General features: G+C 42.6%; 2 protein-coding genes across 2 annotated transcripts; one reads left to right on the top strand and one right to left on the bottom strand.

The window, feature by feature from the left end:
* Nucleotides 1-22,612: 22,612 nt before the first annotated feature.
* Nucleotides 22,613-32,788, bottom strand: ARL6IP6 (ADP ribosylation factor like GTPase 6 interacting protein 6). Its single transcript, XM_066634988.1, has 4 exons — nt 32,461-32,788; nt 27,801-27,854; nt 27,225-27,357; nt 22,613-23,114 (listed from the first exon to the last, which is right to left on the bottom strand). Exons 1-4 carry the CDS (start codon nt 32,732-32,734, stop codon nt 23,021-23,023), a joined length of 555 nt encoding a protein of 184 aa, XP_066491085.1. The 5' UTR covers nt 32,735-32,788; the 3' UTR covers nt 22,613-23,020.
* A 542-nt stretch (nt 32,789-33,330) lies between these two features.
* PRPF40A (pre-mRNA processing factor 40 homolog A) lies at nt 33,331-71,288 on the top strand. Its single transcript, XM_066611974.1, has 26 exons — nt 33,331-33,792; nt 36,189-36,326; nt 39,501-39,581; nt 42,949-42,979; nt 44,002-44,024; nt 47,717-47,794; nt 47,894-48,004; nt 49,294-49,414; nt 50,090-50,114; nt 51,494-51,793; nt 54,121-54,229; nt 55,038-55,102; nt 55,356-55,520; nt 56,890-56,998; nt 57,817-57,967; nt 58,478-58,611; nt 59,012-59,126; nt 59,288-59,379; nt 59,546-59,662; nt 60,247-60,384; nt 61,607-61,702; nt 63,524-63,610; nt 63,717-63,813; nt 63,902-63,963; nt 68,409-68,537; nt 69,972-71,288. The coding sequence occupies exons 1-26, from the start codon at nt 33,412-33,414 to the stop codon at nt 70,062-70,064; spliced, it is 3,048 nt and encodes a 1,015-aa protein (XP_066468071.1). The 5' UTR covers nt 33,331-33,411; the 3' UTR covers nt 70,065-71,288.
* Nucleotides 71,289-71,667: the final 379 nt, after the last annotated feature.

The raw sequence follows: 71,667 nt of genomic DNA, 5'->3' as shown, positions 1-71,667 counted from the left end.
CTTACTGAAAAGTTACTCTAACCCCAGCTCTCAAGAATGACCAGACCCTGTGAGTAGCTCAAATCCCCTGAAATATAGCTAGTCAATTACCCCTTCCTGCCTCTAACCAGATCACACTCACACACTTGGAAGGCTTCTCTGGAAAGCAGGCTAGCACCACCTTCAGGCAGTTTTCAGACCCAGGAAGCAACTTCCTGAAATCTTCCTTCTGGTCTTCAGATCGAAGACCTCAGGGCGCTTATTTGGTTCCTGCCAAATCACCACCCAAAGACACGATTTAGGGCCCGATCCTATCCAACTTTCCAGTGCCAATGCAGCCGCAGTGCAGCCCCAAAGTAAGGGAAGAAACATTCTCTTACCTTGAGGTGGCCTCCATGACTGTCCCCCCACCACAAGATGAAGCATATGTCCCATTGGTACAGCTGCATCAGTGTTGGAAAGTAGGACAGGACTGGGCCCTTAGTAGGCAATTCCTGGTTCTCTGTTCAGAAGCAGCTTCCAGAAAGGCTTCCTTAAGCTCTGTCCCCCAACTCTTTGACTGGAATCTACCGGCCATATTCCTTTCTGGCCTTTATCTCTTCTTCCTCTCATCAATAACATTCTCTCTCACTGCCACTGCGATCCCATTTATTGTGTTCTCCTCAGCCTCTGACCAACCGTAAGACACACACTCTCTCTCTTAAAAGCAACCGACCATTAGTCCAGAGCAAGAAGTCTCCCTCTATGACCTCTTCGAGGGAATTTTTTAATGACTAAATAGAATGGTCACCAGCTGACAAACAAGAACTGCAGGTGCTGCTTTCTGGACTAGATAGATAACCCCAGCACACTTGAACCTTCACAGTTCTACCATTGCTGAGTACATTCGCGTGACAGACTAGACTGTCTTCCCTCTCCCTCAGCAGAATTTAACATGAGGTTCTGCTTACAATTTGAATTTTTTTTTTATTTTCTTGCTATATTTGAATCTTGTTTTTTTTTTCTGACAGAAGGATGGGGGGAAAAGGGTGATTTAACACTTGCCCTGCCACTGGCCCAATCCAATTCAGGACCTCCTTTGTGGCTCCCATTTCTCCTGGGCAGGAAGGTCCCATGGGCGCCAATGGCAGCTTTTGTCCCAGGGGGGACAGCAGTTGCAGATCTGGACTGAGATGGGGCAAAAAGTTAAAACCCCTCCCTTGTGCTGCAGTTCCAATTTCGAGCCCCCCCCCCATGGTATTTTAAGTTGTAAAAATCAAGCACGTCAGCCCCAATCCCGGGCTTAATAGTAGTTTAGCCCTAGTTCATACTTATGACCCCATTTCTACTAAGCGGTACTTGTAAATGGAAATCATTGTCATGGAGTCTACTGAGCAGGTGCTGCTTCCTAGATTCTATTTATTTTCATCTATCTGAAGGGTTCTCTGCCCATTATAGCTGCAGATTACAATGCACATTGAAATGACTATTGTATATGATGGAAGTGATTTCATGAATCTACATAAGAGCAGGACTTCATGGTTTTTTTCTCCCCAAAAAACACTGCGATAAAGCAACGGTCAGTCAGTGAATGTGGCATTTGAGGTACAAGGGAGAAGATTTTGACCTTTTCCTGTAATAATGCTGTGCGAAATGCTTTGTGCACAGAAAACACATTCTAATAATGTCTGGGGAAGGATATACGAGTGGAATTCTACTACACTGGGCTATTCAGTATTATTCAGACATTGGTACACATGAAAAGATGTGCCTATTAATGCAATCCTAGGCATGTCTACTCAGAGGTAAGGCCCATTGACCTCAGTAGATATTACTCCCAGGTAAGCATCAATATTGTTGCCACTTAAGTCAAAGATACACATTTGGGTACCAAAAGCTTTTGGGGGGGGGGTCAATGGATGGGAAGGGGAGAGTTCTGCCTGACCTGGCTATTTAACCCATCCCTGTCTTCTACACGTTACACTAACCCACAACATGGTCCTGTTCTCAGGACCCATGAGAGGAAGGTACAGGGGGTAATTTGTATCTAGGCCCAGGGTCAGAAAGGGGGTCCAGGAGCCAAAGGAGGGGGCCCAGGATTTTCCTGGGAGCTTACATTTTAAATCTCATCCGGACTCGCTGCCCACATGACATGCTGGGGGGTGCTACCACAGGTGAGCAGTGGTGGTTGCTGCTGCCGAAAGCCACATGCACAGGGCCCAGGAATGCCTATATGATATTCCTTTACACAGTATCACATCTGGGAGGAAAGTGGATTATGGATCCACTTACCATAAAGGAGTATATAGGAGCTTGGGGACGCAGCTGCTGGACTACAGATGCTGCAGAAGTAAGTTTTGGTACACGCAGGACCCTTTTCATTCTAGTACTAATTTTCTGTAATGATTGTTCTAGATGTAACTGATTTTAGAGAGATTAAGGAGTGTGCTTGGTTTTCAGTATTACTGTATGAAGCTGCTGACACTGCGTGGGTGGGTAGACCTGAGCTCCACATTGGGAAGTCCAGTAGAACAGGACTCCAAAGATTTTTCTGATGGTTGCCATCCCCCCCTCTGTTTTACCCCTTCCCCTTTGGGAAGGGGTTCAAAAGAAACTTCGTATCCCCTGATAAAATTCCTCTCCGAGGCCCTGCATGTTCTTAGGGAACACATGCACTGCTTGAGACCAAGCTGGCTGACCTGAAGAAAGAGAGGGAGACAGCAAGGTACTTCGGTGACACCTTCAGAAACGCCAAAAGAAGTCTGATTTTCAAGCTGTCACTTCCTATTTCCTTGTGAATAATGAGGATGCAGGAGAATATCATCCAGGACCATTCCTGACAGTGACTGATGATTTCACATGATGCTGAACCATAGTAGGTTGTACCTGAATCTTGATTTGTGCAAATGGAAGATATTTCCATCAGCAGGGGAGGAGAGGTGATTTTCACTAATTCTCAGCTCCCTAAGCAGCTCCTCATGAAATATCCGATATTGCTAAGGAGCAATTTTAAACTAGTGGCAGATTGGTGTGCTACAAATTGCCTGCAGGTGTGCTGCGAGAGTTTGGGGGAGGGTCGTTTATTAGTAGGGCCATTGGGGGATGTAGATTGGTAGCCCACTACCAGCGTACGGTGTGCCTTGCCAGTTGTCAAAAAACCAATGGTGTACCTTGACAATTTTAGCACCTTCTAAGTGTTCCATGAGATGAAGGTTGAAAATTGCTGCACTAGAAAGTCCCCTGACCTGATGCTCAGGTGCCACAGGATCCTGCTGCGGGAAAGTGTGTGGCACGGAGATTCCATTTTATAATGCCCTTCGGAGTGCATCAGGGTTAGGATACGAAACAAAATGATGACCTTATGCAATACCCTCATCACAGCCGTAAGTCAACCTGCAGAGGTCACTTCCAGCTTCCTCACATTAATGCCTGCTCTAAAATACATTGCATGTCCACCTGTTCTAATACCATCTGTGCCCATGATAATAAGTAATGTAACCTAATTTCCATAGCAGCACACTAAACTGAACCCTCCAATAAATGCAGTTGCACCTGAGAACTGGGAATGAAACAAATTGCCACCAACAGAGACAGGCTGATTAGAAGACTTGCCTCCGCCGGCTCGCTTTATACTTCAAGCCAGGATGAAAAGAGACATTAGTGAGCCTTGCATGGAATTCATTTGCAGGCCCCGCTGTGCCTTGTCAATCCATTTATATCTATCCATCTATGACTTTAGCTATGGGAAAATCATTGATTCTTTTCAGGCCGAGAAGGATTGTTTTAAAAAAAAAATCATTCCTATATTTTTAAGTTGTTCCCCTAAAATATCCCTGCATATGAAAAGCTAGCACATTAGAATTTTTTTTTGCCTTATTTTGTAAAAGAAGCATTCAGACATCCAGTCCTCCACCAGCATTTTGAACTGATTTAGAGCCCAATCCTGAACTCAGTGCGCTGGCTTCCCACTGGTGCACACTGTCGCGAACGTGCCATAAGGCAGAGGCTTACCACCAGGCCAGCACCCATGCTAGCCCAGCTGCGCTAGCGCAGGGCGGGCACCTGTTCTCCACTGTTTGGGGGTTGCACGAACTGCCGAGCCACGGCACAGTAAGCAGGGGCAGGGAGGAAGGGCGGGGAAGAGGCATTCTGGGGAGGGGGGAGGCAGGCGGAGGGTGGAGAGAGAGCAGGGAGGCGGCATGATGGGGAGGTGGGGAGAGGGCAGGTGGGAGGCGTGCCGGGGAAGGGAGGGAGGCAGGTCCGGTGGAGCTCAGCTCCACCGGATCCTGCGCATTCATGTGAAGCTCGGCGCCCTACACCAACGCCTTTACCTTACCACCAATCATTTGGTCGGCAGTAACTTGAGTAGCTCCATTGCGGGGTTATTCCCTTACCTGGGAGAAGGGGATGAAAGTGTCACCCGCTGTAGCCCAAGGTGCGCAGGATCCAGCAGCAGCCATTTTTGGTGCTGCCGAAGCTGCGCGCCCTGGGCAGCTCAGGACTGGGCTGTCAGGCTGCAATACTACACATACGTACCTGGGAGAAAGTCTCATAGAACTAAATGAAACTTACTTCTGAGTAGACATGGCTAGGATTGTGCTATTAAGGCCCAATCCTATTCCCCCCTGCCGTGGGAACTAGCTTTCCAGCAGTGAGGTGCGATTTCCGGCTGTTGCAAATGGCCTTCCAAAAATATGCGAATCTGTGACATGGAGTGGCTGCCATCCCTGGTAAGGTGGTGGGTGGAGGGCGTAACAGTGTGAGAAAGGGGGTGGGAAGGAGGATGGATCAGGTCCGGGAAGGGGCAGGTTCAGTGCCAGTGGTGATTTTGCTGGTGCAGGCTGAAATAGACCCCTCTGTGTCTCAGAGATTTACCAATGTTCCCTTATCCAGAGGAGACTTTCAGGAGTGCCCTACTTCACAGGATGTAGCACAAGCCGTTTTGGAAGAGTTGCATCAGGGGGTGAAGCATAGGATTGGGCTGCTAGTCTTAGCAGAGCAGTGTCATGTGATTTTTTTTAAACATGCAATCCATTCTAACTGTGCAGCATACAATTTTTTTTTAAAAAAGGCCAGAATTCTAATCATAACAGAAAACACTCTCCTATCATCCCTCTGAGCACAACTGGGTCTCAAGTTCTATGCCCAAATATACATCTGGACAAATACAGATCCTTTTTTATCTTCAAAGCTACAATCCTATACACATTTATTTGGGAATAAGTTCTACTAAACTCAGTGGGGCTTTCTTCTAAGTAAACATGCCTAGGATTGTGCTGTAAATATGCTGCCTAGCACCCTGCTTGTCTGCCCTGATGTTTTAAGGTAAGCAGACTGAACAACTTTCACCTTCTAATATGCCTCTTGGGGAAGATTTTTTTTTTCCACTGGGATTGTAACTGGGGGAAATGGGAAATGAGTTCAATGCAATCCTGGGGTTTCTCATTCATTTGCTCCCTTCTCCCTGAGCAGCAGGAGGAGATGGGCAAGGGGATTTGGGAAAGTACCACTTGTGCAACATGGTCAGAGCCCAAGAACAATTCTTGATCCCTTTTCAGAGAGAAATCTTTTCACAGATTTAACCATGTCCCTTGTAGTAAAGTGCCTCATATTATTCCATCTGACAATTTCAGAATCTTTTTTTTCACCTTACGTAAGTATGCCATCTAAACTGTTTGTAAATAGCTGGCTAATAGTGTTTTAGGCAGGAGAAAGCAGAAGCCATTTCAAATACATATGCAGCCCCCCCCTTTTTTTTTTTTTGACTGATACATACATGGCATAACATTGAACTGACCTGCTAGAGTAAAATGTTTCTCTTTGTTGTTTGGAATTGGAGAGGAACTGGCTGGGATAGGCAGACTCTTTCAGATTACAATCCTTGGGTGCCTTTCACACAGGGACTGACTGTGTCATGAAGTGCTCCTACAATCAGAATTTAGGTTCGGTCTTTCCTGACTTGTTGCTTCTCTCCAGTCACCCTCCACTCCTGAGCTAGGAAATAAAAGTGTGGGGGGGGGGGAAGAAGGGGAAGAGACAGCTGGCATCCCCATAGAGCGGGAGAAGATATTTACTTCGGTATACCTTGCTTTTAAGTAAGGATCATCCTTGGAATTTGTAAGTGAGCCTCCCTTTGGGTTTAAGTCATGCAACCACCTCCACAACACCTATGCTCTTTTGATCCAATATGGAATTGACTGTGAACAACTCAGGGGTCTTCAGGTGCCTGCTTGGATCAAGGATGGCTCAATCATAAATAACAACATCCACTACTGGAAGCAACATGCATAGCTTTGCAGTTTAATTACAGTACTTTAGAAGGTAAGGATTTTGTTTCACTTCCTATGGTACCTTTTTGCCAAATATAGCTGCAAATCTGTGCATCCTGCTGCAAGGGGAAGAGAGGACTAGCCAGCAGAGGCGAGCAGAGAGAAAGCTGTTTTCTGTGTAGCTGAAAAGGGACCTGAAAGGAGAATGAGAGAAGTCACCTTGCTACATTTTCTCAACTGACCTTGGTATGAGGGTGCCGCTGTGATTACTTGCCCTCACCCTCCCTTTAGCTAGGCAAGGGTGGCCCTGGTGGAGCTTGCCACATCTCCACCTCCGCTCCCCCATCTTACTATTCCCACACAAACACAATGAAGAGGCAGGAAATTGGGCTTGGTAGTCCAAATCTCTTCTTACCCATGCTGCTGCTCAGACACAACAACACTAAAAGCCCGGCTTCTATCACTCTTTTCTCTGGCCAGCTCTCAATTCTGCCAGGGAAAAGACTTGAGGTCTATAGTGAACCTAACAGCTGCTCACTGTACGAAACTCTAATTCAGTCATTTTCAACCACTGTGCCATGGCACATTGGTGTGCCATGAGTGGTCCACAGGTGTTCCTGTAGGGGAATTTGGGGGAAAGTCATTTATTTGGGGGAAAGTCATTTATTAGTAGGGCCAATGGGGGATGTGAGCCTCCACTGGCAGCATGGCGTGCCTTGTCAATTGTCAGAAGACTGATGGTGCGCCTTGACAATTTTAATGCCTTCTCAGTGTGCCCTGAGATGAAAAAGGTTGAAAATCACTGCTGTAATTACTGAGCAACTTGGATTTATGGGGGGAAGCACGTTTCAAGACAGATTGGAGCAAACCACAGTATTGGAGCCACAGAGAGGTGACGGGCAGAGAGGAGAGAGGAGGTGGCAGGCAGATGAATGATGTGGGTACTCTTTATCAGTTTACTGCCTCCTCCAGACTGCTGCTTGAAATGATCCCTTAAGTCCCCCTCATGATTGGGACAGCCTGATTGTGATGAGTCCAATTGTTAGGGTACTTCTCATTGGAATATAGCCCTGGTACACACTGTGCTTACCAGAAATCCTGTACACACAGGGTCCAATTATTAGAATTGTTTAAAGAACATTTATTCAGTTATGCTCCAAAACAGGGTTCTCAGGTTGTTCCCTCTGCTGAAGAAAACTTTTTCCAGGCCTGCCAGAAATCTGAAATTTGGCACATACATAAATTTGAGAGATCCTGACTGCTATTTAGAAGTCTGAATATTAGATGTTTTTGCACCTCACAGTCAGAATATAGACCATGTCTTTTACCACACAATAGAGGCCAGCACTCCATCAGAGAGGATTCCAACCCACGCGTGGGACAGAATGATGGGGAGTGGGTGCTCCAGTGCCTTTCCATGTTGGATACTGGGAAACCTGCATCTATGCAGAAGCTTCATTTACTGGGTCGTGAGTGTATATATCATTTCAAATTCTCTGCTGTCACTTTGCATTAGTATAGAGGAGTGTTTAAACCTGATACTTCTTTTGTCTTCCAAGAATAGTGAATGATTGCCTCAGAATAGGCACAAGTAATGGTGACAGTTTGAATGAAAAATGGCAACGAACACAGAATGTACTCTCATTTAATTTGTAAGGAATGCCACACAAAGAAATTGAATCAGTCATAATAGTATCATTTGTTTTACCTGCCGCTTTTCAAGACAATTAGCTTGTGTTCGCGTTAGTGCAATTACTGAACTGCAAATCAAAAGAAGCAACGCTGTCTGAATCAAAAAGATTTTCAGGTGACATTACGATACTCTTTTATCAAAACAAAAATAGCATCTTGGATTAGGCAATCATTTTAATATTTTATCAGTGCGCTAACATTGCCTCCTGTGTTGTTTTTAATGTTCTACGTCTTTATCGACATAAATCATGCTAAAAATCAAACCAAAAGCGTACACGTACTATAAGCTGATTTTCTTTGTCAACAGTACGTAATTAAGGTCACCATTATAACAGTTTATACACATTACTAAATCAAGTTTAGGCATCTAGCCGATTTCAAACTCCACAGTCAGGGAATTAGAGGACAGGTCCTCTCATGGATTGAGAACTGGTTGAAGACCAGGAAACAGAGAGTGGGTGTCAATGGGCAATTTTCACAATGGAGAGAAGTGAAAAGCAGTGTGCCCTAAGGATCTGTCCTGGGACAGGTGCTTTTCAACCTCTTCATAAATGACCTGGAGACAGGGTTGAGCAGTGAGGTGGCTAAGTTTGCAGACGACACCAAACTTTTCCGAGTGGTGAAGACCAGAAGTGATTGTGAGGAGCTCCAGAAGGATCTCTCCAGACTGGCAGAATGGGCAGCAAAATGGCGGATGTGCTTCAATGTCAGTAAGTGTAAGGTCATGCACATTGGGGCAAAAAATCAAAACTTTATATATAGGCTAATGGGTTCTGAGCTGTCTGTGACAGATCAGGAGAGAGATCTTGGGGTGGTGGTGGACAGGTCGATGAAAGTGTCGACCCAGTGTGCAGCGGCAGTGAAGAAGGCCAATTCTATGCTTGGGATCATTCAAAAAAGTATTGAGAACAAAACGGCTAATATTATAATGCCGTTGTACAAATCGATGGTAAGGCCACAACTGGAGTATTGTGTCTGGTTCTGGTCACCGCATCTCAAAAAAGACATAGTGGAAATGGAAAAGGTGCAAAAGAGAGCGACTAAGATGATTACTGGGCTGGGGCACCTTCCTTATGAGGAAATACTACAGCGTTTGGGCCTCTTCAGCATAGAAAAGAGATGCCTCAGGGGGGACATGATTGAGACATACAACATTATGCAGGGGATGGACAGAGTGGATAGAGAGATGCTCTTCCACTTCTTCAAATATGTTAGATGTCCCCTGGTTGTCTTCTTCAAATATGTTAGAAGCTTCTTCAAATATGTTAGAAGCAGGAAACCCGCCAGAGAAGCGGTTGGCCCTCTGGATGGTGAGGGAGGGAAAGGGGAGATAAAAGGAGACTTAGAGATGGCAGAGAAATTAAATGAGTTCTTTGCATCTGTCTTCACGGCAGAAGACCTCGGGCAGATACCGCTGCCCGAACGGCCCCTCCTAACCGAGGAGTTAAGTCAGATAGAGGTTAAAAGAGAAGATGTTTCAGACCTCATTGATAAATTAAAGATCAATAAGTCACCGGGCCCTGATGGCATACACCCAAGGGTTATTAAGGAATTGAAGAATGAAGTTGCAGATCTCTTGACTAAGGTATGCAACTTGTCCCTCAAAACAGCCATGGTACCAGAAGATTGGAGGATAGCAAATGTCACGCCTATTTTTAAAAAGGGAAAGAGGGGGGACCCGGGAAACTATAGGCCGGTCAGCCTAACATCCATACCGGGTAAGATGGTGGAATGCCTCATCAAAGATAGGATCTCAAAACACATAGACGAACAGGCCTTGCTGAGGGAGAGTCAGCATGGCTTCTGTAAGGGTAAGTCTTGCCTCACAAACCTTATAGAATTCTTTGAAAAGGTCAACAGGCATGTGGATGCGGGAGAACCCGTGGACATTATATATCTGGACTTTCAGAAGGCATTTGACACGGTCCCTCACCAAAGGCTACTGAAAAAACTCCACAGTCAGGGAATTAGAGGACAGGTCCTCTCGTGGATTGAGAACTGGTTGGAGGCCAGGAAGCAGCGAGTGGGTGTCAATGGGCAATTTTCACAATGGAGAGAGGTGAAAAGCGGTGTGCCCCAAGGATCTGTCCTGGGACCGGTGCTTTTCAACCTCTTCATAAATGACCTAGAGACAGGGTTGAGCAGTGAAGTGGCTAAGTTTGCAGACGACACCAAACTTTTCCGAGTGGTAAAGACCAGAAGTGATTGTGAGGAGCTCCAGAAGGATCTCTCCAGACTGGCAGAATGGGCAGCAAAATGGCAGATGCGCTTCAATGTCAGTAAGTGTAAAGTCATGCACATTGGGGCAAAAAATCAAAACTTTAGATATAGGCTGATGGGTTCTGAGCTGTCTGTGACAGATCAGGAGAGAGATCTTGGGGTGGTGGTGGACAGGTCGATGAAAGTGTCGACCCAATGTGCGGCGGCAGTGAAGAAGGCCAATTCTATGCTTGGGAGCATTAGGAAGGGTATTGAGAACAAAACGGCTAATATTATAATGCCGTTGTACAAATCGATGGTAAGGCCACACCTGGAGTATTGTGTCCAGTTCTGGTCGCCGCATCTCAAAAAAGACATAGTGGAAATGGAAAAGGTGCAAAAGAGAGCGACTAAGCTGATTACGGGGCTGGGGCACCTTCCTTATGAGGAAAGGCTACGGCGTTTGGGCCTCTTCAGCCTAGAAAAGAGACGCCTGAGGGGGGACATGATTGAGACATACAAAATTATGCAGGGGATGGACAGAGTGGATAGGGAGATGCTCTTTACACTCTCACATAATACCAGAACCAGGGGACATCCACTAAAATTGAGTGTTGGGCGGGTTAGGACAGACAAAAGAAAATATTTCTTTACTCAGCGCGTGGTCAGTCTGTGGAACTCCTTGCCACAGGATGTGGTGCTGGCGTCTAGCCTAGACGCCTTTAAAAGGGGATTGGACGAGTTTCTGGAGGAAAAATCCATTATGGGGTACAAGCCATGATGTGTATGCGCAACCTCCTGATTTTAGGAATGGGTTAAGTCAGAATGCCAGATGTAGGGGAGAGCACCAGGACGAGGTCTCTTGTTATCTGGTGTGCTCCCTGGGGCATTTGGTGGGCCGCTGTGAGATACAGGAAGCTGGACTAGATGGGCCTATGGCCTGATCCAGTGGGGCTGTTCTTATGTTCTTATGTTCTTATGCTCTTTACACTCTCACATAACACCAGAACCAGGGGACATCCACTAAAATTGAGTGTTGGAAGAGTTAGGACAGACAAAAGAAAATATTTCTTTACTCAGCGTGTGGTTGGTCTGTGGAACTCCTTGCCACAGGATGTGGTGATGGCGTCTGGCCTGGACGCCTTTAAAAGGGGATTGGACAAGTTTCTGGAGGAAAAAATCCATTACGGGTTACAAGCCATGATGTGTATGCGCAACCTCCTGATTTTAGAAATGGGCTATGTCAGAATGCCAGATGCAAGGGACAGCACCAGGATGAGATCTCTTGTTATCTGGTGTGCTCCCTGGGGCTTTTGGTGGGCCGCTGTGAGATACAGGAAGCTGGACTAGATGGGCCTATGGCCTGATCCAGTGGGGCTGTTCTTATGTTCTGGGAAAATCACAGCCACAGGACACGGTAAACCGTACATGTCCTACAGAGATGTAACACTTAGGGCCCAATCCTATCCAACTTCAGAAAAGAAAATCTATTTCATCTATTGTTATTCAAGAACACCAGTAGATTGCAGTCTTGTCTATCAAGAAGCCTCTCCACTTAGAAGGAAAAATAAGTTTGTTTGCTTGTTTGGCACGTTTAGTTACACTTTGGAAATCACTGAAGGTGAACAAGTGCTGACTTAAGCCAGTTGGGAGCCTTTATTAAGCATGCTAAAGGATTTAAAGTAGATCTTGAAGTAAAAAGATTAGTATTCCTGTTGCTTATTTTTCAGTGAGTACATTCAGAAATGATGAAAACGTGTCACATTTTAAAAACAGCAGGGATATTTATCAAACTACATCATTAAAAACAGCAGGGATATTTATCAAAATACATCACAGCATTGCTAAGACAAGTATATAAAATTTAGAAATAAGAAAACTTTTTTTCAGGCTGATTTAAAACAAAGTCGGATACAGAACCTGACTTTGTCAATTCTATTTTTTTTTTTTTTTTTTTTTTGCATACAGAGTAACCAAGCCAGTTACAAGGAGCTCCAAAAGGAACAGTTCAGGTCAGCAAAAAATGGGAACAAAATGGTAAGAGCCAAACTACATGTTACACAGAACGCCTGAGTTTGAGCCTGGTTTTTGTTTTTTAAACTTTTAACTAGTGCAAGGCACAGCGGTAACCCTGGTGTTAGGGCCAGGGGGCCATGTAGTACCAAGCAGCAAGGCATCGAGCGGCGTTGCTGAGCCTCCAGAAGGCCCTTTAAACAGTATGTCTGGTTTTCTGGTAGTACTGTTTAAGGCCCCTTCAGAGGCTTAGAAGGATTTCCAGGCACTCTGGGATGCTACATGAGGCTCCAGGTAAGCAAGGTAAGGGCACCCAGGTAAGCAAGGGGATGCCAGTTTGGAGGGGACGCACTGTGCAGTCATGGCCCTGGGTATGACATTGCCCAGGGTCGCCACTGGCAAGGGAGACCATAAAACACCTCAAAATCATTGTGGGAGAGGGATTTGCTCTTATTCCCTGCCACAGTTCCAAACCCCAATGAGCACCTCCAGGAGCTGTTTACAATTCTTTATAAAGTTTTGATTTAAATCATGGTCAGACCGTAGCAAGGTCTAAAAACTAAAGCCCACTATCCCCACCAGTTTGGCAGTGTTTTGTGGGCCAGCAGTGCAGAAACAAAAGCAACAACCGCCAACCGCTAATTCAAGTGTTCTTCATAACCAGTACTTTGACAACCCATGTAATAGGTTCTATGTAATAGGTAAGGGATACAATTGGAGCAAAAACTCCCCACAAACAGAGGTGTAGCTAACCAAGTTGCTGCCCGGTGCAAAAAAAATTCTGTAGCCCCCCCTCCTGGCAATGACATCAAATTTAATTACATTGGGTCTTTTTATTTGTTAAAATGAGTGAGAAATGTTAGCTAATCTTTTAAAATAGCAAACACTTGTTGAAAGTACTTATTGCACTTTTACAGCACAAGCTATTCATGTCTACTCAAAAGTAAGTGAAGTAAGGTAGGATTGCAGCCTTACACAGTTTGAGATGTGCAGGAGGGGACTGGAGACAATCATAAGAACCAGAAGCTTACCTTTAGGAAGTGGAATTATGTGAATAAATGATGAGGCCAGTGCACCTGCTGCAACTTGCCTCCCACGTTGCTGTGCCTTGCTTGCTACCCTCTTCAGTTTCCTGCACATGCGCAGGTAACCTCTCACAGTCAGCCAACTCAGAGCCCAATCCTCTGCATGTCTAGTTCCAAAACTGCATGTTTTGGAAGCAAACCCATCTAGTCAATGGGGCTTACTCCCAGGAGAGTGGGGAGAGGATTGCAGCCTTGGAGCCCAATCCTCTGCCTGACTACTTGGAAGCAAGCCCAGTCTAGTCAATGCGACTTACTCCCAGGATACTGTGGATAGGGTTGCAGCCTCAGAGCCCAATCTCCTGCATGTCTACTCAGGAGCAAGCCCTACTGGCTTAGATTGCTGAGACAATTGGGCTGCTGCAACCTTGCCAGGAGGAGAGAGGAGGATAAGGGGGCAGGCAAGTAGAGAGAGGACTGTGATGAGCAGAGGAGAGTAGGGGGAGTGGTGAACAACTGGTCCTGCTGTACAAGGGGAACGCCCTCCTCAGTCCAGGCTGGGCTCCACAAGGGTCTCTGGGGGCTATGGCTGCCTCTCTTGCCATTTAAGCCAAATAGGCTTCAGGGGGCAGCATGTTGAGCAGGACAGGTGGAGGAAATCACGGAGGGAATGAGGGCTGGCAGGTGCATGAAAGGAAGAATCGGAGGAGGTCTGTGCCTGCCGCCAGCATCTCAGCTGCGGGAGGGGGGAGGGCCAGCTCCTCGTGCCTGCCGTGACCTGTAGTTCTTGAGCTCTGCCGGAAGCCACGAGCTAGACTACCTTCCATCTCAGCTGCAGGGAGGGGCAACATGCAGTTTCGCCCCTCCCCGTGACTGTTGCCCCTCCTCCCTCTAGAGTGCCTGGCACTGGCAGGGCTGCTGGCAGCAGCCCAATTGTTGCACACAGGTGCTGTTACCTGCAAGTTGCTGCCCCCTCAGCCACACTGTTGCCCCCACTCACCCTGTAGCCTGGTGCACCTGCTACCCCCTGCATCCCCTAGCTACGCTACTGCCCACAAATTACTCATGATGATCGACAAGGAAAGAGATTCACTCTCTTATCTGCAGGGGACCTATTTTGCTTCCAATCTGATAGGTACTCTTGATGGGTGCCCTTCCCCTGCCCCTTCACTGCTTGGCATGGAGCTTACCTGCTTTGGCACACTCTCGATCCTGTCCTGGCACTAGCAGGATGGTGCAGGCAATCCCACCAGAGCTACTCACTCCAGTGCTGTTGCAACATGCTTTACAGCATGTGACAGAGTGCTCCCTCCACCAGTGTAGAAGGACCATAGGATCGTATCGTAAGTCATTACCTGGGTCATAGCTACAATGCTCAATTTTCTTGTTTCTACTCTCCTCCCGGTCCCTGTACCATACAAACCCCAGTTCTCCTCTGAGCAGTCTTCCTCAGTTACCTTATCTCCCCTCTAGTTGTTCTCCCCCTCTTCCATTTTGCATACTGATGCATACCTCCGCCTTCCAAAGATTTTCTTTTTCTTGTATTGTCTGTGGTTCAGGGCTTAATGGTCTGCATGGGTGTTGCACTACATAGTTTCTGACTTCATCCTGTCTCCTATTGTGTCTGGCTGTGTCATCTTCCCAATAAATTGTATGGTACTGCACACAGTTTCTCTCTCGCATCTTCTTCAGTGTCAATCAATTGTGGTGCTATCATGAGCCATTGTAACTAGGTCTCTTCATGTGTTCAAATCTCACATGCTACATACGTCTCAGACTCAGAACATGCACAGTTAAACAGAGAACTTCACAACTCCAGCCACGGTCTACAGTCCAGCAGAGTCTCCTCCTACCTGATCAGTTCACAAATTGAAGCAAGCTAGACAATGGCTTGCTTTGTGACTTGGCATTTTCTACTCAGCTGAAATGCTTTGCATTGAATTTTCATTGCTTATCTGCTCCCAGCAGATAAACTGATTGCACCCAACCATTTGATAGCTTTAATGCCTCAGTCACTTCTGATTGTGCAACTTTCAGACTCATCCCTGCTGCTGCCTCAATTTAATATCTTATACTGTAATGCTAGTGATTCAAGCGAGAATAGGGTATTTTCTTGAGTTCCTTCACAATCACAGCCTGACCAAATTTTAGAAGAACCAAGCCATGCCCACATTTATAGCTTCTTACAAATATGTTTTAAAATGGCACTCCTGTTGAAGCTTGCTGTATGAAAAATACATTATTGAGTATGGAGCATTATCGTTATCGGAGAAAGGTAAAATGTAGGAATACTAGAAAACAAGCAACATTGGCATTTTCTTAAAACATAAGTAGAGGTGGGTGAAAATGGTTTTATTTTTTCACAGATCTTGGTGTTTTCCAAAGTGGGAAGTGCAGAAAGCGGTGTTATGAGTTTTTATTCAAATTCACATTAAAATTATAAATTATAATCACTTTAAAAGTGTATTAGGTGGGTGCTATCAGTGGTATAGTGTCAGCAGATGCAACCACAGTCATTACCCATGCACCCCCCCCCCCAATTAAATAAGTAAAAACCAAATAAAACAGTGTTTTTCAGATTTTGGATGTTTATTGTCTTACAAAAATGAGAACCACAGAAAGTGATGCTATGTGTTTTTATTTCATTGTCACCGTTTTCACCCACCTCTATATAAGCAGAACCTGGCAAAATCACATTCAAGGATAGGACTGCATTAACACATGTACATCATGTAATTGCTGCAGAAAGGGCAGGTCTGGTCCAAGACCTCCTGGCGCCTGAGGCAGCATGTCAACTGCTGCCCTGCCCCTGGCCAGATTGGAAGAGTGAGGAGAGTGAAAGGGCAAGACAATCTCTTAGTATACATACCTTTTCCCACTCCATCTCTCTCTTCCTTTTCCAATCCAAGGTGGAGTAGCAGCACTGAGGTGACAGTACACCAGTTGAGATGGACAGAAGTGGGAACTTTCCTGCTAATCTGTTGTTTGAGGCAACTGCCTTGATCAACATCATGAATGGTTTGGCCCGGAAAAGCGGTTCAAAACTTTTCAAAGCAAACCTTGCCAGGTCACAGAAAAGCTCTTCCAAGTGTCTCCAACTGCAGATGAATTTTCTTCTGGTGGATGACTCACAGGGTCCCTCAATTCCAAGGTACAGGAGTTAGGAGGAATGTCATGTCCCCACTCTCAAGCAAACATGGTCTCTCAGGACCACTTTTGGACAGTGTAGATATATTACTTGCATAATGTCACCATGTTCATGAAGGTTGGCGCATGGCTTCTGGGCCCAGCAAAAGTAAATTAATTGGTCTAGAAGAGATTACATTATCTCAAAACAAGTAGAGCCTATGGACAAAATATTATTAAAAGGGCTGGAGGGCAATGATAGGTTTAATGGCAATTCAAATACCATGAGGTATTTTTTGGCACAATAGACAAAGGCTGCGTACAATTCCTCATAATTATGAAATAAAAAGCACTCTAAGCACAAATTGACATAAAATTAAAAAAGGAAGAGTGAATACATCAGTGGTTCGAAAATCAAATTTCCTTTGCATATATAAATCAGTTCAGTAAAACAATGTGCTTTCAGTCTTCCACAAGAAACCCATTTATTTTGCAATATTTGAGAGGGGGAAGTTAATTAAACATAGGTAATATCAACAATTATCTAAACTGGGATTCAGAAAGCTTCTTTAGGTTCGCCCAAGAGTATTTCTACCTGGTAGAAATATTGCGCAGCAAACACCTTTGTCATATCACACAAGCATCTTTTTGCAGCTCCTGTTGTTTCAACTCTTGGGCTATGTAGTGGTGGTGCAGGCTCTGCTCTTCTATTGTGCCAAAACAACACAGATCTCAGACACTCTTGGACACAGATGGACACCTGAACTTAGTCTAGCTGCCTTCTGCTGGTCTGGCTAGCTCAGTTGTGTCAATACTGATAGGCAGCAGTGTTCAAGGCTTTCAGACTAGGGTCTTTCCCAGTCCTCATGATGCCAAGGGATGAACATGGGACCCTCTGCATGCTAATCAGTTTTTTGAATCTTTAACATTTTGGGGTTGCTGGCAAACAAACAGAAAATAATTATGCAGTGGAGCTGTGTGTGTTAAGGACCATTACAGGAACGCTGCAGTTACTACTATAGTCAGTGTCTTAAGATGAATTATATGAAAAACAATATAACCCTTGAAAAATAAGATTAAAATATTAACATAGCCTTAAATCTAATTTGAGAGAACACTGCTCCAAATCTTCTTGGAAACAAATCAATCTAAAGCAGGGGTCACCAAACCCAGCCCGGGGGCCAGATGCGGCCCGCAGCAAGCCTCTTTCTGGCCCGTGGCCAACCTCTTGTCCCCTGAAAGCCTCTGGCCCACTCAACTGAACATGACCAGAACTATGCTCTGATTGTGTCTGGAGGGTGTTCTGAGGGCCAGAGAGGTTGAATGAATGAGCCCATTCATTCATTTATTCACTCATCTAAATTCCATCTCTAATTTATTTATTTAAATTTTGTATTTAAGTTTTTTTTTCCGGCCCTCAGCACCACGCCAGATGCTTGATGCAGCCATCTGGCCAAAAAGTTTGGAGACCCCTGATCTAAAGGCTTATTCAATGGTCAACTGAAATGCAAGTATGATCATGGCACAAACTATTTTAATCTCTGCTGATGGCAAGCAGTGGAGTCTTGACTGTTCAAAGTGAGCCTACAGCACAAGGGTGAAGTGTTTTTAACATCCAAGCACAGGATTCTCTGCTCACTTAGGAATTAGTCTTCTGAAAGGCAGCCTAAAGTTTTATTAATCATTATATTCTGTGATCTAAAACTTAACCCAAAGAGGTTTAGCAAAAATGAGCTGCCACAATTCTGAGCATACCACAAATGTCATACTAACGCTGCAATCCTATACATTTCCCTGGGAGTAAACCCCACTGAACATAAAAAGAGTTACTTGAGATATAGGGTTGCCCTGTAAGTCAAGTATCATAGCTAACTAGACACAGATTGACGTTCAGATTAATGCTAAGACTGTATTTAAGAAAATGAAACCCCTTTTGCTACCTTGTCGAAGAGAAGAACATTTTCTTTTAATGGAAAGTATTTCTCTATTACTATGGCAGTCTGATCAGCCCAAGTAGGGTTACCTTAAATCAAACATCTGAGGGCCACATCCTGTAACAGCTCTTCACATTGTTTACCCACTGAGAAGTACTAGTCACATGACTTGGGAGTTCCTAAGGGCTGTATATGGGCCCTGGGCTGGGGTTTGGGCACCCCTGCTCTATAATACAATTATATATTTTTTTATATCCATCACTGGGAAAAAGGTGGGATATAATTCTTTAAACCAATCATGTTGGCAACCTTCAGTCTCGAAAGACTATGGTATCGCGCTCTGAAAGGTGGTTCTGGAACAGCGTCTAGTGTGGCTGAAAAGGCCAATTCGGGAGTGACAATCCCTTCCACACTGGGAGAAAGTGCAATCTGTCCCTGGTCTGTCTCCCTGGCTATGGGCCTTCCTTCTTTGCCTCATAGCCTCAGACTGTTGGCCAAGTGTCTCTTCAAACTGGGAAAGGCCATGCTGCACAGCCTGCCTCCAAGCAGGCTGCTCAGAGGCCAGGGTTTCCCACTTGTTGAGGTCCACTCCTAAAGGCCTTCAGATCCCTCTTGCAGATGTCCTTGTATCGCAGCTGTGGTCTACCTGTAGGGCGCTTTCCCTGCATGAGTTCTCCATAGAGGAGATCCTTTGGGATCCGGGCATCATTCATTCTCACATGACCAAGCCAACGCAGACGTCTCTGTTTCAGCAGTGCATACATGCTAGGGATTCCAGCACGTTCCAGGACTGTGTTGTTTGGAACTTTTGGAAACTTTTAAACCAATATTGTGCATGTTTATTGTATCATGCAGTTCTGGCACTGATGTTTTCTACCCCGATTTTCCCCTAAAATCTATCCTAGCCATACTGACTCAAAATAAAGACTAACTCATATCTGGGCAACTATTAAACTATTTCCAGGACACAAAGTATGTATGTAAACTAGTGAAACACTCAGCTGTACTTCCCAGCAACATAATGAAACACCTGCAACTTCCAATTATGTCTTAAAGTTGGCAACAATACACTTCAAGAGGAATTCAAATAAAAATGCAATTTGAGTACAGTTTATGATTTGATTGACAAATACTTTTACAACAGCAGCTTTTCTCTAGACAACTGCCTGGTTGTTTCTTATAACTGAGAGATGAAGCACTTCTAAGAGTTCTGCTAATGGGAGTGAAACTACACAATCCTTCTGACAATTGCTTTGTTTGAATTGGAATAATTGGCTGCTGAAAACATTTATACAAACACAAACCACTTAGCCATAAATACGGCTTTACAAGCTCATACAATATAAATGCCAGAGTTCCCCCCCCCCAAACATTACATAGAAAATGGATAGGACAAACCTCTCTAAAGCTGTTTTATTTTTAAAGATTTTACGCCATGTTTTCTCCCATAAAACAATAGCACTGAAAGCAGTGGTATAGGACCCTAAAAGTAACATAGCTTGAAAATAGTAAAACAGCCCAATTTTAAAACCATGTAACAGGATGAAATTACAATCGGGCAAAATTACATATGAATGACAGAGAAGCCAGCTCTATGAGCCATTTAACAAGTCAAATTGTTTTCTAAAAAGTCTTATTTTTAGCTACTGTCAAAAGGCCAGTAGTAAAAGGACCAGAAGAGCTCTGACTGGCAGTGAAATAAAATTCCATATGGATACCACTACCAAGAAGGCAACAGGTAGCCTTTGAGGGGTGGAGGAGGGTTGATTAGAAAAGCCTTCAGTGGGACGGCTAATTCAATTAACTGGCAAGAATCAACCTGGAAACCACTTATGGGTGGAGAGTGGAACACATCTGTTAAAAACAAAACTCACAGAACTATCTAATTCAGTTCAAAAGCCAGGGAGGCTCAGAGTAGGTGCTCATATGATTTAAGATCATGCTGAATTCTCTGCATATAGTAGCATTTCAGGGAGCAGACAGAGAAATTAAGGAACCCTTTTAAAATGTTCAGGGAACACTATAGGCATGATATGGGGTGTGAGAAGAGGCGGATGCCCAATGTCTAGCAGCAATCTACTTGGAATGCTTCTCTGTAAGCTTTCACTACCAAGATTAAGGTTTTCAGCTCCTTTAAAAATTAGTAATAAGATGACCAGCCCTTAAAACATTCTGTCAAAATAACCCATTCTCACCAAAGAGCTCAGAGACTCCAGTTTCCTTCATTTCATTTTGCACAATAAGAATAAAGAACCTTTCTTGAGTGGACCAACTATGCACAAAGTTTGAATAATAATGCACAAAGTTTGAATAATAATGGCACATAGGTATGTTCTCAGATACCACACAAATTGTTCAACTCTGCTTCCCTAAAAGGGCCAAGTCTTTGAGTTTTCTAGAAAGGCTACTATATATAACATTTGTATTGCACTTTGAGTGTGCCATGTAGCCCACGTGCACTATCTTGTTAAACCCTTATAAAAACTTTGCAAGATTATCGTAATTCCTGTATGACCTTAGAATTTGAGACTAAATAGCAGTGGTTTGCCTAAGGCCATCTCATAAGCTCTTGTTTATGGAACACTAAATACCATCATGTTAACTGGTGAACATGAGTTGCAGGCTACTAGTCCACCTCAACATGACAGCACCAGTGAGAAACGCTTGGTGGGGGGAAAAGAGGTGGAGGGGATGGAGTTGCAGCACTAAGTGAAAAGTAGCTGCCTCCTCTGAAAATGAAGAGTGTTCTCCACTAGGACGCTTTCTCTTCCATGTACATACAAAACAAGAACTTTATCAATAGGGCAATTTAGCTATATACAAAACAAATGGCCAAACACTTGTTTGACTATAAACAAAAATAAGTTTACTGACAACACTTACAAAAGCTGCATTTCACATAAGGCAAGAAAATATTGCATAGACAAAATTACTGTTAAGTGCAAATATCCACATATACTTGAACAAACTATTTTATTATTTAAACAATACACACACACACACACACACACACAGGCATGGCTTCCAGTGACCTATGGGAGAGGATGTGTAGCACAAATTCTCCCTGCTAGCTGCTGCCATCCACACCATATTAAACACTGTTCCAAACGTGAGAACGACTGGAACTAACCTTTAGGAATGGGTTTTCAGGGATGCATGGCGCCGCAAATGGAAAGGGCAGGAAAGCTCCAGTGCATAAATAGTGCTTCAGATCCAAATCACACATTTAGTAAATGTAAATAATCTAATGTATTATTGACCTATCTGCACGGTGCCACTAATCACTGATGTTCGTTTTTTGGTTCAGATCAGTACAATTCATTATTTCTCTTTAGAATTACAATGCCCTAACTAATAACCTTAGTACTGTACCAGAAATATTATACATATTATATAGCCCTAAAGTAACAATTAAAGAATATTCCTGCTCTTTTAAGAGAGTATTAAGCAAAAACACAGCATCACTGGGAATACCAGGAATGTACAGAAAAAATTACGGTTCAAGTAATTCAGCAGTCTCCCTACTGGATAAATGTGAACATTTAATACATACAGGTGGTAGGAAGAATTAAGGCAGTGCTTCCTTGGTCACAAAGTGGTATAATTTACATATCTTTCTAACCAAAATATTGCTGCATGTGCTATTATTAAAACAAGTATGAACAACAAATGTAGATCAAGTACAACACTAAAAAGACCTATTTCCAAAATGAAATAGAACTTGTTACTGGAAATCAGATTGAAAAAATGTGCTAATATAGAATAACTAAGGGCCCAATCCTATCCAACTTTCCAGCCCTGGTACAGCTGCAATGTAGCCCCTAGGCAAGGGAACAAATGTTACCTTACCTTGTGGAGGCCTCCATAATTACCCACCCAACACAGGATGCAGCGCAAACCCCACTGGCACAGCTACACCAGGGCTGGAAAGTGGATTGGATTTGGCCCCAAGTTAAGTACAAGTTAAGCCTGTAAGTTTCCATTATTCACCCAAGGTAAACTAGACTAAGCAGTTTTAAATTTGGTTTACCGCTATGGAAAGGCTGAAGCAAATGTTTAACTCTCCCACTGAAGTTTATGTGACTTAAAAGTATTTCACTTTGGCTGAATTGGGTGCAAACATTTTAAGAATAAAATACAGGGAGCTAATTCAGTAAAAGTATCTTTTTGTTGGATCCACACCTTTTGGCAAGAACACAATGTCTTAATTATCACTAATAAATGTAAACTCTCAATGTTTCCAGTATGCCTGAGGCGGTGTAAAATTCAGAAGTATGCCAACACTGACCAAGAACGGCTGGCTAGTAAGAGTGAGTATTGCATGGCATGCACCAGCACCCATTACCATTTCAAACCATTACAAACTACAAATCATTGGTTTAAAACACTGTTTAAACATGAAGAATGATCTTTTATCACCAATGGGATTTAAAAAGCAGCCCAGCACATTTGCAAGCAGACTTCAGTGCACATCTACAATATTCTGACAGTGCTGACCCAGACCTAATCTCATAGTACGGTTGCCATGTGAGGTCAGTTTGAAATTCCCTCGCTGTGCCAATCATCCCACACAGCAAGGCACTTTGTGTATATCATCCCTCGTTGCCAAACTGTCTCTACCATTTGGTTTGTTCCTGCTTTGCTGCCATCTGCTTCCCGGAACATTTGGCAGTACTGTGGAGATGCTGCATTTTAAAAAGGTGATTGTTGTGTTGAGCCAGGATACATTCAAGTGGTTTGCTACATGGAGGCAGTTTCAAGTGGCCTCTGTGTAGTTGACACACTGTGAGAAAGTTCCCACTGCAGACTAAAGAAGACACCAGACCATAATGAGGGCTGCCACAATTCCATTCAATATAGCCATGCTGTAGCCCATGTGAAAGGAGTGTCCCGTCATTCGCCTGAGAAGAAAACAAAGTCAACTGGTAACAGTAAAGAAAAAAACAATGAATAACCTACCAAGTTTTAAGATTTAAAAGGAAAACTGATCAATAGACCAGAAATGGTAAGTTTAGTTCCAATCACAGAATGATCAATTCTAATTTGTTATGTATATGTTTAAAATACACTTTATTAGTCACCAAATGTCCAAACAATTCTCTCCATTGCTTAGCAGACAGGACTCCTTCTGTAGTGCCTCTTCATTCTCCTTCCTTTCTCACAAGAGCCCTGCTTAGAAAGTAGAAAATCTCCATTCCTAGAGGGCCTTTGTGAGAAAGGAAGGAGGATGAAGAGGCACAGCAGAAGGAGTCCTGTCAAATGATGGGGAAGCAGGGGCTGGCAGGCAGCCAGGGTGGGCTTTAAGAAAAAACTGTTAACCAACATATTTCATTAATCAGCAACCCCCATTCCCCATAGATGTTGGTTAACAAAGCTTTTGCTGTATTTGCTGAAAAACAATAGTAACAATCCTTACATTTAAAATGAGCAAATCCTGTACTTCAGACAATCCAGAAATTTAGCTATAAAAATCCACAGTTTGCAAATCAAGTAGAAAAATAGCACACAGAAAATACTGGTTCATCCTGCAGGCAACTATCAGCACAACTGAAGACATTTAGTGGTTGTAGAATACAAATCATCAGAAATTATGTTATTTAAAAACAATAAAATTAAACAGGAGTCTGTCCTCAGTAATCGCCATAACTGCAAGTACTAGGCTGAAAAAAACAGAAGGAACATACTTCTCACGAATCAAGCTGAAAAAAACTTATACAGAAAACTCATGATCAGCTCATTACAAAGATCTGGTCCTACATCTTATAGCTCAGCCAAGTGATTTGTAATGATTGAAGCTCCTAGCAAAGCCACTTGATGTGTCACTTGCCACCTTATAGCAAGGAGGAACTAACTCAGGGCCAAGGGGCAAACAGCCAAGGGGCAAAATTCACTGCTATCCTCCCAGGCCCTGCCAGTGCAATGCATGCTGCCTTTCCACTACCCCTGACTACTGTGTTGTTCCTTGTAAGAAGATCAAAGCATGCATCTAGAGAGATTGCACACATTCTTCCTTTAATTTTTAATAACTTATTTCAGATCTCACAGTTGCTCCACAATCTCCAAATAATCTAGTACAGGGGTGCTCAATAGGTAGATCGCGATCTACCGGTAGATCGCGAGGCAAAATGAGTAGATCGCGGAGCCCTGTCTCTCCAAACTGTTAATATGTCAGTTTCGTCTAGTGACTAGATGAAACTGACATATTTAGCTGACACTAAACTGACACTGAAACTGACACTTTAGCTGCTCTTCAGGCATGCAGCAACAAAACTGATGAAACTGACTAGACTCTAGTCAGTTTCATCAGTTTCCTGGTGCTGCATGCTGAGCAGGAGCTAAAGTGGGTGGGGTGGGAGGGGGAGCTGGGCTGCACTGGACAGAGGCGCTTCCTGGGGCACCGTAGCAGAAGGGGGGAGGGGCGGGAGTTCGAGATGGAGTCGCTCTGATGGCGGTTGCCGCGGGAGGCCCCGAGTGACCCTCCCCTTCCCTTCCAGTCAGGCCCAACCCAGCCCAGCCATGCCCGGCCCAGCCGCCCCTGTAGGAGCCCAGAGGTAAGTGCTGCGGCCGCTGCCGCTCTCGGTCGGGGCTGACAGGTGAGACAACCCCCCCTGGCCCCCCCGCCGCTGGAGGAGGAGGGCCGGTGGGAGCAGTGTCTCCCCCGCCTGCCGCCTGCACGCGCAGCCCCTCTCCATGGAAACGGGGAAGCCCCCCGCCCCTTCCGAGGAGGACCTGCGGCTCCTCCCTCTCCCTGCTGGTCTCGGGGCGCAGCCACAAAGAGTTTGGGGGGGGAGTGGGGACCTCCTCCCCCCCATAGTGCAGCAAGGCTGGGCATGTGCCTCTTGGGGGGACCTGTGGCTGCCCCCAGTATGTGGGGTGGGGAGAGAGGAGAGGCCTCCCGTGTGCTTCCTGAAGCATCTGGTGGGCCACTGTGGGGCACAGGAAGCTGGACTTGGGCCTCCTCTGACCTGGTCCAGCAGGGGCTACATACATCAAAGGGGGTGTCTGTCAGATGCTTCCTTCCCCCCTGGTAGATCTCCGGGCCTTGCTGGGTTTCAAAGTAGCTCTCGAGCCAAAAAAGTGTGAGCACCCCTGATCTAGTAGCTGTTCCTTACACCTTTCAAACACTCTCCTCAACTTCTGCTCTGAATCATTTGGAGAGAATAAAATTCCACATACAGCAGCTGTTACAGTTGCCTTGTGTTTTGACATCCAGAAAAGTTAGGGCGACAGTAATAAAGGGAAAGTAAATGTAGTGGTGGCTTGAAGGTAAAGCAGGAGCAAAAAATTTTAATTCTGCTCAAAATCTTGTTGCAAATATGTCTTTTACTTAAACAGGGCCATGAATTAACCTAAATGCACAGCAAGTTACTCCGTGGCATAGCCAAGTCAGGGTAGGGGGGTACACTGCCCCCCATGGCAGAGTGGTGGTTTTCTGCCACTTCCACTTAGGGGGGTTATAGCACATACTGGAGGTCTGCAGCAGACGCAGTGAAATCAGCCCTTCTGCCCACCCATCTCCCCGTATGGCTCCAAACCGAGCTGTTTCCAGGGGTAGGACTGAGCATGCACGCAGGAGAGGGGGTGACAGCTCAAGTATGGGAGAGTGACACAATGAAGCAGGAGGCATCATCACATCATCCTGCCCTAGGTACCCATCCCCTCCGGATTCACTACTGGGGTTACTACCAGTTCCTAACTATAATTGCATATTATGTACGTAATAGCCATTTGTTTCATTTATACTTCACATGCAAATACCTCTCTCCTCCCTAAGCTAGCTAGTCTGGAACCAGTACTACATAATAAAACTATAGTTTAAAAGCACTTATGAGTGTTAATTCTATAGTAATTTGATATATGTCCTCATGAAGAGGAGATATAATGTAAAAAACATACTCAGAGCTACGAGATAGGCGTACGATATTCAGCATATAAAAACCTGTAAAGATTGGAATACTGAATATATGTAGTTAATTTTTTTCTAACACTGCATTTCAATTGATTTTTAAACAGCTAGATACACTACATATATTTTAATTTTTTCCGACACCACACTTAAACTGTTTCAAGAATACAAGGTAAAAGGAGCATCACCATAGCCTATTAAAACTTATGCTAGCACGCACCCTACTGGCTGGTTTGTAAATATGCTTAATTTGCTGCCTTAGGAAAGACTTTTAATGATAACTTCAACAACACTGTTTTTCGTATGAATCTTAATAATAATTTAGACAAACATTAAATCTTTAACTAAAATAATATGGCACACATTATTTTAACTGATCTCTTTGGCTGCAGCCCTGCTACTTCGTCCAATATCAATGGGCGTGAAGTGACTTTTCTGAATAGAATGTTGTGCCAGTACCAGTGGACTAACAGCTATCCTATGCACGCTTGCTCTGAAATAAAGTCCCAGTGTAAAAAAAGGACCTTATTTTCACATAAAGGACTGCAACCAAGTGTACACTGCTCTCATCTCTTTTTGTAGCCTGCTGTGCCACATACCCAGTCACATGCTTCTGTCACTGGGTGGTATCCTGCCTAATACTCCTACTTCTGTTCACAAAGGAAGCTTCCATTTGTGGAGGGATATTCGGGGGGGGGGGCAGAAGTGTTAGATGGAATACCAGCCCCTTTCTTTAAGCGGTGTACTGTATCCTATCAGGAGGGCATCCTGACTAGCCCTAACACCCATCAGGGGCTCCCTTTGCAAAGGGAAGCTTCTTCTTAGAATGGAAGTTGCAGAAGATGTTCTTGCACAAGTGGAATGCAAGTAGAACATTCTCACTTTTCACAGAAGGGAATTCCTTTCACAAAGTGAGTTCCTGACACTGGAAGCACTAGTTAGGACACCACCCTTAGGTTTTTACCTTTCTGCTGGCATCTTGTTATGGTTGTGTTTTTTGATACTTGGTTATATAGTGATTTTAAACACTGAAAATCACCTTGTGAAGACTTTGGTCTTCAAAAACAGATTATTGCTTCACAAAATAAATTAAAAGGGTACTCACTTGAATCTTGCTGGTGATAGCGGAGTAGGAGGAAACATTCCTGGTTCAAAGGAGTCAAAATATGTCACCGTCCAAGAAAAACTGCAACACGACAGCCCTGTTGTCAAGGCTAGAATAAGGAGACTCCAAAATCCTTAGAAAAGAAATATACTATTAGAAATGGTGAAAGGTCAAAATACAATTTTAGACAGACAGAAACAGTTCTTTCCCAGTTCTAAAATAAGCAAAATGCAACAGGTATACCACCACTAGACTAACAGATGACACAATCTGAAAAAATGCACACTCTCCTAAAGAAGTGTGCACAGAATTGCAGCATTAACTACAGTTAGCCCTGTAGCAGTTTTTTTTCCTCTTCCAGTTTAGCCATTTTAATGTAGCAATACTACTACAAATCGTGGGCTTGCATGGCAGGAGAGAAAGCTTGCAACGTCTGGTTCTGGTTTAAGGCAAACTGGAGTTTGTTACTGCATCTGAACTCAGCAAACCCCAGCTTGTTACAGTAATTGTGAATGCACCAAGATATCAAATTGGGAATTCTATCACAATTTTAAAATAAGTTACATAAAGCCTTACCTAATATGCTGGTTTCTACACTATCCTCAGTCTTCCCTCTTTCAGATCGCAAATCTGCAGACAGAAGAAACAATAATGAAACAATAATTCTAGGAATTATAGGGGGAAAAAATTGTCCTTAGCAAAGCTGCTGCTCCTATAGGTGATACATCCAATTATTTGTCTCATAAGTCACTGGACAGTAAGAGTTAGAATGCAAATCAAAACAACTGTGTTGTTAAACATGTGCACAGTTCTGTTTCATTTGCCTAGAGAGCAGGTATGCAGTGTGCCTGCTTTTTATAACATCCCTTTGTTATGTGGAAGAGAACGCCAAGCAAAATCAAGTCATCCTTTGTCTTATCTTGCCATGCTCAATTGCTTTACATTTTTTCCAGGCTTGGGTCAGTTCCAGCATTGGAGCCAAGTTGAAGAAAAAACTGTTTAAAACCAACATAGAATTGCTAATTTTACTCCGTTTCCCTACACCTTTTGTAGGTGTTGACCTCACCCACCCCATTTTGTAGAAAATTGGGACAAGCACGGTTACTACACAAGACCTGTTCAGATAAACACTGTGTGGATACTGTCGACATGATGCCAGGGATGGTGGAGTCTGGGAGTGTGCTCACTAATCCTGCCGCCACATTGACAAATGCTGTATCCAAGTAACCTCTCTTTCCATAAAAGTATGTCAGTGCAAATAAACACTATACGCATGGGTGTCTAGTAGGGGATTTAGCAGGCACACTGTTAGCCCTCCTAGCACTGCATGGAGAGTATCCTTGTAATATTTGATTAAGATTACAGCTAACCCTACATCTACTCTGGCCCACATTTAAACAAATTTGATTTCTACATACCTTTGTGCCACAAAAGCATAAATAACCTATAGGAATTGCTCCAGTAACTGCTCAGTGGTGTGACAAATTACACTAACATTAAAAGTATCTCAGTTACACAACCAGTGCAATGGTAAGATATATAGTAACAGGTGTCTGCATTACAAGGTGACCTTCTTCCACTGCCAGCTGGATACATGTTAAAGTATAACTACTAATTGGAACAGGGAACAAAATTCAGAATTACATGACAGGAGGTCTAGATTAAAAGTGATATCACTTAGTTTTTATACCCTTTTCAATCTAAAGAAAATTGCTCTACACATGGGCTTCAGGAAAGCAAATAAGTCACCATACTAAAGACTAAACCATGTGATAGACTAGGCAAAAATCTGACCCAACACACTGCTACTTCTGTCCCAAACAGACTTTCTCATAGTTACCCACACCCTAGTTAACTCAGGTAGGTTCCTGCTATGTGCACAGCATGGAACTGCCATTAAGACCTCCACCCCAGCAAAACTTCAGCTGAAACAAAAGTACAGCGACTAGAATATTAATGGGCTTCTCCTTATGCAACCATGTAATGCTGTTGTTGGTGCAACTACATATGATACCAGCAGGTTTCTGGATACAATTCAGTATGACCCTGAAAACCCTACACAGCTTAGGACTGCCTCTCTCCACATAAGTCTATCTGTCCTATAACCTCATAGGGAAATACCTGCCTGTGTGCTTTGATTCTTTCTGCAGGGTCATTGGTAGTGACCCAATAGGAAGTTCTCCATGGTGGTCCCCACCCACAAAATTCCCTGACCAATGAGATACAGCAGGTCATCTCAGTGCCTATCAGGAGGCCTTTGCCAACTTGCTTTAATGTTACCTGGTTTTGATCTGTTTGATATTCTAGTGCAGCGTTTTTCAACTAGTGTGCCACGAGATCAGAGCAGACAGGCAGCAGCCACACACGCAGAGGAAGCAACTGCTTTGAGCCTTATGCTAAGCAGAAGGAAAAGGAGCAGGCAGCCAGCCAGCAAAGGGGCTGGTCACAGCTGCTTTGCACCTCCTGTTGTCGCTTGCTTGCTCCTGTGCTAGACGAAGGCTGCAACCCGATCCTGATTTACCTGGGTGTAAGCCCCATTGACTATTATGGGGCTTACTTCTGAGTACACACGCCTAGGATTAGGTATTAAGTCCTTGCCTCCTCTGTGTGCTGACTGGGCGACCAGAGAAGCTTGGAAGAGGTCCCAGCGGGTGGAGTGAGAACAAGTGAGTCTGCTGAGGCCACCAGCCTACGAAGTGGATGGCTCAAAGGGTCCTGGATAGTCCCTTTTCCTTACCACAGTTTGCCTGCAACTCCCCAAAGCGACCCTCCCTGCATTGCCTTTTAGGGGAAGGGCATTGGGCCCCAATCCTCTCCATACTTACCTGGGAGTAAGCCCCATTGACTTTAATGGGGCTTACTTCTGAGTAGACATGCCTAGGATTGGGCTTTTGGCCACACTTTTTCTTAAATACAGGAGCAGGCAATTGGTACTTCTCCCCACCCCACTCCCTCCCACAGGCACACTGCCCCCCAAATCTCGTAATTGCAGTCAGCACCTCTCTTACTGTCCCTCCCTTCACTCTTCCCCACCTTCCAAAGGTTCAGAATCACTTGCTTCAAGTTCTCTCTTCCCCCCACTCCAGCTGAATCCTGTAGTTGTTTCACTCATGTCTCTTCATTGCCGCTCACCCCACAGCTCTCCACTATGTGCTCAATCTGACCTCTTTGCCAGCACTTTCTCGCATAACACTTTAATAACATTTTCATCCTTTTCACAATCACATATCCTTTCCTCTCCAAGCTTCTTGTGAGTTTCTTTGTCATGTAATAATATAATTGTATTAACTATATTAACAATTAATTGTAATGTAGTGATTTAATGTAAGTAAAAAACTGGTAGTGTGTCTTGACCATTTTAGTGCTGTGAGCTGAAAAAGGTTGAAAATCGCTGTACTAGTGTATCTGTGATGACTAGGTTATAAGTTTTAAAACAAAAAGATACACAAATAACTACCATAATGCAGGACCCAATCCCATTCAAATTTCTAGGACTGATGTAGCTGTGCCAACAGGGTGCGTGCTGCAGCCTGCGGTGGTGGGGTGGTCATGGAGGCCTCCTTAAGGTAAGGGAATGTTTGTTACACCACCTTGGGGCTGCATTGTGGCTATATTGCCACCAGTAAGTTGGACAGGATTGGGATGTCCTGGAACAAGCTCCCAATAACTGTCACAATCTCATGAACACCCCTTTGTTCTTTTTAAAAAGTGATAGCATTTTCAATAAAAAAGGTAAACCCAGGGCACCACTTTATTATTCAATTTTACACAGCCCTTACAAATTTGATATACTGAATTTTCCAAGTAGCCACTGTAACACATTAAAATTAAGGCCAGTGAGGAACGCCACAGCAGACCTTACAGATGAAATCCAACAGGCCAAACAGAATACAGCATTGGTCAAGCAGCACCATTCTTTTTAGTTAAAACTATTAAGAGACTTATAGCATGAATCACTATGAGAATAACTATTGCGGTGTTAGTTTTGTGGACTACAATCCACTTCATCAGATGCATGAAAAATGTTATCCTCAGTAGAAGTGCGCACGACACACCAACATGTGCGTCATGTAACTGTGTACAGAAGCACACATGAAGTACAGGCCTCTGCCTGGTTTGGTTACAACCTCAACACTATTGAGACTATTTCTCTACCAGCTCTTTCTAGCACACCCTTTCTTCTCTGCTCCCATTTTTTGTGAGAACCAAGGCCAGCCAGCAGCCAATCTCTCTCTCTCTTCCCCCCCCCCCCAATATTACAGAGCCACAGGCATGGCAAGCTCAACTGGTTTCCTTCAGATGTGGCTTTCCTACAGTGCAGGCAGGATAAGGAAATGAGAATAGCCCCCCTGGATCAGGTTCAGGGCTGATGTAGTCCAGCTTCCTGTATCTCACAGTGGCCGACCAGATACCTCAGGGAGCACACAGGACAACAAGACACCTGCATCCTGTTGCTTCTCCCTTGCACCTGGCATTCTGACATAGCCTACCTCTTGAACTGGGAGGCTGCACATACCCATCACGACTTGTAACCTGTGGTGAACTTTTCCTCCATAAAAGTATTGAATCCTCTTTTAAAGGCATCTAGGCTAAGTGCCATCACCACATCTTGTGGCAAGGAGGTCCACAGTTTAATTATATGCTGGATAAAGAAATATTTTTTGTTCTACCTCTTACAATGCTCTGTTTTTGTGGATGTCCTCAGGTTCTGGTGTTGTGTGAGAAAAAAAATGGACATCCCTCTATTCACTCTACCCATTTATTTAAGGGATTTTTATATCAGCCTCTCTCAAGATTTCTCAGGTGGTTTACAGATAGGCAGGCTGCTTACAAACCCCATTTTTCTCAAATGGAGTTTTTACAATTATTGTTCTACACACAATTCAATTCCTCCAGATGATTTACTTTCAAGCCGCAGATCACACCTTGGCCAGCTCTCAGGATTTTACCTGTTTCTTGCCAGCAGACTCCAACACTTTCTTGCAGACTTACACATGCCTACTCAGAAGTAAATGCCATTATATTCACTATAGTTGCCTTCCACTGAGGGCACCCCATCCTCTGGCTTACTCCCAGGTAAAGGGGGATGGGACTGCGACCTCTTGCAAGTACTGACGGTCTCCCATCCAAGACTGACCCAAGGCCGATTCTGCTTAGCATCTTCAGGCAGGACAGCAGCTCAACCTCCAGGCCACACCTCTATCTGTACATCTCAAGCATGTGCCACCCCCCTCACCTCTCAAGACCAGGCAGGCAATAGCCAGAAGGAAAGCCAGCAGGCAGAGGGCCAGGAGGCAGCAGACGACGGCGCAGGCTCTGCTCGGCCACCCGCGCGCTCCGTGCTGTGCCGGAGGGACCAAGTCGGCGGCACGGGAGGTGCCCTCATCCCCCTCCTCGAGCTCCTCCTGGAGACTCCGCGTCACCACCGTGCCGTCAGGCGACCACGGCGCGTCGGCGCGCACGCTCCGGTAACGGTCGAGCCTCGCGCCGCCCCTGAAGGAAACCGCCATCGCCGCGCGAATTCAGCTGCACATGCGCAGTGAGCGAGGCCAACGGCCGCCTTTGGAACGTTCCTCCCCCTCGACCGGAACTTCTCAGCCGACGGAGCGGAAGAAGGCCACAGAGCCTGCCTCTTCCTCCCCGAGCGGATATGCTTCAGGGGTCGAGCCTTCCCTCCTGCTGCGTTCCTTTAAAGGAAGCAGCCCGGAAGTGCGGCGGCGCGTGAACTAACGGTTCTTCTATCCATGGTCCTGTTCTTCACCTTCCTTTCGAAGCGCCTCTCGGCCCCCGTAGCTCCGCCCATCTCAGCCACAGCTCGCGCGAGCCGCTTTCCCAGCGTCCTTTGCGCGCGGCGCTCTCTCCCTCTCTCTCCCCTCCCCCCGTTTTCCCTGTGTAGTTTCCATTCCGCCTCAGGCCCCTTGGCTGAACGAGGTTCGATCTGCTCGCGAGAGCGCGCCCCCCCCGCCCCGCGCTGAGGGGAGCCCCCTCCCTCTCCCGCCTCGAGGCGCTCGGCCTACACGCCAGCGCGGGCGGCCGCGTCCCCCGACCAGCCCGGCCGCGAGCGAGCGACGGAGCGGCTCGGCCCCTTCGCGGTTGGGTGACCCCCCCCCCCGCCAACGGTTCGGCGCAGAGCCCGCCCGAATCGGCAGGGCGTCCTCGTCACGGCCGGCCGCGGCCAGGGGAGGCGATGTCCGGCGGGGACTCAGGGGCCGCCGCGGCCTCCCCGCAGCCGCTGCCCTTCTCCCTGCCCAAGCCCCCTCCCCTCATGCAGCTGAACCCGGGCGAGGGCGTGCGCCCCGTGGTGGCCGCCGGCGCCGAGCAGTCCCCCAAGAGCGCCCGTCTCGGAGGCCGCCCCGACTGGCCGGCCGGGAAGCCCGTCAGCCTCCTGGCGCCTCTGCTCCCGCCCCGGGGGGAGCCCGAGCCCCTCTTGCCCTTCGGGCCCGCCTCGCGCCAGCCCCTCAGGGGGCGGCTGCTGGGCAGGGGCGGCGGCGGCCTCCTCAGTCCTTCCATGAGGCCCGGAGCCGGCGGCGGAGGCGGTGGCGGCGGCCTGGGCCGAGAGTCCCTCATGGTGAGTGGCAGGGCTCGTGCACCGGTTTCTCCAGCGAAGCTTGGTTGGCGACGGGCCGTGTGGTCTTTGGCTGCACTCCTATCACACCTACCTGGGAGTAAGTCTCATTGACTCTCATGGGACTTACTGCTCAGTGGACGCCCCGCGGACTGGGCTCTGAAACTGCAATCCTATCCACACTTTCTTGGGCTTTATGGTTATGTGGAGTTGTCAGAACTGAAGTTCTTTTCTGTTGAAAAGAAAATTGGGAGGGAAATGAATGTTAAAAAATTCTGGTTATCGCTAAGTTTTGATGACGTGCATGTGTTGTTTAGTATTGTAAGCTGCCTTATTGTTAAAGCGCCACCTCTGATCCTAGGAACAGTTCTGATCCTAGTAGAACAGCATTTCTAAACCAGTGGTACTGGTACTGCCAGTGGTATTTGAGGTAGTATCTGGTGGTACTCACAAGACCCCTAGACAACAGCCACCCAGCAGCGCGAACAGGGACAGTGGTTGGAGGCTTAGCAGGCAGAGCACTGAAGCATGCTTTTCCGTGCTTGAACAAGATCTCTGGTCCACCCTGAGCCTTTTTCTGATGTTGATTGTGTCGAATCTGCCTCCCAACCTCGAAGTAACTGGTGATGATATCCGGTGGTACTTCGAATAGGTGGACAATGTGAAGAAGTACAGCAGAGGACAAACCTTGAGAAGCACTGTAATAGAAGTTGTATTTTCAGGCTTACATATTGTATCCTGAGTACCAAATGAAGTTGTGTCTGCATAACATGGGAGGATGACTAACTTGTTGCTTTGCAATTTGTATGAATACAGAAATGTGGTAATGAGCTTTGATGGTGGATTGTGATTGTTGGGGGAAAGAAGGCTATGTGATTATGCAGAATTGCCAGCTGTTTTGGCTGTAATCCCATGCACACTTACTTGGGAGTAATTCCTATTGAGTTCAGTGTGATGTACTTCTGTGTACACCTACATAGTCTTGTGCTGATAGTAGCCTACTTTATATAGCAGCAACTTAGTACAGACTTAGGAGGACTTTGTAATGAATAAGTTTGTTGTAGTGGTTTCCAAGCTTTTTCCACTGGTGGCTTCCTTGACCTGCTGGGCCATTGACTGAGGCTCCCCATTAGGGCTACAATCCTATATGTCAGTGGTTCTCAAACTGGTGGGTCTTGATCCACCTGTTTGTGTAATGCTTACCCCATCCCTTTAAGGGGCGGGGAAAGGAGGAGACAGCGACATTGCTAAGGGGGTAAGCGGAGATGTTTTGCACTTACTTTGAACTAGGTAGGGCTGCAGGAGGTGCAGAGAGCCCTGCGCAGCACTCCCCCAATCTTCAGTAAAATCTTCAGTAAAAGCGGGCTTTGCGCCTGCTTTCACTGAAGATTCCAAGCCTCGGGGAGCGCTGTGCAGGGCTCCCTGCAGCCTCTAGCAGCCCTACCTAGTTGGAAGTAAGTGCAAAGCACCCCCTGGCCACCCCTAAGTGACGTGATCCTGGGGCTGCGTTACAGCCCTAGCCCCTCCTCTGCAAGTACTTACTGAGGGTGTAAAGCACCCTCAAAGTTTGAGAAATGCTGCTATATGTTGTATAGGGCAGTGGGTTTTTGCAAGGATTCTGTGGCTGCCCTGGCTGGTTTCTGTGGCTCCCTGGGGCCACAGCTCACAATTTGGGAACCACTGGCATAATGCAGTTTCAGCTGTGTAATACAGGTAGAGCTTGTTTATCCACAAAATTTGCATCCATGGATCTGGCTTAATGCGGGTCCATTGGACCCGTGTTGAGCCAGACCCGGCTCCACCTGAGCCCTCCGGTTCCCTCCTGAGGGCTTTCTTGAAGTCTGGAGAGGCAGCGCGTGTCTGCTCGTTGCCTCTTTAGGCTTCAGAATGGCCCAGAGAGGCGGAAAAAGTCATTTCTGGTCTCCCTTGAAAACAGAAAGTGGCAATTTTTTGCCATATTAGGCATTCTGAGGCCTGGGGAAGCATTTCAGAAAACCCACCTGAGCCCTCCAGAGGAGTGCTCCCTCCCTTTGGAGAAAGAGAGAGGTGGAAAATTGCAGATTTGATTATCTGCGATTTTCAGTATTAGCGAGGCGTCTGCGAACAGATCCCTCGCGGATACCAAGACCCCACCTGTACTGAAATGCAGAAAATTAGAATCTAACCCAGATGTACGTTTCGTTCATAAATAATGTTATCAGATGTATTGTAAATGCCTCAGAAGCATAATGTATGAAGTGGTCCTATGATTTTTTGTGTTTTATTCCACTTGATGTTTTAAAAGTTTTTAAAAGCTAGCAGAATTTACTGATTTTTTAAATTCGGACAAGTTTTGTAGAATGCTGTTCTTTGTGTTTGAGTTTCTGGAATACTGAGCTGCCAATAACTTTGTTTTTCAGATGGGACACCCAGGGATGCCTCACTACCCACCCATGGGAATGCATCCTATGGGCCAAAGGCCACCCAATATGCCTCCGGTATCTCATGGAATGATGCCTCAAATGATGCCTCCAATGGGAGGACCTCAAATGGGGCAGGTAAGTTGGTTTCTGAGAGTTTTGTTATAGTTTCTTAAAAGCAAGAACTTTTGAAGTGGTATTTTAAATCTATTTAAGGATTTGGCACTTGCTGTTGCAGGGTATAACCTTTTCTTTTTTGTAAATATTCTTATTTCTGTCTTGATTAAAACAGAAAATTAGTTGCAGAAAGGCAAATGATTCTGGCATTGGAATGTGCTTGAATTATAAGGAAAAAACAGTTTAAAGGTCCACGTCAGGGAGAATTATTAGGCAGTAGCACTATAACGTAGTTTACAGGTATTCCTGGATATTGGTGGTTAGATTTTGCACTGTGAAGGCGTTTTCGGCTAGTGCTGTCAGGTATTGGACATGGTCTTACATATTCAGAATGAATAGCATAGTTTTATATAACTAGACGTGTTTGAAAATGTTATTTATTTTTTTCAGAAGTAAGCCCATTGTGTTCAGTAAGACTTGGGATGTAATCCTATTTTACTCACCAAAACAAACACCTCTATGTAGAATTCTGAAAAGTATACCCAGTGAGCAATTAGGCCTTTTCAACCTGTGCTTTTGTCCATCCTCCCCCTTGCTCTCTGGTTGTAGCATTTTGTTTGCATCCTCTGTGCTCATCTGGAGGAACTGGAAAGAAAATCCTCTGCTTTCCTCTCTAACGGTTGTTTCCCTGCCAATAGAACTTCCTCATACTGGGGAAAAAATCCCAGTTCTTTCAATAGCTACAGCAACTCAGAGCTTGGATTCAGGAGTGGTGGCATTTTGTCTGGCCGCTATTACCAGATTCAGTCTTGCCACTAACATAAGCAGCTTCTGTTTCTTCCCTGAAATCTTAGTTGAAGATGACTAGTGGGGTACTGTTGCAGCCAGGCGTCTCATATCATTCCAACCTATGAACAGTATGACAGTACAAATGAGTACAGTACAGATTAAACAAGGAAATATATGTAAAATAGCTGGGGCAGTGAGAGGTATGTACCTAATAACCTGTTTTCAAAGACAATTTTAAGGGAAACTCTTAATTTAGTTTTGCTGCTCAGCCTTCCTCTGACTACTAGGTTTCATTAAAATTTCCATCATCCTCATTCCTGTGTCACCTAGCATTTTATCCAATGTTTTCATATGATGTGGAAATCATAAGACATAAATTGAAAAATGCAAATAGGTAACTTTTAGTGTATTGAGGTTTTTATTTTATATAATTAGGCAGGATGATGTGGTTGTCTAGTATTCAGAATATAGGTTTCTTGTGCCATAGACTGCAAGTATCAGACTGAAAATCCCTCAATTTGGGGGTCCTAAGTTTTTCCTATAATTAACTTTGTTTATTTAGGGAACAAGTAGTGGCTGTATTGCTCCAAATTGCTTTTAGCCACCATGCCTACTAGATATTTACACCTCATAGTCTACTGAAGGTTTACCCTTATTTAAATACCAGAAATGTTCCTGTTTCTGCTAGATTTCCCCTTTTCTCATCTGTTTATAGAGGTCATGAGCCTGAGAATTGCGTGCATATCTCAGAAAATGAAGACTACTTCAAAGCACGGTTGTCAAACACACAGTCACTGGCAGTATTGCCACGTGTTGTGGCTTTTCAAATGTTTGATAAACTCCTTGCTGGCAGGTAACACAAACTGAGTTTATCAAGCATTGGGGTTGTGATCTGTGGCTTGCATACTGCTCATGCTCTGAAGCCCATGAGTTTGACAGCTCTGAGTTAAAGAATCCTTGGGGTTCTGAAGTTACCTGGATAGAGGTTTTTAGGGAGCTTCTCATGCGTGGTACACAATTATTTGGAAGCAGCAGTGGGGCAAGACTCCTTTCTTCTCCTGCTTCTACAGGATGGTGGGGAATGGGAGGGCCACTCCCATTCTTTCTTCTCTTCCTCACGCTTCCAAGAAAACCTTGTGGATTGAGGGTGGAGCAGTAGCCCTACCAAATACCTCTCCCTCCACACAAGATGGAAGGTAAGAGGGAGCAGTAACCTGATGCTCCCTGAAGATACACGGGAATGGGGTCACATGGCCAACCTTCCAGGGACTGTCACCATATTCTGGGGGGTGATTTCCCAAGGATTTTTCATGGGATCTTTTAGCCATATTAATTGGCTGAGTATGACCAACTCAGTATAATAGTATTTGTACAGTCTGTTGCTCTTTTTGCCATCCTCTTAGTTCTTAATAAGGTTGAATGGGAAATATCAGAAATATAACTTGCTGCATTCTAACATTTCTTCAAAAATTCATTTCCAGTTAAAATAGCATGCACGTACAATTGCAAATTAGTTCTTCGTAGTAACTTCCTTGGGTCTCTGCCTTGGATGGCTTATATTAGACCCACATGCAATGATTGCCTTGCAAATTCACTAGCGTATGAAGAATTGCCCCTCTTGCCATATTTATGATGGTTTAAGGAATAAGGGCAGTGATGTGGTTTTAAGTTGCTAGGGTAGTTTGCATCCCTGTTGCATGCTTTTCTCAGCTTTTTTTAACAGTTCATGTTTTTGAACCCTGCAGTCATAATTCTTAAACTTTATAGTACTCTTCATCTTGGAACATCTTTGCAAGCATAACTCTTACTCCAGCCCTGTGAGACAAGTTCTTCAGGTATTATCCTCTGTTCATAGATGAGGTAAATGAGCCCTCAAGACTAATAGCATTTATTTAGGTCACAGAGGGATTTGGTTTGGGAACATGTGTTAGAAGCTTTGGAACTTAATTGATTTGGGCCCCATACTTATAGTATTTCATGAGTAGTGCTAATTTTGGGGTGATTTTAGTATTAAACCACTGTCCTTTGGGGGCCCTATGATTGTGAGAGCACTTTTCTGCTGTCCCATCTCCCCGATCTTCTACTTTCTTCACATTTTGCCTTGGGTTCCCTTTTGGCAGAACACCACTAGCAGCTGAAAAATCTTGCCCTTATTTGTTGCCCCTGTAACTTAGATTTCCTTCATCAGTTCTTCTGGTCACTTAGAGCCTTAGTTCTTGGTAAACACTCGACTATTGCCTGACTCCATCATTAGATTTATATCAATTTTTACCTACTTTTCTATGCTCCTTTGTTATGCCCCAAGAATTATATTGGGTTAAACACTACTTCCCTGTCAACGTAAAAAGACTTCATATATAGCAATGTGTATTGTAAACACATACTATAATCATATTTTGATTGTAGATGCCTGGAATGATGCAACCGGTGATGCCCGGAATGATGGCACCCCATATGTCTCATGGTCCCATGCAGCCTACAGGACCGGTAACTGCTCAATTTCTCTTGTGATTTTAAAGGTTAAGCATTTGCTGTATCAATTCATGTATAATAGTATGTATACAGAGAATAGTACGGTGTATTTTTCTATCTGAATAATTAAACTACTATTTTTAGTTATTGGAAGCCAAAAAACAGAATAAATGGTTAATGGTTCAAGTTTATTAATGGATATTGGGTACAAGAATAAGTTGTTATTGAATTAAATTACAGAATCCCTTGATTCTCCTTAAATAGTTTTATAATAATTATGTATAATCCTTTTAGCAAAATGATTAAAACTTAGGGCATTAGCCGTGGAGTTGAACAAATGATTCTTATAAGTAACATTTGCATTACTTGTAGGACAAGTAAAACAGTAGCATATGTTGTTGTGACATTTAAAGGTTTCTTATACAAATTTTTGAAAAATATTTCATTTAGAATGATTGTAAAAGACCAAAGTAGGTCAATATGGTAGTTAAAAATTGTCACTTTAAAATATTTTTCATTTGTTAAGAACTCTAAAATACAGAATTTTAATACTGATAGCAATGTATTTTTTTGTGAATTCTGCTGAGTAGTTTAAAATGTGAAGCTCTTTACACAATAAAATGCCTCTATATATTTTCAAATACCAAGTAAGTTTTCATTGTATCCAGAGATGTTTCAAAAACATGTAGGACTTCACTAATAAGGATAATTGTAGTCTTGATAATGTAGGTAAATGAAACTGTCACACATGCAAACTAGCTACTCTCCCCCACTCCCAGTGATCCATTTATGGGGATTCTTGGAGATATGCAACTAGCAAAGATGTCTATAGCCAGGATGGTGCTTACAGTCACAAAAATAATTTTCACGTTTACCCAATTAACTTTGAGTTTTCCTAAAAAGAGCACATGTACAGGAAAGATAGCATAAAGAGCAAAGCTGCCAAGTTATGTGTCAACAATAATAATCTTTAAAATGTGTTAAATGAATACTATTAGGAATAAGCTATACATGATGAGGTCATCCTCCTTTGTTTATGTGTCTGTACCATTCACATATGAGGGAAAGGGAGTTCAGCAGGAACTGTAGTCTTCTGAAAAAGTGGGTGAATGGAACTCGACTGTTCCTCCCTTGTTACTGCCAGCCCTTCTTTTCCAGCTGAAATGTGCATACTGGGTAATGGACCATGGAAACCTCAGTTTTGAAATTAAAATTGAATAGCCCATATAAGCAATAACTGTGATTGCTGCCAGCACAGTTTTGCTCAGGTCCATATGTCTGTAAAACAGTGCACATCAGATTTGTTGTTCCGGTACTTATTGTGCTGGGTTTGTGTCATCAGTTCCCTACTCGTTTATCAGTTGTATATCCCAGTTACTGAAGGCCGAATTCATTGAATGGGGTACATGTGTGTTAATAGTTTATTTCTGTTCTGTTGTGAAAGCATGGCAAAAGGCTTAAATGCACGCAGTTGTAACAGGTACCTTTTGCAAAACTGCTTACTCTGCTATTTTCCATCCTTCTTTCTTGATTCTCTCTGTAATTTAGGTTGTCATTCCTCTGTTTTTAGCCATTTCATCTACCTGAGCATTTGTGTGGAGGCTAAAAACAGGTGGCTTGTCAAAGTACTCATTTTTCCAGACTTAATTTAAACTGTGATCCTATACACATGTTCCTGGGAGCAAGACCCATTGAACACCATAGGTCTTATTTCTGAGTAGAACTGCATAGGATTGCACTATAAGACTCAAGTATGTTCATGTCATTTATTTGCTTGTTTAAAAAAGTTGAGAGCATTGGGAAAATCCAGTGTGAGTCAAAAGTTTTGCACCATCTTGTTGCCCGAAAGCATTTTAAACAGCTTTAGGCAACCAGTTGATGAGCTGGTTTGCCACGATTTATACTTATATTGGGCTGCCTGAATATATGTTGCACATTTATAGTAAAAAAAAATACAGTGTACAAAACACATAGACTGTAGTTATACAGTGTAATGTTTATAATACTATAGCTGTTTTAGTTTTTAAAAAAAGGTTATTTCTAATGTAGGTCAAATTATCACATAAATGGCATTTCATCATCTCATTTGGCAAATGTAGGGTTTGTGGATTGTTGCATCAAATACTTCACAACTATTATTTGAACAGTAGATGGCAGTACATAGAGGTTTGATTTCAAGATTCATAGATTTATCTGTTTTAGAAATGGCGAATGTTTTTCCCCATACGGTGAGTGACAGAACAACAACATATGGTTCATGAAACCATTTGTGCATTGGTTTCATGTAGCTTTTGACATTCTGTAGGATGCAGCGTGTTGAAGAAGAGGTTAAAAGCTCCTTAAGCTATGTTTAGTATTGGTACACTGGCTCCCCAAGTCATCAAAGTAACAGACAGCTGCTTTGGGGCTTTCACACAGGCACAGTATGTCTCTTGTGGTGCTTTTGCACATTTGCTATTGTGATTGGCCGGCAGGAGCCAACTGTTTTGACCTGCATATGTTCTAACTTCCATGCAGACCTCTAGAAAGGAACCGGTACAGACATGGGGCATAGTGTATTGTCTTTTTTCAGAAAAGATTCTGTGGGGGGAAAAGTAATTGGTATGTGAAGATGGAGTGTTCCAATTCCTATATTTCTCCCCTTCTTCTATGTATTTGATATCTGACAGGCTTTTTGAATGAGTTGTACAAAATATTTTTCTACTGAATGACAGGGCTGTATTGATAGAGTGAGGCATTACTGAGTTTTCTATTTCCAAAGTTCCTACCTCCCTGCCAATAGAACTGTAGCCAAAATGGCCTAACCCATTAAAAATATGGCAATTTCTGGATATTTGCTAAACTCCAGAGAATTAGGAACTTTCAAAAATAAAGCTCTTCATAAGGGGGAAAAACCTTTCCCCCCAAAACTTTGCTTCATGAGAAATTAAGAGTTGAGATTGTGAGAGAGACGTCACACTATTCTTGGGGAGGGAAATAACTTTCAATTTCTGTTTTCAAGCAAAAATTTGGCAGAATGTTTAAGTGTCCACGGTGGGGGGGGGGGGAAATATTGGAAACAGAAGAATTGACTTTGTAGAAATATGAAACTGAAAGATAAGGTTGCCTGTTGTTTATACTGAAGAGTCCGTACTAGCCTTGCAGCTTACCACTGTGGTCCATGGCGTACTTCCTCTGATGTAAGCCCTTTTTTGTCTAGTGGAACTTATAGGAAGATGGCATTCTGCAACATTTTCTTGTAGGACCCTTTTAGTTTTATATATAATGTGAAGAGGTGGGGAGGCTGTATTAGAACTGTGTTAACTGCTTGTTATCAAAAACATGAATATCTATGTTACTATGTAGATACTATAATCTTCAATATCCTTTTGTTTTTTTACAGCCAGGAGTTAACAATCTGGATTCTCAAGTTGGTATGTATTAATTTCTTGGGTAGGTCTTGTGAAAGAGATGGAAAAATAAGGAGATTTTCTAATCATAATATGAATTAAAGAATTGGTTCAATTCTATAAAGAAAATTTGAAAATATCTTTTAAAAAACAATCTTGTGCTTAGAATCATTTTAGGTTCTAACTTTTCTTTCACAATGCATATGTACCTAGTTCTTTGAGTATTTCTCTTGTTTCAAGGTTTAATAGAATTAAGCAAAAAAATTGTCATGTGACTAACTGCATCTAAGTATGTATTGGTCACAAGCAGATAGACGTAAAACCTTGTCTACTTAAATAGGTACTTGCAAGTGACTGGTTATTTTCAGCATATGTAATATATTTTCTCAGTGTGTCCATGATTCTGCCTAAGCTTCTTTCTGCTCATGCAAATTGTTGATTCAGCTTAATAGCCAAAAATCTTCTGATAGACCAATCGTGTTTGGGCCACCACTGTGCAATATAGTGGTGCCAAAATGGTTGCCGCTTTAACCTATCCCTGTAACAGGGGAGCAGCCAGTGGTCTCATTGGAGAACTTTGGTTCCCTTATTCTGTGTCAGGCCCCGGCAGCCCCATGGATCCACACCAGCTATTTAGCTGACTCAGAACCAAGGAGACCAGCATTGTGCTTCAAGGCCTAGGAGGGGGGATAGGATTTGGTAGTTCCCCTCCTGGGCCTAAAGAGTCACCATCTCCCACCCAGTTACGCCTACCTTCGCCCTCCCTTTCCAGGAACACCTCCCTGCCACTCAGCAGGAAACTTCTCCAAAGTCCAGTTGGGCTGCAAACCAGCCTGGAGGCCCAACACTACACCTTTCCTTTCCCCGCTGCCGCAATATGCCTTATGGCATGTTTGCAATAGTCATTGCCGGGGCAGTGCTTGGACCACCAACACTGCCCGGCATTAGGATTGGGCTGTGAGGCTTGTTAAATGAATTGGGTTTGTTCGTCAGGCACTTTTTAAGTTGCTTTCATACATTTTATATTTATATTTTATATTTCATAGGTTTAGCACCTCCTGGAACTCAGGTAAGCATATTGATTTTGTTCCTTTCTTAATTAATCCTTTGTTCCAGATTGTACAGTTTTCTGAGGGATGCAGTTTGAATGAGATTGTGCCTTCTTACCATGCTCAGTGATGTCCTTTGTCCCCTTCAAGGCCAACAAACTTCTATGCATGGATGTAAGATTTGAATATGGTGCCTACATGTGCACACAGAATCTAGTGATGTAGGTCCAAATCACACGGTCTGTTCTTGAAGTTTAAGTGCTCTTCAGGCCTTTATGCATGCATCTTATGTGCAGAAAGTCTGTCCAGACGGTTTCGCTGTGCATGACTATCCAGTGGGAAGGCACAGAAGAGTTTAGGAAGCAGGCCTTGAGTTCTATTGGGTAGTATGGTATTTCTAGCTTATCTGAATTTCCGATGTTATCTAAGATAAACATTGAATTATTATTCATCTTGAAAGCTTATATGTATGTCAGCTATGGTAGTTTAAATACTTGAGTTGGGATTCAGCCAAGTTCCACCATTGATGTCTAGGTGGCAGCAGAGGATCAGGATCATCCAGGATTAGAGATGTAAAATTTCCAGAAATTTTGAAACTTGGAAAAAAAAACCGGGTTTTGTTTTTAAAAAAAAAAAACAGAAATTTTTGGAAAAATTGAAAAAAAGCTACATTAGCACTTTTTTTCTTTTCCAGATTGAAAGTCATTCTGTTACTTTAGGAATATAAAATATGACTATGGACAATTTGACTTGGCATAAAATTATGACTAATGTATTAAAAATATAGTGTATCCAAAAAATTATTACAAAGACAATTTACTTTTTTTTATAATATTTATTTGTAATTGTAACAAATGGAGCAACAATCTCCTGAACTGAGCTGTAATTATCAGTATCAGTTTCAGTCTCTGCTTCTGCAGCTACTCTGTTATGTCCATCATTATCACAGTTATGATGGGCTTCAAAAAACTGAAGGTTTGCCTGAATTGAAACAAGTTTCTCTGCCCTTTCACATGTCAGTTTATTTCTTGATTTAGTGTGAGTGTTTCCAAACATAGACCAGATTCTTTCACATGCTGCAGAAGATGGAGAAATCTGAAGAAGACAAGAAGCAAGAGGAGTCAGAGGCTGTGTTGTGCAAAGACCTTGCCACCGTGTTGCAGGAGGAATATGTTTGGCATAATCCCAAATTGCTTTCCTACACCAAATCCCAATATACAGTATACACCAAATATGTTCTATATTCTGCAACATTTGAAAGTCCCAACCTTAAGTCCTAAATGTGATGCTTGTTTTGTAATCCAGTCAAATGCAGTCACAGTACTATCATCACTTCTATTTCCACCTTTGACTCTTGGATCCAGCAGATTTGCAGCAGCATGAATTGGATGCAACAAAATTCTTCCCTTTTTTTTATTAATCACTTTACTTTCTTCTATAGTTGAAGATATACTGAGTGATAGTATAGTTGATAGTGATAGCATAGTATAGTATCTTCAACTTAGATAGTTGAGGATATACTAAGTGAAGATATACTGAGATTTTCAAAACAGTTTTTATCTTGGTCATTAGATTTGGAATTTCTGACAAAAGTGCACTATCTGATTCATATGCAGTGATTGTTGCAGCAGTTGGCTTTAGAATCTTCAGGGAATTTTGCAGCTGAACCCAGAAGACATCCTGATCTAGAACAGTGTTTCTCACACTCCTGGGTACTTTAAGATATTCAGCTATTACAGTTTCTTGAAGAGCTTCTTTGTTTCTTTAGTGAACTTTCAAAAGAGATCACCACTCCAGCCCACCGAGTTTGACTACAGAACTTCAGTGTCACTATTTTATTCTTTGCATTTTTTTCTACTTGCTTCTTGAAAACTGCAGCTACAATATGAGTACCTTTTACTTGTTTTAGAACTTCTTTTGCTCGTCTAAAGATCATTTGAAGGGTGTCCAGTTTCATCATATCATTAAGAAGCAAGCTGAGCCCATGAGATGCACATTCTATTGCAGTGATATGTGGATACTTATCCATTATGATTTCCCATGCTGCTTTCATATTGCTGGCATTGTCAGTCTGCAAAGCAAATACTTTACCATTCCCAATTTTCTGTAGGACTTCACATATTTTACAGCTGATATACTCTGCAGTATGTCTGTTCTCTCCTGTTTCAATGCTTTTGTAAAAAAAAACAAGAACTGGTTGAGGTGTTATAACAAAGTTTATAATTCCTTCTCTCGAATTTGTCCATCCATCTGTAAGTAGTGCAAGACACAGTGCTTCATTAATTTTTCCTTGCACAGATTCCATGACATGTTCATTTTCTGACTCCAAAAGAGGCTTTCTCAAAGAATGTCTGCTGGGCAAATGGTATGATGGTCTTAGTAATTTCAAAGCTTTCTGCCAGTATGTATTTTCAGTTATTGAAAATGGTGTTCCAGAAGAATATATTGCTCTTGCAAGAACTTGATCAATTTTTTCCTGATCTTCAGATGTCATCTTGCCTACAAATGAAGTTATTGAATAATTTTTGGATGCAGCTGTCTTCAGTACCTGTTTACTTGAAGATGCTGCTGATGGCACAACACTTTGTGTTGCTGCTGATGTTACAGATGGAGTAGAAAGTGGACTTCTTGAAGAGAACGTTGAGAAAAACTATGTGCATTTTTATCAGTGTGGTCGTCTTCACTTAGATCCATGAAGGATTTTTTAATATCTACAGGACACTTGTTACATACAAGAATGTGTTTTGTCATCCTGGTAGCATTTGGAAATGCATATTTCGTCTGACAATATTTGCAAATCACATTTTTCTTCTCAGAAGAACTTGTAATGTTAAAATGCCTCCATATGCTAGATGTTGGTATCACCATTTTCCTGAGGGGAGTAGGAAAGAAAAATAATTTAATGGCTAATTTGCAAGAATACACTAATCTATGGTTGTTGGTAGGGGAAGTAAAGAACCAGATTAGTAGTAATTAAATCATTATTTACACAAAGGTTATAAAGATAAACTAATGTAGCTAAATGATTTCGTTTTCTGGAATCAGATAAATGTAAACTCTTAACCTTTTTAAATTAAGTATATACTTTCAGGTCCTTTTTGTTGCTCTGTATTTTCTTCCAATGCTTTGAGGCCTTGTGAAGAGGACAGAACAGAACCAAACATACCCACCCATATGCAAAAACAAAACTGGAACCTTTTTCTTTTCTTGTGACAATGGCAGCACCTCCTAAAGGAAGAAATGCATCTTGTTCTTACATTGGAGATTTCATTTTGTAACCTAGGACTTGCTTGTCCTCAGTGTACAGAAATTAGAATAATCTGATACCATACGTATTTTTTAGAAATGATTTGGAAAATATTTGAACAGCTTGTCTTAAAATATTTTATTCATCATGTTAAAATAAAACGTTCCATAATCAATTTTTTCTTTTTTTTCCAATTTTTCCAATTTTTCGGAAATTTATGCACGCAGTCATCTATTCAAATTAAAATCCACCTTGTGAATTGGAGGTGGACCCGAAACTGGCAGATGTAAATTTGATCTCCTGCCATGTATAAGTACCATGTGTGATTGCGTAGCATTAATAGTGTTGAATAAAAGTGTGTGGGGGGGGTGTTCCTGGAGGTGTCAGTGGTATTTTTCTGGCTTGAATTTTGGTGGTTTTCATTAAATGCAGTTTCTTCAGAAGTGTACTTTTCTTGTTATATAGCCCACGCCTCCGGTAGTTTGCTCAGTGCAGCAAACCACCCCCAACAACAGTACAGCTACTGAAGAACCTTCCAAACAGGTATTGTGTTCTTTTCTAAACTTCCAAACTTTTTTCTAGCTTTTGTTTTAAACTTCCTTGACATTTTGTAGAACTTGTATGCTCCTCTGCTCTTTCTAGAAATCTGTGTGGTCAGAACATAAATCACCAGATGGAAGAACATACTACTATAATACAGAGACCAAACAGTCAACATGGGAAAAACCAGATGATCTCAAAACACCTGCTGAGGTAAGCACATGGAAAAAAATATTAACTGTTGCTTTGGCCATGTTTCTGAGATTTTTCTTTTAGAATAGTATAATTTGTACATTATATTTATGTAAGCTTTTTCAAACTCTTTAGTAAACTTAATTGTTGTTGTTTAGCTACCATTGGTTTTAAGGATTTTTCTGCCTGGCGTCTGATGGCCAGATCCAACCATCCAGTACAAACAAAGTGACTGGATCATAAGGAAATTATTTCACAAAGTAGAGCAGTGGTATTCAAACTGGGGCATCACGATGCCCCAGCCTGAGGGTCCTGGTCCCTTTCCCCTTAAGGGATGGGGGCAGCCAGGAGGCAGGGAGGAGGCAGCCCAAGCCCCCTGCAGCCCCCCGGGGGTGCGGGGAGCCCTGTGCGACCTTTGGCAGGGCTCACCGGGTCAAGGAAGGTGACCGTGGAGCGGTTGCACCCCGCTCTGCTAAACCGGAAGCGGTGCGCGATCACTCCATGTTCCCTTTTGACCAGGCTGCAGGGACTGGGGTGCACTCTCCAGTCCCTGCAGCAGCAGTCCCTGACTGCAGGGAGCCAGGCGCGAGTGCCTGCAGGGCTCCTTGGGTCAGGGAAAGTGAGAGTGGGGCGATCGCGCTCCGCTTCCCATTTTGTGGAGGCAGAGCGTGATCGCACCACTCTCACTTTCCCTGACCCGGGGAGCCCTGCAGGCACTCATGCCTGGCTCCCCGCAGCCAGGTATGGCTGCTGCAGGGACTGGAGGGTGCACCCCAGTCCCTGCAGCCTGATCAAAAGGGAACGTGGAGCGATTGTGCACAGCTTCTGGTTTAGCGGAGTGGGGCGCGATCGCTCTGCTGTCACCTTCCCTGACCCAGGGAGCCCTGCCGAAGGTTGCGCAGGGCTCCCCGCACCCCCGGGGGCTGCAGGGGGCTTGGGCAAGTGCACCAAGCCCCTGCAGCACTCCTGAGTGGTGCAATCCTGGGGATTGCGCCGCTGCCTCCCCCCGCCCTGGCAAAGACTTACTGCAGGATTCAAACTCCCTGCGAGTTTGAAAACCACAGGAGTAGAGGATTGCTTTCATGAGGCAGTTGTGTTAAGAACTTCCGTGGTGTCAGTAGGGGCACGGTGCTAAGAAAAAGGCTGTTGCATGCACAGAATTTCATTTGCAATTTTTTGAATCCCATTCTTTGTTTCTTGCGGCATTAATTTTAGATGTCACTCCATTGGGTTATTAGACCTTTTTATTGGATTGAGTTCTGAATTATAGAACACTCTCAAAATATTGTGAAAACATTTTTCTTTTACAGCAACTGTTGTCAAAATGTCCCTGGAAAGAATATAAATCTGATTCAGGAAAGCCTTATTACTACAATTCCCAAACAAAGGAATCACGTTGGGCAAAACCAAAAGAACTTGAAGACCTTGAAGGTAACTTTCATAGAAACCTTATCTATATTTATTTACCTTGTTAGTGTTTAATCCATAGTTGACAGAGAACTGTGGTAACTGTAGTAATTATCAGTAGAATTGGAGTGAATTCCCCCCACCCCTACCTTTACTGCATAATATACCATAATCTAAATTATGGATTGTTTAATCTAATGGAGAATATAGGTGGTATGCTGGTATAAAAAGTATACATCACCATGCAGTAATGACTTCCTTCAGTACTGTCTGCTCAGGTTCATTATCAGAGGTCAGGCACTGGTCAAGGACCCAGACTTTGAGGGTCCACCTGGCCAATTCCTGAGATCTTTATCCACCTGGGGCACTAACAACATGAAAGAAGACAGTCCTTTATTGGCTGTTGTCCTCCCCTGTCACCTGATAACAAAGATTTTAGCGTTGAGTCATCTACATTAAAATATTACTAGTTAAGATGGATACTATTAAACAGGCCACTGGAAAGTATGTGGTATCCTAATTTCTAAGCATTAACTTTGACCAGTTTACTGCCATTCTCATGTTTTACGTTGTACTAACAGCTATTGAAATGAAGTTCATTCAAAACCTTCTAGGACTTGCCTATAAAATTGCCCTTGTTATCTTTTTAATATACAGTTTTATTCAAAATTGGCTAACAACTTTATTGTTTTTGTACAGCAATGATTAAAGCAGAGGAAAACAGGTATGTATGAAAAGACTTGATTTCATAATTTTGTAAATTTATGAGACATTAAAAAAACATTTTACCTAAATTGAACATGTTGTGATTGTTTAAGTGTCCTTTACTTTTTTCCTATAGAACTAACCTCATTACATATGATGTGGAATGATAACATATAAGGCAAACATTCAAAACATGACTCCCCTTCAACGTTCCTTTCAGCTACTTGCTGATGATTCTACAGTTTCTTAGGAAATGTTAACATACCAAGAAGCTAATATCCCTATAAATTCGTTTTTAAATTTAGGAAAAGTCATTTTCATCCTGTTTGTGTGTTGGGCCGTATAATGTGATAGGAATATACCTCACAATCTAGTAAGCAGGGCAGAGCAAAACCTGGTTACAGCCCAATCTTGAGCTGCCTGGGGTGCCCAGGTTTGGCAGCACTGAGAAGGGCTGCCGCCGGATCCTGCACCTCCCGGGCTACTGCAGGAGGCACCTTGGGAGAAGAGGACTTTCTTCCCCTTCTCCTGGGTAAGGTAAGCAGCCCTGTAATGGGTAAATGGTAAAGGCACTCATGTAGGGCACGCAGCTCTACATGAGTGCCTTGGATCCTGCGGAATGGAACTCCACGGACCCGCCTCCCATCCCTCCCCCAGGCACGCCTCCAGCCCACCCCCCTCTCGCGTCATACCTCCCCATCACGTCTCATCCCTGCCCTCTCTCCGCCCCCCACCGACCTTCCCCTCCCTGGAACGCCTCCTCCCTGCCCCGTCCCCACCGCTGCCTACCGTGCTACAACTTGGTGGTCTGGGAGACCGCCAAGCCACAGAAGCTGGGCGACCACCCCACGCTAGCCCAGCACCGGCCGGAACCAGCATTGAGGCTGGCAAATGTGCTTTACGGCACGTTTGCAACAGTGCTCGGCGGCACAAGCGCAGGCTTGGGCTCTAAGACATTCCACAAATTAATCACACCCAACCCACCTGCAAATTAGAGGTATGAATATCTGTGGAATTACCAGCCAACTGAAGGGAAGAGGAGGAGCGATTACCAGTTTCAGGGAGTTTCTTTGCTGTTCTAGTCTTAGTTAGCCTCTGCAGAGGTCTTGAGAGGAGCTGATGAAATCTGCTGCCTTCGTGGTGCATGTTATTTATTTGCAAGGTTTCTACCCTGCTTTCTCTTTCTGGCACGCGCTCAAAGCAGCTATGTGGGGAATTAAGGGTGGGTAACCACATGATTGATCTATGCTTGCTATTGCTTTGTAAAGCCCAAATAGGTTTTTCCTAAGGATATAAATGAAACACTCTGCAGGTAAAATCTTGTAAGTGTAGATTGTTTAAAATGTTGCCCTTGCAATTGGCAGGATTATTAATATGTCCCTGGTTTTGTTTATGTAGTGGTAAATCAGAAGAATCGATTCCACCATCATCTGCTGCAGTTGTTGCAGCAGGGATTACAAATGCTGCCACCACTGCTCCTGAAATTCCTATAACGGCACCATCAGTCCCTGCCGCCCCTGCTGTTGCAGCCGCTCCTGAAGCTGAGCCCTCTGTTGTTGCTACTGTAGTAGAAAACGAAAGTGCTGCCATTGCTCCAACTGATGAGCAGGCACAGCCAGCTGCTCCTGTTGTACAGGAACTGATTGCAGAAGTTGTCACTAACTCTGTAGAAGAATCGCCTAAACAGGAATCCTTAGAGTAAGTACTAGTTTGGCATGTTTTGTGTCTGATTCTTTGGTTCTAGAGAGAACCCTTTATCATTTGGAAAAATGTCATTTGGAAAAATTGGACCTGACAAAAATAAATGAAGTGTAAGTGTCCAAGGCACTTGAAAATATCTCATGTTTGAAGCTCTCTTGCCTTTTTGCTGCTTCTCTTCTGTGCACTGAGCTAGGTCTCCAGTGCTGCACTGCCTTCTCCTATGCACAGGAAAGAGGCAACTGCAACTTGGTTAACAGAAGGCTGTGAAGTAGTGCCTTCCACTTGCTACCAACAGAGATATAGAAAAATGTTTCTCTATCATCTTCTTTCCCCTGGAGATCCTCTCTCTTGCCAAAATCTAGGGTAACTTCTACTCTAGACCTGCTCTGGACCTCTGTACTGTAGTATAATGTTAGAGCATAATTCTTATCAGCGCTTCTCCTCTCAGGTTAGCATTGTCACTTGTGAAAGTGACAATTTAAGTGAGTGACATTTAAGAAACTTATGCAACAGGGGTTATTGCAGTCAGTAATTGAAGGGAGACTGACGACCAGTTAGAGCAGTGGACTTATAGGATGGGTCGGATATTCTAATTTCACTTTGTGGGGCCATATGCACTGTTGGCAAGTGAGGAATTGAGCAGGCAGGACCAAGTGATACTTGGTTCAAGAATACCTGCGAAATGGTTTGCAAATTTACAAATTTCATTCTTTTCCTTTGGGGATATGTGAATAATTCCTCTGTGGATCAAACACAGGAAAACCAGGCTAGACTTCTGGGCTGCATCTTCCAAGAGTGGGTATTTTTCATATTCTTGCCTTCGCTCATGGTAAAGCTTTATTTTTCAGAAGGATATTTTGATGTGGAATTTTCTTTTAGGCCTCTTGGTCAATCGGACATGGGCAGGGGAGCAGTGTCATCAGGTTTTGTCTCACTTATTTTGGACAAGCTCACAGGCCAGTGCCTTTGAAGTTGGTCCTTCCAAATGTTCTGTTAATTACTGAAGATTCATGGTGTCTAGGATGCGTGCTGCATTTGAAAGGAAAATAGGTGTAAGTCAGCCTCTGTCTTGCAAGGTGGCTTACCATCATGCTACCCTTGAGATTTTTATGAGAGCATTTACTTATGAAGAGTTGGAAGGGCTTTATCCATCACAGTGAGTCCTTCACCTGTTTGTATAAAAGAGTACATACTCTGTGATGGGTGGAAAGGAAGGAGGAAATTTCTAAAACTCCTTCCTTTGATGTAAGAAGTCTTGGTGTAGGCTGTGCTGACTTATTGATGGGGTGTCATGCCTCCTGCACATTATCAGAGATATGGTTTTCTGTATTATTGACATGATTTAGAACTGAACCTTGGCATTTAAAATGGTTTCCAGAGTTTAGTTCTAGCTAGCATGTTTTGGGTTGGCAAAACTAGTAGAATGCTTCTTGAATCCTGGCTCAAATTTTTGTGTAAGTACAAGATCCAGTATCTTGCTCTATTTTCTTGGTCATCATTTCCAAATTGTCAGAATAAACCAACAGTGCCGCCTCTAATAGTTTCCAGCTTCATCCAAAATCTGAGAAAACAGGCACGACTTGTTGTGTAGTTTGTCCATAAATTGGGCTTTGAAAAGAATGAATAGCATGTCAAGGTTTTGTCCTCTTAGCGCCACAAAATTTACTAAAATAAATCTCCATCATTAGGTGTATCACAAGAAAATTGGCACATAAAGACAAGCAACTTTTTGAAATTATGTATCTAGTATGATGACTACTAGCATCATACTAGATAAGCATCATACTGAAATCACTTTTAGTTGCTCAGATGTATGTGACCAATATAATACTGGTTTTAAAGTGTTCACTTTACATCTTGTTAGTTCTGTTTATGAAAACTTATTTGTTTGAAAATGTCTGCATACATATTGGCTATGAGGCACAAAGTGTGATGAACATTTTTTCCTCACACACATTATCATGAGAGTACCGTTCAGCAGCAGTCTACTGTGTCAGAGCTGATAGCAAGTGGTTGGAGCAGTTGCAGGAGCCAAAAACCCATTCTGGTTATGGAAGAACAGGGCAGTGTTAGCATATAGTGCCTAGATAGGAACTATGGTAATAGATCATCAACACCTTGGTGAGTTGTGCTCAGCTGCTGGGTGTTGTTAGCACACTGGAGCCCAGGTATGACTGGAGTTTATTGAGGTTCAACTGCCTATTCTGTCATTTCTGGAGAAGCATCATCATTGTTATTTATAATTGCACATTTCTCATGTCTGCCCACTTATAGTGCTACATTTTGTTAAAGTAATAACAAGTGTTTTCTTTTTCAATCTGTAGAGTTACCCCCAAAAAAGAGGAGGAGGATGCCCAGCCAGTGAAAAAAACCTATACGTGGAATACAAAAGAAGAAGCTAAGCAAGCATTTAAAGAGCTATTGAAAGAAAAGGTATATAAATATAGTACTTGATTTGGGAGAAATTCTATTTGGGAGGGTGTTGGAAACTTTTGAAGGATGGTATTCCTACTGAAGTAAACATGGAAAAAGAATGTATTAGACAAAATGTACTTGGTATAAACCAGCATGTCACTGTGCTATCTACAAATACTTAACGTTTTTTTTGGGGGGGGGGGCCCTGAAGAGGAGGAGGAGACATTTGCAAGGCAAATGTAATTTTTCTCAAAAAGTGGCGAGGAGAGACTTTGTGCTATCACTTCATTAAGTGATTAATGCTGCTGCTTGAAAGGTCACTGCAGGATTAAAAAATTGAAACCCTTCCTTGTTGTTTTTCTCAATTTGCCCATCTTGTCAGAAAAGATAGAAAATGAACCAAAAGAAGTGACACTAGATTAGATTCAGACACCTTTATTAGGCATTATTGAGCATACAACAACAACAAAAAACATACAAAAGTGCACAAGCATAACATAGCAAACTACAAATATCACCTATAACCAAACACAAGAAGTGACACTAGTAAACTTAGCTTGCTTTTAGTTCTAGAAATTGTATGAGTTGAAAGTGGCATGATAGTTAAAAGTGCCTTGAATCATGTGTGCTATTGTTACGAATATTCATGCTTCCAGTAGGAAGAAAAAAAAAGAAATTACAGTAACAGTTGTTCATGCAAATGCGCTTTAGTAAATTTGACAGTGATGTCCCCATTTAACAAGCTAGACCAAATCAGACAGGGCAACTACAAAATATATAAAAGAACTAATCTTGAAGTTACGTTATTTATTTAATATCTTCACAGCGTGTACCATCCAATGCCTCTTGGGAGCAAGCAATGAAAATGATAATTAATGATCCAAGATACAGGTATAAGCTCTTCCTGTTTCTTTCTGATCAGCATAATTTTAAATAGTTGTTTGCATTATTAAGTTAATGTTCTACCTTTAAACATAATTTCTGTTCAGAAGTGTTCTTTTTGGGGAAAGATAATGCATGCAAAGTACTCATTGAAACTTTTCCTCCTGCATGCTGATTGAAATGCATTTCTGTAAGTAATTGAACTGGTATTAGATATTGCATATTTAGTTAGGCTCGTGCCTTTCCCCCCCTCAATCTGCAGTGCTTTGGCAAAGCTAAGTGAGAAGAAGCAAGCATTTAATGCTTACAAAGTCCAAACAGAGAAAGAAGAAAAAGAAGAAGCAAGATTAAAATACAAAGAAGCAAAAGAATCCTTTCAGCGTTTCCTTGAAAACCATGAAAAGATGACCTCCACAACCAGATACAAGTAAGGTGAACTGCATGCATGATGCTAGTTGGACAATATTGTATTTCAGATTAAAAGGGAATTAGAATTAAGAGGTATTAGATGTAAATGAACTTCACTGTTAATTCTATTTCCCATCTCTGGTAATTGGCAAGGGGAAAGAGAATTTGCAGAGTTGCTGTTATTTATGTTCTTTTGTAAAACATAAATGTGATCTCCGTCTGCACCCTCAGACTTTGGTTTGATGTGCAAGTTGTGTGTGAATTGGGCAGACACAAAAGTTCAACTGATATTCGAAATATACACAATGATCATTTCCATGTGCTGTTCTCCTGCATTAAGTCATGCCTGAAGCCAAGTGCATGGATCTAGCTACCTACAGTGATGCTTCTGCCATTTGAATTGCATCCTGGTTGTAATATGCCTAGTGAGCTTTGGTATAAGTATTATGTCTTGCCAAACAAATTCTGCTTTGTACAAAAATTTGCAGTATATACTTGGGACATAGTCTCATATGGATGGTAGAGTAAATCAGTGTGACAGCTGTTTAGAAAGAGCAGGAACTTGGACCCATGCTTACTGTTGTGTTTGCAGTGGGTCCTTGCACAAGCAGGATGGTAAGTCAGGATCCAAGTCAGTATCTAAAACCCTTTAAAAATCTTTATTATTAGCATGTTAGTTCTTATTTTACATTTGGTGGGACAAGAGATAATTTTATAAAACTGAAACGTGTTATGTAGGATTGCATTATCAGAATCTATATGCAGGGTGGCCCTCAGTTTCTACAGTGGTTGCATTCCTGGAACCCCTGCAGATACTGAAGTTCACAAATGATGGAAACAGTGGATTTTGAGCCCCCGAACTCTCTGAACCTGACCAGAGCTGTATTGCATTCCTGTATTGCATGAACGTGTGGGCGGGTCCAACCTGTACCCTCCAGAGGTGACAGGAGCTGCAGGCGTGTTTGGAATACCTTCTGAGGGCCAGGGGTGCCTCCCTGGCCCTCAGAAGGCCTTGTAAAGCGTTCGGAAGACAGAAAATTGCAATTTCTGGAACTTGTGGTTTTTGGTCTTCCGGAAGCCTCAAAAGGCCTTCTGAGCCTCCCAGCCCTCAGACCAATCCTCCACACGATCAGAGTACAGCTCCTGTCACTGTACACTGGAGGGTACAGGTTGGACCCACCTGCGAGTTCAGAACCCAGAAATGATCAAATCCACAGGTTCCAAATCCACGGGTAATGCAGGCCGCTTGTATATATATTTACCTCTTTGATTATCACAGATTTGACAAGCATGGATATTGATGAACAGTGAGGAAGAACTGGAGAAATCTCAGTGGGGCTATTTATAATAGATAATGAGGTACCCAATATTTTTCTTCATTTATACAGAAAAGCTGAACAAATGTTTGGAGAGATGGAAGTCTGGAATGCAATATCAGAGCGTGATCGTCTTGAAATATATGAAGATGTCCTGTTCTTTCTTTCAAAAAAAGAAAAAGTAATTTTTTCCCTTTTGATGTCAAGGAGTTTCCACCCTGCTGTTCTGCTCTCCCATCCTAGGAAGATTAAATGTGTAGATTAACATAACCCCTTTCTGATGCTATAGCTATCAGATTCACTTGGGACCTTGTCAGTTTCACTGTAGAGTCTTGGGAATACTCCTAAACAGTTTCTGTTCTCGGCAGCATCAGTAGTCCGGAATTCGGGGATGAAAGTGCTGTTCATAAATTGATCATTCATGAGAGTAGGGAGTTTCTGTACTGTTAAGTCTTGGGAACCTTTCCAGGAAGCGGTCTTCTTGTCCCAACTGAATCATGTAGGACCCTTGACAAGCTTTAAAACAGGGGTGTCAAACATAAGGCCCAGGGGCCAGATGCGGCCTGCAGAAGCTCAGGCTCTCAGCTGCTGAGCAATTCTGAGGTGACACTGCTGAAAGGGTGGCCCACATGATAATTGGGCTCTCCCATATCTTGAAATATGATCAAGATTTGTGTATTTTCTCTCCTGTCATTAGCAGCTAACACGAGAATAGTTAGTTCTTACACAAGAATAGTGCTTATTTCTGGTTTTTACCTGTTTAATGACATCATTTCCTGTATAATGATATCACCTCCGGCCCTCAGCAGACATGAATGCTATTCGGCCCTTTGTATGAAATGAGTTTGACACCCCTGCTTTAGAATGTCTTATTCCTTGTATGAGACCATAGGATTACATAATGTGGGTAGTGAACTTTATGCAGTCAAAAGTGCTGAATGATTTTGAGGATTTTAGAAAAATGAATACTATTAATCTTTATCTGGTTTCCTTTTTCAGGAGCAAGCCAAACAATTAAGGAAGAGGAATTGGGAGGCATTAAAAAACATCCTGGATAACATGGCTAATGTTACTTATTGTACAACTTGGTCGGAGGCCCAACAATATCTAATGGACAATCCTACATTTGCAGAGGATGAGGAGCTTCAGAGTAAGAACAAAATAGTTGATATCACTTTGTAGGATTGTGAGAATTTGGGCTTAGACATTACTAAGTGTAGCAGCAACTACACTGAAGTCATCAAGCATCATTTTTGTAGTCTAATTGTGGCGTGATTCTTAAAATGCCATTAAAACTGTCATAGATGTAAGCACTGAATTTTCATAGTGGAAATGTTTAAAGTTGATACTGTATTCCTTGATTCTGATACTTTAAAAAAAAAAGTGTTTTGCTCCAGAATGGGTGAGAAATTTCTACTCTACCTTTTCATTACAATTTTTAGGGTTCCGCTTTCAATAGTATAAAGGTTTTGGATCCATCTCAAGACTGCCACATTTATTCAACTTGATCATTTGAAATACATTTTTCCTTTTGTATATTTTAAGTTACTACCCATAAGGAAGAGCCCTAAAACTGAAAATATGTCAGGATTTCCCAGTAAATCGTAGTTTGAACTTGTGGTTCGTGGGAGCTGAAAATCTTATGTGCATTCTTTCCTAGATATGGATAAAGAGGATGCACTGATTTGCTTTGAAGAGCACATAAGAGCTTTGGAGAAGGAAGAGGAGGAAGAAAAGCAAAAGAGCTTACTCAGGGAAAGGCGACGGCAGCGTAAAAACAGAGAATCTTTCCAGGTTGGTGGTGAGATATTAACTTCAGTGTCAATTTGAAGACCTTTTGACTATTTTAGATATTGACTAGGTTATCCAGTGTCTGTGTGTTCTGCAATGTGTCAGTAATGAGTTCAGATAACTGTTTGTGAGGGTTTGATTTAACTTAACGGTTAATATTGAATTTTGTCTAGGAACAAATCAGCAGCTAGTGCAGTCAAAGGAGCTTTTTCTTTATGATTGCTGCTTTGTTTCCTCTTGTGAAAATGGATTCTGCAGTGGTAAACTAGTGGAATAGCAACTGCTTCTCCACCTGCAGTTTTGGTGCCACCTTTATGTTTTTTTTGTGAGGTTGCAGAAAGGGGAAACCTGATACATTGCTGAATATATGATCATACCACCCGTTCCACATTGTGTTTTGCAGATATTTTTGGATGAACTGCATGAACACGGCCAGTTACATTCAATGTCATCATGGATGGAGTTATATCCAACCATAAGTTCTGATATCAGATTTACTAATATGCTTGGCCAGCCTGGTAAGTATATTTTCTGCTTTTAACTCTAGAATGTAATAGAGGTGCGACACTGACACATTTTCTGGTGAATGGTAGCACATGTAGAATCATGGTTAGTATCATGAGAAATGCAGTTTTCATTTAGCAGGAGCTTTTTCGACCAATACAGTTTATTTTCTTAGGTTCAACAGCACTCGATCTCTTCAAATTTTATGTTGAAGATCTAAAAGCACGTTACCATGATGAAAAGAAGATAATAAAAGACATTTTAAAGGTGAGCAGAAATATTTCAATCAAAGAAAATTAGTATTTCTATTTAAAAATGACTAAACTAGTGTGGCCCAGTTTGAGGCCTGAAGCTGCAGTTTTATATTGTGGTGTTAGAAGATGAATTGGTGCCACCATAGAGTTTTTATGCCTTCTGGTGTCATGTATTCCAGGATAAAGGATTTGTAGTGGAAGTGAATACTACTTTTGAAGATTTTGTCACGGTTATCAGTTCAACTAAAAGAGCTACCACGTTAGATGCTGGAAATATAAAACTGGCCTTCAATAGTGTAAGTTCTTGAAATTATTTTTTGTAAACATTGAGTATTGATAGCATACAAAATAAAAGTATTTTTTTCTTTTGGACCCCAAGATACAAGGACAATGGGTCTTTCTGCCCCCCCCCCTTTACTTCTGAGAGTCAGGAGACCCTTGGAGTGGCAATATGATGTGTCATGGGTCTGTAGAAGAGAGTGAAGGAGAAAATATGTGGAACTTCAGGAATTATTACTTTGCATGATTGATGTGCCTTTGATTTGCACAACAGAACATTTGAATTCATGCCAGTGTGTTTAAGCTCGTTTGAAATGTTTAAGTTGTCTTGTTCGATTGCTATGTAAACTGTTATGTGAACTTCCAACAAGAACGCAGTATGTTTATAAATATATATTTTTATACAATAAAGACATATAGCTACTAATCAGTCATAGAAATGTATTGTTGGTGGGAATGAGGAGTGAACTTGGTACAATAGATGGAAAGTAAATGAGGATAAGAAAAAGTGTGCTTAATTGGACAACATTAACTCAATCCCATTTTGCTTTTTGCATTGCCTCTTTTCATTGAGTGTTCATTTGCATTTCTTTTGGTGTAGCTGTTGGAAAAAGCAGAAGCCCGTGAGCGCGAGAGAGAGAAAGAAGAAGCTCGCAAAATGAAACGGAAAGAGTCTGCTTTTAAGAGCATGCTCAAACAAGCAACCCCTCCAATTGAAGTGGATGCAGTATGGGAAGATGTAAGTATGCTGTGTAGTGTTTTGAAGGTAGATTTTTTTGATTCACTCTGAGAACTGTTTTTAATTATTTAATCAGAACATTCTGGAAAATGGCCTCCCTTGGAATACTCTTAACAAACTTTCAAATATAGATGTTGTTACATGTCGTAAGAACCTTATTAACTAACAGTCCAATCCTAACCCATACTGGATTGGGGAGGCCAGCTGACCTGCCCCTGCCCCATCACAGGGTTGGGGCTGGTTGGGGCTCAGCCTGGAACAAGGGAAATTCATTCCCCATACCCTGGATAATGTCACAGCAGCTGCAATGGGACTACTCAGATCTGTGCCACCTCAGGAGGCAGCGCAGATCCGGGTAGTCTGGAGCTGCTCCAGGTGTCCCAGGACTGGGGTTAGGATCCAGCACAAGTGCCAGATCGAAAGATTAATGCCCTTGAATGAATCGTTTTAATTCACCTTGAGGGGTAGGGAGATTTCCCAGGAAATTCCACTAAGTCCTGTCAACAATCAACTATCTCCAGCTTAAGTACAAGAATGATACATATTCCTACGTGAAAAGCATATTTGAAGTGTGTGTTTCATGTTTACAATTGTAATTTATAACATCAAATGTGACTTACATTGATCAGGGGAATTTTTATAAAGAATACCTTTCTAAAAGCTGAGAGAGATTTTATCATTGTGCAAAGTATGATTGTTCAGTCATGGGAAGAGAAGTTTTGTGCTTTGGAAATATTTGGTGTTAATTTTAAAGAAAATTAATGTGGGACTGAAAATCTTAGCTCTGATTTGTATCATACAAATGCATCTAATGCTTCCGTCCAGTGGAATGTTTTCTCAGTATTTGGACCATGTTCAGGAATCCATCAGGAAAGTATTAACAATATCTGATGTTGATACAAAGCCATTAACTGTACAAATTAGATAATTCCTCTTTATTGAAGTTTCTACTAATTAAGGAAGAGAAAAAATTGTCTTTTAGGCAGTTGATGATTCTAACAATTAGGCATTTATTTAATTTTTTTGAATTCCTTTTAAATAACCATTCTGAGATGCAAGTTTTCTTTTGAAATACATTGGATTATATCCTGAAATTGCAAAGAATGCAGATTCATATAAGATGCTTCTTTTTCTAATGGAAGGCGTGTTGCACTCGCATAAGGAATCCTTTTGCTTATTAAAGGAGCTTATAATTGACTATTGAATCCTTTCTTGCATGTAGATTCGAGAGAGATTTGTGAAGGAACCAGCATTTGAAGACATCACTCTAGAGTCCGAAAGAAAAAGAATATTTAAAGATTTCATATACTTACTAGAGGTAACTTTGTTTGTCATACTTTATCATATTGGGCGCAATCCTAACTCCTTACGTCAGTGCTTTTCAGCACTGACATAAGGGCAATGCAGCTCTGAGGTAAGGGAACAAACATTCCCTTACTTTGAGGAGGCCTCCGTGAGTGACAACCAACTGCAGGATGCAACTCATGTCCTATTGGCACCGCTATGCCAGTGCTGGAAAGCACTGACATAAGGGTTTGGGATTGCACCCATTGTGAGAAAGACCTCTTAATAGGCAAACTGCTTATCTCATTGAATTAGTCACTTGATTAATTTGTTCAATGAGGGAATATTATGGTTATGATTTTCCTGAAAAACATATTGCTCTTTTATCAGTAAAGTGGGAATTGAGGGTGGAGGTGAGCTAGACATGAGATAGGACTAGGGAATGGGTCTGTGTATACTCTGGGAATGGGGTGAACTCAATTTGGTTTGCAGAGAAGCTCACATGTGTGTCCCTCTACCAGTAAATAGGCAGCAGAGGTTATGTGCAGGTGGAGCTGGCATGCTGAAGCATAGCAGATTACTGCTGCTTTGTTTTTGGTTTTTTTTTTTAGCCAAGACTTTAGGGCCCAAGTAGTTGGGAAAGGTAATTGACCTAGAAGAACATTGCATGTTTACTTGTGCTACTAGGAGCTTGGGACATGTTTCTCATCTGGATCCCTTTGTCTGCTATCAGCTTCTTCCAAGCAAGAGGGCAAACTGCAAGGTGGTGACTGGGGTGCAGGTAGAGAGAAGAAGCAACAGAGGCAGAAGATTATCTTATGTGTGGCATTTTCCTGGAGAGACCAGTCTCACGCACCGCAGGGTGGAATATGCACAGTGCGAAATGTTTTCACAGATTTCCACTTTCAAGCTCCCATAGAGGGATGGCTAATGTAGCAGCTGTCCCTGGAGCCTCCAGCTTCTCCTCATATCTTGTACTTCTCAGTTCAAGAGGAGAGGATGTAGCAACTGCCTCCAGTACTGGCAGCATGTGCAGAATGTAGAAAAGAAAGATAAAAGAAGGAAAGACTTATTTTTCACACTCTATCATCTTTTCATAGATATGATGTGCTTTTGTTTTCATTTTAACTGTAATACATTTGTCTTGAGCAGTTTGTCAAAAATTGAATCCAGGAATTAGCTGCTTCTCATCAACTGACATGGGATTTTTTGCTTGGAAATATTTTGTGAAACACTGTTTCACTTCGAAATATTGGACTAATGTTTCACTAGGGATAGGTATCGATACGTGCCATGAGAACAATGAGAGTAAATTACTCAGTGTTATCACAGATTTGAGAAAGTGAGCTACAATTCATTTTTAATAGTTGACAGTATGTTTTCTCTTTAAGTATCCAGCGCCTGATAGTATAATGTCATATACTTATATACTTCATCCAGAAGGATTGCCATACCTGTTTCAGCTATCTTGTTGTTGAAACTGACCCCAAATATTATTCCAGTTCATTCCTCTCAAGTATCTTTCTTTCTGCAAGATATTCTGTGTTCACACTTGCTATTGAAAAGTATTGGCAAGTGTGACTTTGCAAAGTCAAGAAAGGCACACAACACAGTTTCAAAATATAAGATTATATAGAAGTTAAATTCAGTGAAGTTGTTTCAATGATTAAGATTGTGGTCTATTTAGAGAAAAGCAGAGTACAAATTTTAAAAAGTAAATAAAATGGAGGATGTCCTTCAGAATAAGAGGCTTTAGAGAAGGGCTCTAAGTATTTACCTAACAGCGACTTTAGTTCTTGAGAGTTTTGTCAATGTATTTCAGATAAATAATTTTTCGTTGTTTTTAATGCTACAGCACGAGTGTCAGCACCATCATTCAAAGAACAAGAAGCATTCTAAAAAATCTAAAAAGCATCACAGAAAGAGGTCTCGCTCTCGTTCGGTAAGGCCTTTACTAGTGCACTGTGTTAAATTGATTCTTCACATCAAACTGCTTTATAAAGGAATTGTAAAAAAAACAAACTTTTTTTTAAAACTTTGTTTTAAAGGGTTCTGAATCTGAGGATGAAGATACTCATTCAAAGAAAAAGAGGCAGCGTTCAGAGTCACGATCAGCTTCTGAACGCTCTTCCAGTGCAGAATCTGGTAAAATTTTGAATCTTGCTAAAATAAATTTAGAGGTGATAAATGTCAGTAGCCTTAATCATTATTTCACATTGTAATGCATTAACAGAGAGAAGCTACAAGAAATCAAAGAAACACAAAAAGAAGAGCAAAAAGAGAAGGCACAAGTCGGTAAGTATTTCTCAGTTTTGAATCTCTAAAGAATGTATCCTGGCCTTGAGTCTCTTCAGTTTGTGCACCTACCTGTCCAACAAAACACTAAGGGACATTTTTGACCAGGCTTCCATAAATTTTGGCTGTTAGAAGCCAAAATTTGGTTACCAGGGTCCTTCTCAATCAACTTCAGCACAATCTTATGCATGTTTACTTGAAAGTGTTTGAGATAGGACTGATTCCCAGCTTGATGTGCATAGAATTGCAGCCATGGTCGCTAATCAGGAACACCTTATTGCTCCCTCAAAAGGTGGATGAATGAACAAGGGATCCATCCCATCCCTTGATTGGATCCTGAAGGATCCTGTCAAGTGAGCTTGACATGTTTTAGCAGTGGATGGGAGAGGCAGTTGGAGCTGGGGGGGGTGGGGCTGGTCATCTTTCAGTGATAGCAAAGGACCTTTCCAAGTGCTGCTGCTCCTGCCGAAACAGCCACCTCTAGCTTTTTCTCCAGCTTGCAGTCTTACAGCCAGTTGTAACATAATTCAAAACATAATTTTGAAACAATTGATATTTTGGATGTTGAAATAAGGAGCTTTACATGAGTATTACAAACATACTAAGTCTTTCATAGCTGGGTTAGTTTAAAACATAATTTTAAATGCTGCTCGAGTCTTTAAGTCACAGATTAAAACATATTGTAGCATTAGTTCCAACGTTTTACTTTCCACTGTGGAAAGGATCTTCATAGGGTTATAAAGAATTTGGATCCTCTCAGCTGTTACCTGGCCACAGGCTTAACTTACCAGCTCCTGCTTGAGTTTTTAAAGGCATACTTACATTTTTTACCTGTTCATCACTCCCACAAATTCCTATTTAGGTTTCTTCTCAAAGTTTTTTTTTTATTCTAGTATATTTGAGTGCTGGAAGCAAGGCTTTACTTATCCTGATTCTTTGTTTTTGTTCATATTGTTTTTGTTTTTGAATTTCAATGGCCTCTGCACCGTAGAAAGAACCTGAATCTGATTAAAATTTATTTGATGACCAATTTATATGTGTATTATTTGTAAGGAATAAATCACCCAGGTCCTGAGATACAGAAGGAAAAATCAAACTTGCAAATCAGCTTGATTTGGAAGCAAAACATCAAATGTGCAGTATTTTAATATTAATATTTAATATTTGCAGTATTTTAAATAAGTTTTGAACTGTAGCAGTTTTGTAGTTTGACAGCGCTCAGATTTTTCATGCCCATTTCAAAAACCACAGAGCTTTCATTTATTTTTTTAAATGAAAACTTGGATTCACTCCTAAATATTGCAGACTTATGCTGTATATCAGTTCAATATACTTACAGCCCAATCTTAACCAACTTTCCAGTGCTGATGCAGCCATGCCAATGGGGGATGTACACTGCATTCTGCAGTTGGGGGAGGGGCAATCACGGAGGCCTCCTCGACTTAAGGGAATTTTGTTCTCTGAGGAGGGGCATTCAGTGGGTTAACTTCTCATATTGCTAGCAGGCAGGGTCAGTTATGTCATGTGACTCCTCCACGCAGGGGACTCGCATTCCCCAGACTGGCCCTGCCTCACTGGTAAAAGGTTGCAGTTAGGGTCTGCTCCCATTGAGGTGAGCAAATTAGTTAAAATATTTTTTTCTTTGCATAGCAAAGAAGGATCTTTGTATAGCATAGCAGGATCATCATTCCTCTCTCCTTCCCAGCAGTTAGGATTGTTGATTCAGACCATTGAAAGTCTGCATCTGTGACTGTGGCAAAAGAAATGTAAGAAGGTGATAGGGGAGGCCAAGCGAGACTATGAGGAACGCATGGCCAGCAACATTAAGGGGAATAATAAAAGCTTCTTCAAATATGTTAGAAGCAGGAAACCCGCCAGAGAAGCGGTTGGCCCTCTGGATGGTGAGGGAGGGAAAGGGGAGATAAAAGGAGACTTAGAGATGGCAGAGAAATTAAATGAGTTCTTTGCATCTGTCTTCACGGCAGAAGACCTCGGGCAGATACCGCTGCCCGAACGGCCCCTCCTGACCGAGGAGTTAAGTCAGATAGAGGTTAAAAGAGAAGATGTTTCAGACCTCATTGATAAATTAAAGATCAATAAGTCACCGGGCCCTGATGGCATACACCCAAGGGTTATTAAGGAATTGAAGAATGAAGTTGCAGATCTCTTGACTAAGGTATGCAACTTGTCCCTCAAAACGGCCACGGTGCCAGAAGATTGGAGGATAGCAAATGTCACGCCTATTTTTAAAAAGGGAAAGAGGGGGGACCCGGGAAACTATAGGCGGGTCAGCCTAACATCTATACCGGGTAAGATGGTGGAATGCCTCATCAAAGATAGGATCTCAAAACACATAGACGAACAGGCCTTGCTGAGGGAGAGTCAGCATGGCTTCTGTAAGGGTAAGTCTTGCCTCACAAACCTTATAGAATTCTTTGAAAAGGTCAACAGGCATGTGGATGCGGGAGAACCCGTGGACATTATATATCTGGACTTTCAGAAGGCGTTTGACACGGTCCCTCACCAAAGGCTACTGAAAAAACTCCACAGTCAGGGAATTAGAGGACAGGTCCTCTCGTGGATTGAGAACTGGTTGGAGGCCAGGAAGCAGAGAGTGGGTGTCAATGGGCAATTTTCACAATGGAGAGAGGTGAAAAGCGGTGTGCCCCAAGGATCTGTCCTGGGACCGGTGCTTTTCAACCTCTTCATAAATGACCTGGAGACAGGGTTGAGCAGTGAAGTGGCTAAGTTTGCAGACGACACCAAACTTTTCCGAGTGGTAAAGACCAGAAGTGATTGTGAGGAGCTCCAGAAGGATCTCTCCAGACTGGCAGAATGGGCAACAAAATGGCAGATGCGCTTCAATGTCAGTAAGTGTAAAGTCATGCACATTGGGGCAAAAAATCAAAACTTTAGATATAGGCTGATGGGTTCTGAACTGTCTGTGACAGATCAGGAGAGAGATCTTGGGGTGGTGGTGGACAGGTCGATGAAAGTGTCGACCCAATGTGCGGTGGCAGTGAAGAAGGCCAATTCTATGCTTGGGATCATTAGGAAGGGTATTGAGAACAAAACGGTTAGTATTATAATGCTGTTGTACAAATCTATGGTAAGGCCACACCTGGAGTATTGTGTCCAGTTCTGGTCGCCGCATCTCAAAAAAGACATAGTGGAAATGGAAAAGGTGCAAAAGAGAGCGACTAAGATGATTACGGGGCTGGGGCACCTTCCTTATGAGGAAAGGCTACGGCGTTTGGGCCTCTTCAGCCTAGAAAAGAGACGCTTGAGGGGGGACATGATTGAGACATACAAAATTATGCAGGGGATGGACAGAGTGGATAGGGAGATGCTCTTTACACTCTCACATAATACCAGAACCAGGGGACATCCACTAAAATTGAGTGTTGGGCGGGTTAGGACAGACAAAAGAAAATATTTCTTTACTCAGCGCGTGGTCGGTCTGTGGAACTCCTTGCCACAGGATGTGGTGCTGGCGTCTAGCCTAGACGCCTTTAAAAGGGGATTGGACGAGTTTCTGGAGGAAAAATCCATTATGGGGTACAAGCCATGATGTGTATGCGCAACCTCCTGATTTTAGGAATGGGTTAAGTCAGAATGCCAGATGTAGGGGAGGGCACCAGGATGAGGTCTCTTGTTATCTGGTGTGCTCCCTGGGGCATTTGGTGGGCCGCTGTGAGATACAGGAAGCTGGACTAGATGGGCCTATGGCCTGATCCAGTGGGGCTGTTCTTATGTTCTTATGTTCTTATGCATCTGCGCTGGAAAGTTGATTAGGATTGGGCTCCTAGCATTTATCTTATGTATTCTTGTTGTGTTGCACACATTAGGAAATAGTGAATACCTCCATTTGGTCCATCTCAAATAAAAATCATGGTTTCTTTCACTTTGATAACATGCAATCGGTTTTTAAGTAGATAGGAGGATGTTGAAACAAGACTTTTGGATACCCATGAGGGCTATCTTTAGTCTTTCATGTTCTTTGACCTTTTAACACAATTCCTATGGGTGTTTATAATATTTTTTTTTAAAAATCTGGATTCTCTTAACCATTCAGACACAATGGACTTGTTAAAGGTACTATGTGTGAATCCTTCCACATCCAATATGTGGCACCTTTAGTAAAGGGACTCTCAAGGGTTTGAAAGTGGAGACTTCTGGAGAGCTGCTACAGATCACACAATATTGGGCTGGAGAGACCAGTTGTCTGTATAAAGTAACTTCATAGAATCCTGAATATGGACTCTGGCTTAAGAGGATGCCTTGCTAGATCAGACAAAGCATTCAGTCCAGTACACCTCTTGGCAAAAATCTCAGCTACTAGTTGGAGTTTGGTCACCCTCTGGAAATTGGCTGGCAATTCAGTGGTCTTCAGTCTTATTTCTGTCCATCATTGACATACACTTCTTTGCTTTTACTTCATAAAGGATTCTCCAGAGTCAGATGTTGATCGAGAAAAAGATAAAAAAGAGAGAGAAAACGAAAAGGACAGAAATAGACAACGGTCTGAATCAAAACATAAATCACCTCCCAAAAAACGGCCTGGTAAAGATTCTGTAAGTTTGGTTAATTTGTTTTGTTTGCTGTTAGGAGGTGGGGTGAGGGTAGGATAGGTGTTGCTAGCTTAGCAATTACAACTTTGCACATGAATTATGTGTCTTATACAGATGCGATTATCAACAGATTTCTGGACAAAGAGATAAGAAATTGAATGGTTTACATTCTCCTCTTGACTTACCGAATGGGCCTTATAGGGCGTGGCTAAGAATTAAGGTTAGAATAAGAGAACATTGTCCAGAATCATAACCTGAAAAAGAGCATCTACCTTAACTGTTCTTAATTGCATTTATACAGCACTTTTAAAATTGCCCCCAGGAGCAACATTTACATAAGGGCCCAACCCTAAACAGAGTGTGTTGGCTTACTGCCAGCAGGCACTGTCGCAAATGTGCCGTAAAGCACATTTGCGAGCTCTTGGCACCAGCCAATTGTTGGGCTAGCACTGGTGGAACACTGGTGCTCCATCCATTCATGGGCGCTTGAACTGACAGGTGGCAGAGAGGTAGGTAGGGTTGTGGGGGGCAAGGAGAAGGTGTTCCAGGGTGTGGGGAGATATGGAGAGGGCAGAGAGGAGGCATGTCGGGGGAGGGAGCGGGGCGGGCGGGAGGGAGGGAGGCGAGACTGGTGGAGTTCAGCTCCACCCAGATCCTGACCTCTATGTCAGGTTGCACAACCCAACACAGAGGCTCTTGATTCTATGGCCGCCTAAGGGCTGCTGCAGAATTGAGTAGTCCCGTTACAGGGCTACTTCCCTTACCCTGGGAAGGGGATTAAAGTCCCCTTGCTGCAGGCAGCTGCCAAAGTACCATTACTTTTAAAATTGCCCCTAAGAGCAACATCTGCCTAAGAGTCAAAACTATTAAGTACCATTGCAAATGTGGGAACATTTGAGATATTTGCAATTTCAGAGTTAAAAGAGGGCAGGAAAAGATGCCTCCAAGCTGCTGCTGCCCTCTCTGTTGAGACCATTGGACCATTGAGAGTCTTAGCAACAGTTGACACCTGTGACCAGCTGTGATGTGTAGCCCCCAGTCTTAAGATGATAGGGTGGGAGTGGTGTTGAAAATACAAAGATCTTGATAGCTATGACTTAAAATCAAATCAGGCCAAGTTAGTGATTGAATCTGTTTTTAAGAAGTTTGGAAATGGAAACAAACTCACAGGGCACCCATAAAATTGCTGTGAGTGCAGCTGGTTCTTGAATGGCTGTTGGTGTTATTTAAAAGTGAACAATACAAATACACTTTGATTTGTTTTGTTGGAGACAATTTTTTTAAAAATAAAATGTACATCTCAGATTTGTAAATGTCACATTGCTTGAGATATGAAATCTGTATTGCCCAATGATGGCCAAATTGAAGATCTGTTGTGAGTCAATTCTCAATTTATGTAAAAGTGTGCTAGTTATTTTTTTTTTCATCTCTTTGCAGGGTAATTGGGATACCTCTGGTAGTGAATTAAGTGAAGGTGAATTAGAAAAACAAAGGAGGACCCTCTTGGAACAACTGGATGAAGATCAATAAATATTTATACCAAATATGTTTACAAAGTGATTTAATAAAAATATAGATGACTAATTTTCAGGAAACGGATTCCAATGTTCTGAGTTCCATTGGCATAACAATGGCTTTTCAGTTCTACTGCATAATTAAATATCAATGACATCATTGTGTGCCTGACAGCAAATTGGCAAAAACAGTGAACATTTCAGAATTTATGCTGAAGTTCTGTTTTGATAAACCGGGCAGCCTGTATATACCCCATGTACGACAATTTTCAGAGAGAGCACATTAAAATGAGTGGAAGATCTTTTTATTTTTTTGAACTCTTTCACTTGTTGCTTGGAAAAGTCCCAGAGCCTTTCAGGCCTTTCATATGTAAAGCAGCACTTGCTAGAAAGACCCAAACTTGGTTCCCTTGTCAAGTAAAGAGGGTGGTGGGTAGGAAAAGGTGCACATGTTCTCCTGAGAAAGATGTGCTATCATTTTCTTGTGGCTCCATTTCTGGATTTTGTTTTTGTTCTTTTTTACTTTTGCAAATGGGAAGGAAAGGAATTGGAGAGAGGGAAATATTTTTCTTGATTTATGGTAGTCCGGAAACCAGTGTTTGGTTTTGCGCATTACCTTGCTGGCCAAGCTGATGTTTTTGGTGATTTGTATTGAATTTTGGCTTTAGGTTGAAACGTGTATCAAGTTTCACCCTGAAGTGAATTTTTAGTGTCAAGTTTTAAAACTGTGAAAAATAGGTTATTGATGAAAATGCTAATAGGCCCCTAATTATAAAAGGCACTAAGATGTGCTGATGTAATAATATAGCTACCATTTTTTATTAGAGAAAACCTGATAATGTGTTTTAAAAAATGGCAGAGGGCATTATTTCAGCATTAATCCAATGTTAAATAAGATAGCAGAATCAGACTGTAAATTAATTGCAATATGTTGCCTTAAGGACTTTCTGAAGAATGTACCACCAAATTTTGAAAAACAGTTGCAATACTCTTGTCTAGAAAATTAATGTTTGACATAATACTTTTGAGAAAAATGTTGACCTGATGATAAAAACCTGGTCTCTTTTATTCTGTTCTTTTTCTTTGTACTAAATAGCCTCTGACCACCCTTGATTTAAAAGGACTATCTGCCCTACACATTGAGGAGTATTGACTACTGTGGTACAGATTCTAAAACCTTTCTGATTTGAATATTTTTGTACATTTTTATCACTTATTAAACCTCGTCTTCTAGCGTGTACTGGTATTTTTTCTGTTTTTTAAAATACTCTGTACAGCTGACACATACTGATTTCACTTGGTTTCAATTGTTTTGAAGACTGCAGAGAAGTTCAGTTCTCTAGTGTAGTCCTTTCTTCGAAACATGCCATTCCTTTGTTGATATGTTCAGAATCAGTAATGCTATTAAGGAATACTTTTTCCCAATACCATGCTTAAGTAGTGAATTGATGCATTTTGGAAATGGGCCTTTTTCATAGCTATAGCAATTAAATTATGCAGTTAAATAAATCAGGACTATAATTTAACAGGTGTGTAGTTACTCTTAGTTTGCACTAATTTCAGTATAACCTTTGAGCACAACAGTTTGCACTGATGACAAACTACAGGCTGGCTTCAAA

Source organism: Tiliqua scincoides, chromosome 1 (assembly GCF_035046505.1).
Source record: "Tiliqua scincoides isolate rTilSci1 chromosome 1, rTilSci1.hap2, whole genome shotgun sequence".
Taxonomy (NCBI): Eukaryota; Metazoa; Chordata; class Lepidosauria; order Squamata; family Scincidae; genus Tiliqua; species Tiliqua scincoides.
The sequence above is the reverse complement of the archived record's forward strand: the minus strand, read 5'-3'. Positions and strand labels throughout refer to the sequence as shown.

Excerpts from the sequence above, each read along its gene's own strand:
- ARL6IP6 (XM_066634988.1), bottom strand. The coding sequence starts at position 32,734 with ATGGCGGTTTCCTTCAGGGGCGGCGCGAGGCTCGACCGTTACCGGAGC. Across the intron at positions 27,358-27,800 it reads TGTAGAAACCAGCATATTAG|GATTTTGGAGTCTCCTTATT; the intron begins GTAAGGCTTTAT and ends TTCTTTTCTAAG. Across the intron at positions 23,115-27,224 it reads CTATCACCAGCAAGATTCAA|GCGAATGACGGGACACTCCT; the intron begins GTGAGTACCCTT and ends TTTTCTTCTCAG.
- PRPF40A (XM_066611974.1), top strand. The coding sequence starts at position 33,412 with ATGTCCGGCGGGGACTCAGGGGCCGCCGCGGCCTCCCCGCAGCCGCTG. Across the intron at positions 50,115-51,493 it reads ATTAAAGCAGAGGAAAACAG|TGGTAAATCAGAAGAATCGA; the intron begins GTATGTATGAAA and ends TTGTTTATGTAG. Across the intron at positions 60,385-61,606 it reads TGGATGCAGTATGGGAAGAT|ATTCGAGAGAGATTTGTGAA; the intron begins GTAAGTATGCTG and ends TCTTGCATGTAG.